The sequence below is a fragment of the Astyanax mexicanus genome, chromosome 20, assembly GCF_023375975.1.
Source record: "Astyanax mexicanus isolate ESR-SI-001 chromosome 20, AstMex3_surface, whole genome shotgun sequence".
NCBI lineage: Eukaryota > Metazoa > Chordata > Actinopteri > Characiformes > Acestrorhamphidae > Astyanax > Astyanax mexicanus.
This window is the reverse complement of record NC_064427.1, coordinates 40,159,794-40,231,882: the sequence shown is the minus strand read 5'-3', so window position 1 is coordinate 40,231,882 and position 72,089 is coordinate 40,159,794. Positions and strand designations below refer to the sequence as shown.

Here is a 72,089-nt window from a genome sequence, read left to right as displayed (position 1 = left end):
TTATTCACTGGCTGAACACAGCGGACAGAGGGAGGAACGCCTGATGAAAATCCTCCAGTACTTCAGTTTACAAGCTGAAATATTTGTTGGAGTCTGATAGAAACCAACTGTTCAGGTCAGGGTGAGACAACATTTCTTAAATATTTGTCTGCCTGGGGTCAGTACATGTCTCCCAATCTTCAACCTCTTCATTCACCTTCATTCTCACCTGCTTTAACTTTTCCCCTCCTTTTAGAAGAGTAAATTGGCTTAATTTGAATATTTTTTAAACATTCTGCATTTCATATTGTAGGACATCAAGTGTTTCTTTCGTAAAATTTCTAAATCATATGAATTAATTTAATAATAACTTCTCAGGAGAGACTGTAGCATCAGAGCTGTAGTGGTGCTGAGCAGCCAGTAATTTTACACATTAACACTTTATTTTTATATCACATTGGTATTTATTGTTGAGTTCAGAAGGTAGATTTTATTTTATTTGTGGTAAAGTTGTTGAAGGTGAAATATGAAGCTACACTATTGTCAATTTTCTCTGTTAAACTTAGTTCCTCACATTCTAATTTAAAAAGCATTCAAACCTAAAAAGAAAAAAAAAACGCTAAATTATTAAGTTTAAAAAGGCTCTATTCTGCTAGACACATCACAATACACTATTCTTTTTGTTTCCCTCCCAAAAACACAGGAAAATATCAGTATTAAAAAACAGACTTATGAGTTAAATAATGATTAAATCACAGAATATTGTTCTGATTAAAGCCCTATCCGGACGGGATTAGTTTTTAAGGGGGTCCTAGGGTAATTTTCTCTTTAATGTAGAGAGGGGGTGGGGGGGATGTTCCACTGTGATTTAATTCCCGTCCGGATTGACCATGTATGTGTTTTTCTTACAGTCTGAATTATCTACTGTTTTTCGCTGAACTCCGTGCTCCTCCAGTAATTTTAGTCCTGTCCAGATCCACATCTCTGAGTTTAATCACCTCACATTTAATAAAATAGCTATTTGTCCACTGCCACGCACCGTAATTACACTTTGGGCGCCTGTTTCCACAGAGATCCATGTAAAACACAACAGCAAGTGGAAATGGAAGAGTTACTGAACTTGATGACGTCATGTGACAGAGAAAACCAAAAAACTCACTGGTCCTCCTGTTTTTTTCAGTTGCAGCCCAGATGCAAGAATTTCACCACTGAGTAGAAGTGTGGAATATTTTTCACAGACGTCCCCCTGAGAAACTAAAACAGGCATCATAAACTGAATAAAATGTAAAAAAAAAAGTGCTTTTAAAGTAAATGTTGACATTTCACTATAATTGTAATGTAATTGTATTGTTTTCATTCTTGAAAAATGTATTGTGTATTAATGAAACAAAGACATGTATTATTGATTGATATTGACTCAATAAAAACAGAGAAACACTGATGTGCTGGTGCATTAACCAAAAAAACAGAGTTATTTTAATGAAACTCGAGGAAAATCTAATAAGAGATTTTTGTCACATGTCTGTAAATCTTTTCCCACTAGTTAATGCAGAATAATGAATTTGTGGGCGGGGCATGGAGAGGTCTATCTGCTCTGACTTCATTCAGGTTCAGACCAATGTTTTCAGGCTCTGCTGTTTTAAGCTCCACTGCAGGTAAGCAGAAGAATATTCAGTAGGTTCAGATTAAAACTCATATAAAACTCCAATCAAACAGCAGAGCAGATGTCATGATGTTTTAAAGAGAAGGACATGGATTATAGTCACTTAGAACATCACACACACACATGCTGACTAATCCCGCTCTGTCCTGGACAGAGGGATCAGTGTTAAAGCCACACGGCCTTCACCTTTCACCTCCATCCTTCTCTCCATCCCTCACTTTTTCTCTTTTCATCTCATCTTTTAATCCTGATCATCTCCATAAGGGCAGAGGATACTTTTATCCCTTATCTCTCTCCATGATTCTACTTTATCCTTCTCTCTCTCTCTCTCTCTCTCTCTCTCTCTCTCTCTCTCTCTCTCTCTCTCTCTCTCTCCCAGCTCTTCTTCTTCTGCTCCACTTCTACTTCATTTTGTCTTATTTTTCTTAGATTAGTTTCCTACATTTTTAAGTTGTTTAGAGTCAATGTACTCAAAAGTGAATAATTAAACAGAACTAATTAGACATAAGTTTAGTCCCGTATCACACTGACACTAATCTATCAGAACCAACAGAAACAGAATCTATAAATCAGCTGAGGGTGGGACAACAGAGTCAAACTCAGAGGAAGAACCATTTAGAATCTTCATTTCAGACTGTTCTGATTTAGTCAAAGAAAAATCTCAACTCATTAGTCCTGTTAACCTTTGACTGTGGTGTTATATATACAACACTGGAAAAAAATAAAGAGATCACTTCAGTTTCTGAATCAGTTTCTCTGATTTAGCTATTTATAGGTTTATGTTTGAGTAAAGTAAACATTGCTGTTTTATTCTATAAATACAGCAGCACACTTAACCCGTAAAATTAACCTAATAGTTTTCCTGCATTTCCTGCAAAAAAGCACATTTTGTTCTCACAACACAAAAACCTGGGTCAGCACCACATAATTCTTTTTAAACACCAACGCATGTTCTCTGTTTCAGAGAGATGTGTAGTCCACCACAGTGCAACCACTGTCAAAATAATAAAAGAATTTATTCAGGAAAAAAGTGTTTATTTATTACAGAAACAGCATTACTGCTGTGCTCTTTCTCAGCAAACAACATGTATTATGAGAGCCACACTGTTTATTTATTTATTTATTATAGCAGGGTAGGGAAATTACTATAATACTCAACAAAAAATACACAAATACAAAAAAGCCACAAAGGGAGAAAAAACAATATCTCTAAACTGAATAGTCTTGAATTGAATTGAATATGTTGTTTGAACCCAAATGATTTAAGTCTGTTTTACATAAAATTGGATATTTCTAAACAATACTCAACTATTCTGAGTTAGTTGAACTGAATTTGTGGGCTCATATACTGTACTTTTCAAACTGAGATATTTGAGTTAAACCAACTTATAATAACTGAGTTTAGTGTGTTTTGTCATTAACAGCCTCTCTCCATTGGCTTCTGTCACAATCTATTTGCATACTGGGCGTGTCCAACAGTTTCTGACAGACATTCACCATCAGTGTGTAGTGATTCCCCCCCTGGGGTGCCTTGCAGATAAATCAACCTCTCCTTTAGTTTTTGTTGATGTTTTATTTATGCTAACTCATGTTTTTATTCCCCATTACTTAAAAACACTGAGTAAACCGGCTGCTTTAAATAAGTTAGGTAAATTCAACTTATCTGGTCTTACAGTAAAACAAAAATAAAAAAGTTAAATCAACTTCCCCTTTGGTTATAATAACTTGTTGTTCTAAGTTCTGCTGACTTAAGTTTTTATTATCCATTACTTAACTTTTTTTAAGGCAACCGGTTTCCTCTCATTTTTTAAGTAAATTCAACTTATCCAGGCTCACAGTGTACACCTCAAATAAAAACACTGCACATGATATTTTGTAATGTGGTTTATGATCAAACACCTTCCACAATTTCCTCAATAGGGTTGAGGAAAGGCGAGTAAAAGGTGAGGAAAAGGGACATTGGATTCTTGGACAGTCCTCAAACCAGTTTGTGACAGCATGAGGATGTTGGACGGCTACATTGTCCCATGTGATCACAAATGTCCTCAGGTTTCCTCCAACCTGATCCCCTTCAACTGCTGCTACCAGTCTCTGGTAGAGTTCATGCTGTAAAAAAACAGCAAATTATAAAACCCATCGTGATATTTGCTCCTCTGTGAAATCTGTGTAGATGAACATCCAGTGATCATTAGACTTTAACCCTTGTGTGGTGTTCGGGTCTGTGGAACCCGTTTTCATTTTTCATCAAATAATACAAAAAAATTTTTTTTTCTAACTCAAACTCATTTTTTGTGAAAAACATATATCAAAACACATTTTCGATAAACACACACTGTACACCCCCAACACACACACACACACACACACATTTATATTACATACAGTATGTTTGGCCAAGGGCTAATAAACATTGCTTCATTTGTAAATTTGAAACTAAACAAATTTTCTACTCATATCTTGAGTTTAATTCATTTTCTTTTACATTTTATTAAAAAACTAATAAAAAAAGAGTAGCACTTTTTAAAAGAAATGTGACATAAGAAAGGTAAAGGGCAAATATTAACCATGTAAGCTGTTTATATTGCTTGTAATTTAGGTGAAGCGAGCATGTGTAAAGCATTTTAATGTAAAATTGCTTAATTTTGCTGAATTAAATACAAGTAACAAAGTAAACGAGTAACAAAAAATGCTCTGTTGCATGACAGAGATACTTTTTTCTATTCCTACATCCAACAGGTTATATAAGAATGACTAATAAATAAACATTAATTTATTGAGAATAAACAGAAATAATATTATTTTAAAGTAATATCTATACTGACAAACAATCTGTTTCATTCTGTAGAGCAGATAAATAGTTCTGAATCATCTATAAATGGTCTACAAACATTAAATAACTTGTTAAAATGGCCACCTGTCTGAATATAAACAGGGATAAGACTTCATCTACACTCCCATCAAACTTAACAACTGTGTGAATGTTAAAGTGATAATTCAGGTGTGTTAAAGCGGGTGGTATGAGGTACTTATTGCGGGGCAGTGTGTTACCGGCAGTAAAACAGAGTGTGGTTCAGTGACAGAACTAGAGAGACCGTCTGCTGAGCACGGAGACAACAGCACAGCATCCAGTGAGACTTCCTTTAGGAGAGTAACATATGTTTCAGGCTGTGTTTAGGCTGTGCTGCTGTCCCTGTGCTCAGCAGTGTATCTCTTTTCTCCTCCAAACAGAAAGAGTGCTGACACTGTCTGCTGCAGAAAATACACAGAAATACACTTTTTACCTGAATAATAACATTTCAATCAAATAAATACAGTAGCAGTTTTTTTCAGACAGTTCAATTTCTCCTGTTTGCTGGATCAACATTACTGTCTGCCTGCCATGGACTCTAATTCAGTGACTCAGAACTACACTCCCCAGAATTCCCCTGTGTTCTCTCCCCTGGACTTTCCCAGTTACGTGCCACTGTGTCTCACAAATTCTCTGTCATACTAATTAGTCTGATTGTTGTCACCTGTGCTTCCCTGTATAAATACCCAGGCTCGTAGCCAGGGGGGATCGAAGGGTTCGTTCGACCCCCCCCCCCCATCCCCCCCTCCTGTCCCCAGAGTAGTGACGAGTAAGAAAAATTGTTAATGTTTCTCTTTACACATTTTGTTCAGACTGTTTTACACCAATCCAGTAGGTGGCGGCAATTCCCCCATTTCTGTTCTTAGCTTGTGGAAAGAATCAGGGGAAAGTTACTTGACAAAATGGGTAAAAAAGAAGACAAGGAGCGAAAACGGAAGAAAACGGCGGTAACATTGTCCCAAAATATTGGTGACTTGTTCAAAAAAAGGCCCAAAATCGGTAAGCTGCTGAGTGCAGGGCTTCTATTTCTTTACAACTCCCCTGCATTAACAGTGCCGGGCTCGGCTAAGCCCAATAGTATAATTGTACATGTAACACCGGATTATTACTGTTATTATTGCGATAAATCCAAAGTCTGGATTTTAGTTGATTTTTAAGAAATGTAGGTTAAGTGACAATAACATTCAGTCACTCACTTTGCAATGCTGACGATCAAGCTAGGGTGTATTTTACTCTCAACATGCCTGTTGCTCCTAAGGCCATATATAAAATACAGTATACAGGTGCTGGTCAACGAATTAGAATAATTTGAAATAGTGCAATCATGAAATTCTTTGAATGCATTTTTTGTGCAGAAAGCAAATCAGGTGTTCACTGCACCTGTCCTACTAATCACAGAACTCGTTACCTGGAAAAAAATTTGCTCAGCTGAGCTTTCCAAAAGGCCCATTTAGGCCATTTAACTGTGACACTGTTGTTTTATTGAATTAGAATAATGGAGAAACCGTTTCATTGAATTAGAATAATTTTTATTATAATTACAATCATCACTTTCTCAGTATTTTGTGGCTGCCCCCTTGGCTTGTATGACTGCCTGAAGTCTCCGCGGCATCGATTTGACCAGCTTGTCGCAAGTTTCCGCACTCACAGCTTCCCAGGCAGTGGCGATGTTCTGCTTCAGTTGGTCCAGCGTAGTAGGCTTTCTGTCGCGAATTTTCCGCTTGACGATGGCCCAAAGGTTTTCAATGACATTGAGGTCAGGCGAGTTGGCCGGCCATGCCAAAACTTCAAGCTGTTCTTTAGTGAACCAATCTTTGGTCGACTTTGCCGCATGAGCCGGTGCAAGATCCTGTTGAAATATGAAGTCTTCTTCGCCGAACTGTTCCTCAACAGTCGGAATCAGGAACGTTTCCAGAACATCTTGATATACGGCAGCATTGACAGTCTTCTTGAGGAAGCAGAGTTTCCCTACACCTCGAGCGGACATGCATCCCCAGACCATAACGCTCTGGGGAAACTTGACGGATCTTTTCACGCACTCGTGGTTGTAGGTTTCGCCACCACAACGCCAGACACGAGGACCTTGGTCACCGAAGGAGATGCAGAAGCGTGATTCGTCACTGAAGACCACTTTCTTCCAGTCTTCAGCAGTCCACTCGCCGTGTTCTTTGGCCCACTTCAGTCGTTTCTCCATTTGTTTCTTGTTCAGCATCGGTTTTACTGCTGGAACGCGAGATTTGAAGCCGAGTTCGCGCAGACGACGGTAAGTGGTTGATCTGGAGACGTCAGCGCCGGTCTGCTTGTTCCACAAGTCGCTGAGCTCGGAAGTGGACTTGAACCGGTTGCTGACTGCGATTTTTCTCAGCTGCTTGTTGTCGCGAGCAGAAGTTTTTCGGACGCCGGAACAGTTGGTACGCTTGCTGCAGTTTTTCTTGAGAGCTTTGCAGACGGAAGACTGGCTGATGCCGAGCTGCTCAGCAATTTTAGTTTGGGTCAAGCCTTGTTGGCGAAGGGCTTGAATTTGAGCCACTATTCCGGTTGAGAGGTCGCGCTGCTTACCCATGATTGATTTTACAACTTAGAAATTCTACTCAACCCTGACTTTATACTGCACAGTGAACACTCTTCACAGAAAACAAAAATTCGAGCATTTATTCTAATTCAATGAAACGGTTTCTCCATTATTCTAATTCAATAAAACAACAGTGTCACAGTTAAATGGCCTAAATGGGCCTTTTGGAAAGCTCAGCTGAGCAAATTTCTGTGATTAGTCTAACGAGTAGGACAGGTGCGGTGAACACCTGATTTGCTTTCTGCACAAAAAATGCATTCAAAGAATTTCATGATTGCACTATTTCAAATTATTCTAATTCGTTGACCAGCACCTGTAGAGGTGTAAAAAGGGGGTTAACCTCTTAACACGCCCTGGCCCGCCGGCGGGCCAGAAAAATATCATATTTAATATCTGGCTGTGTTTATGAATACTTATAGGTTCAATATAGACACCCAATATGCCATTTTAAAGCTTTTCAGTTATCTAGCCTATTTAACCGTATCTCCTTTCAGAAAATAAACATTTAGGGCGAAATATGCCTGGTTTATGAAAGTTATGAAATATTATTTTCATATTTGCGTTTTTCGTACGTCCATATTTGATCGAATGCGGACATGTTATACACCATTCGAACCGTCTGCCTCTCCGGATTACGGAACTGTGTTTAGAGTTTAAATCTGCTTGTGTTTCGCTTTGTGTTTAACTCAGGACACTCGAGACACACACCCAACCCCCTCCAGCGCTTCCCCCACACTCTTACCTTCAAAACGCAATCCAGTCACCAGTAATTCTCACATATATCCAAACAGTGCTTTAAATAATTTGAGGCAGAAAAAAACAATATCAACTTTAACGCGTTATTAAAAGCGGATTATCGCATATCTAATGAATCAGCAGACCCTCACAGACCAGACGGTATACAAATGAGCTCTGTCAGCCAATCAGGCGCCGAGTTCAGCGAGCTGAAGGGAGGGGGGGAGGGACGGGGGGGGGGGGGCAACTAAGTCCCAGCACAGTTGTAGGAAGATTAGAATAAGACAGAACACTTCAATTTATATTATTATTAATTCATGTTTAAGTTTTAATGACAATACCGATAGTGAAGTAATTCTTATCTATTTATGTCAATAATAAAGGACAGCAACATCAGAGACAGACAATGGAGGGCAGCAACAGAGACAATGGAACAAAGCAACAGACAACTGAGGTGAGCAACAGAGACAGACAATGAAGTCACATCACAGATGTAGGAAGTTTGAGTAACACTTACATTTATATAAAATTTATGTTAACAGTGGGGAGCAACAGATGAACAAATAAGGACAGCAACAACAGATTCACAACAAACTTATAATGAATAAAATATGTCTAAATTAAAAGGTTTGAAGTGTGCTCGTGTATTTAGGGGGCATTGGAGTAGAGAGCCAAATGAAGTCCACTTTTGGGGGAAAAAAGATCCCCCCCATCACAATGCTGGCTACGGGCCTGATACCCCTCATTTCCTGTTCTCTACTGATTTAGTTTAAACTCTTTTTGTGACCTTTGCAAGCTTTTGGACCTTGCTCTTTGCCTTGAAGACCAAGAAGACTGTGCATGCTCCTGTTCTGCTTTTAGCTCTGCTACCAGCCAGTGATATGATATTTACATTTTACTGCGTTCTGTAATAACTACATAATTAGCACAATAATGTACTTTTACTTTCAGTGCTTGAGAGTAATTTTACAATAATTTACTTACCTCCTAAGTAATCTGGATCTTAAAGAACACTACTACATCTATTTAAATCATTTTTTTATAAAGCGCTTTTACTTTTACTTAAGTCTGGGTCTCCAGTACTTTATACAAGTCTAGGTATATGTGACAAACATACTGCCAATTCTATTTTTCTGTATCTCCTCATTAACCAGCCAACAGTGTTGGAGACTTCAGAAACTGCTCATTTTGTTGCATGACTACTGTTCAGTTTCAGCACTGCACATTATACAGAAACAGGCTGTTGAATGAAAATAAGAATATGCACCTTGTGCAAAAGATTAAAGCACACTATTCTCTACATGTGCCCTATCTCTGCCAGTTGCTCTCAAGAACTTAACGCCTGCTCTCCCTCCAGTTCCATTCCTCCAGAACCTCCAGTCAGCTAATGGACACCTGCTGGTTTTCTCCGTCTCTTCTTGTTACTGTGATAAGCCTCTAATCTTTTATTGCAGCGCTCTCTGCTTGTCAGAGCCTACAGGTCAGCCTTTATTTAAACAGAACCAACCCTCTCTTTCTTTCTCTCTCTCTCTCCCTCTTTCTACCTCTCTCACAGGTTCTCCCCAGAGAGCCTTTGTCCATCTCTTCCTATTCATGCACTCCTCTTGACTCTCCCTCTCTAGTAGCTCTGCGATCTCTCTTCCTCTCTTGTGCTCTGATTTTTCTTCTCTGGCCTGGGTGATATTATATTAATGAAGATTAAATAATTAAAGTATTTGCGCCAGTGAGTGCCTCAATGCTCATTACAGTGATTCACAAACTTTGTAGGGTTGCAGTAACAAGCTGTGGTTTTATTTCATGAGCTTGTAAATGTTTGCTTGTGTAGTATAATCTATAAATCTTTGCATTGCAAGATCCCCGCACTGACCAGAGAAGCTGCTTATATAGGTTTATAGAATGGCCCCAGGGGGTCTGTCTAGAGATGGTGTGGAATAGTTACACTCATTGGCAAAGTCTTAGGCAGATATGTAAATTATTACAGGTGTAGTCTGATTAAGCACAGAACTTAAATGTCTCATTTCATCGTTTTTTAAATCCATTTCAAAATGTCTACTTGTGGTCTCTAGTAAGGATGAATGCCATGTGAGCCGTTTTTGTGCTCCGGTGTTTCTATTTAGTCCTGCTTTAGAACACTGAATTACTGGTCTCTGAGGAAAGACAGGTCTCTGAGGTTTTGGCTCTTGCTCATGAATATTTATAGATGTAAATATATCGTCTCTGATTGGGTAACAGCACTGCAGCCGAGACGCCTAGTTGTCAAACTGTGCTTCACTAGTGCACATTTAAGATCTCGGTAAATCGCAGAATCAACCGGAGATCAGATTTAAACCTATAGTTACTTACACAAGATCGCTAACGCTAACTAGCTGTAAAAAGAGCTGTAAACAGAGCTGTAAACAGAGTAAACAAAGCTGTAAACAAAGCTGTAAGCAGAGTAAACAGAGCTGTGAGCTCCTTCTTAGCTAGCTAGCTCCATCTGCTATAGCCCAGGTTCAGCACTGTCTGAACTGAACTGCTGTATAAAAAGCTGTCATGGGCTATTTTTGGGTAGTATTCCTCATGCTGAGAGATTGTTGACTGCTAGACATGCCTTTATGAAGCATTTGAACACATGTTGTCTAGTAGGTAAACTGTTAGAAGAGGTGCATCATTGGATTTATTGTACTAGAAAGGTCCATCAGCCAGACAAGCCTCTCTTTTGTTTGCATTGGGATCATGAACAAGAAACCTGGACTGATACAGACAGGATAAGGCCTTTAAAGAATAATCCAGGTTCTGTGTGAGATCTGACAACAGTATGTAGCACTCCAATTCTACCTTTGCTTACCTGCCAGTGTGATGATCTGAGCAGCCAACACATCTGACAGTCGATCACTCCTAGTAGTGTTATGAGAGACACTATCAACTCAAGGATTTGTAAAGGATGTTCTGTAACCACACTGTCTCTGATAACTGGGCTTCTAAATGGCATTTTGCAGCAGGATAATGCTCAGACACACACAGCTTTCCAAAGGATTTCTAGGAATGCCTCGGCCAAATTTCAACACTTCCTAGGTCTGCTTGTTTGCCAGAAATATCACCAACCAAGCATTTATGAAACCAGGTGGGATGTCCACTTCGGCAAATTATGAGAGTGCAGGATCTGCAGGCCCAGCTCCCAGGTACAACATCAGTAAGCGAATGTGTCGCAGGTCACAACTGTCAACTCAAATCTCATCTAGTATCCAGAACAGAAGTGGTACAACATGATACTTTTAATAATATATTTTATTATATATTATTAGTTACAAATATTTGTATAACAACAATAATAATAATTGTTATTTAGCATTTTTGCAACATCACTCTATAAAATGTCCATGTCTAGTCCTACACTGCTACTGTAGCCCTGGCATGTACATTAGGGCTTTATCTCTCTGAAGAGAGCATGGCGTTGATGAGGTAGTTGCAGTCAGGTTGTATAAGAGGGAACATTAATATTGGTTAAGTGTGCTCGCTGTAATGGGTGCCGGTAAAGCAAGTCTTAATTGGTCCCACCTGTGAGCTCTCAGGCAGATACACGGCGAGTCCTTATTTTGGCCAGGTGTGAGCGGAATATGAGCTCGGGAGAGACAGAGAACAAGAAAATGAAATGAGAGGAGAAAATGGCAAGCTGATTATTATGCAGATGAAGATGATATGTTAACTACATGTGTGTGTGTGTGTGTGTGTGTGTGTGCTAAGATTGGCTGCATAAGCTCCCACATGCATGCAGAAGCAGACGAGGAGAAAAGAACAAGAGTGGAGAAGTAGTCCACTACACCCCCTCACTGCCATTATAAAACATTTTGCATCGATTGACTTCCTGCCATTTGACACCAAAAGCCTCCACTCTGCAAGACGTGCATCTTCTCACAAGCAGGCGGCAAATCTCTTTCACGCCGCCAATCTGCAGACACATATTGTATTCTGCATGAATCATGCAACATGATAAAAACTGTTTTTTTTACTGCATAGTTGTGGAATTTATACTGCTTATGCGGGAGGCATATTTAAGGCTTAATATTAGGGAGAATGCAGGAAGATGCCAGTTTAGGGAGTGCCATCGTAGGAAAAAAAACTACAAAAATGTCCTCCCATTATAAAACACTTAAAGGCTCCATGGTTTGCTAGTATTATTTCTTTTTTACATTTAGTGCTGCTGTAGAACCTGCGAAGCACCCTGTCTTGTTCCAGGGCACCACAAACTCCAGCCAAGCTCAGGAAGGGGCATTAGCCGATGTTCTGAGTTGGCCGCCACCCCAGGGTCTCCGCTGTCTCCCTGGTCTCCTGCAGGTCTGTGTGGCTCGGGCTCCTGCCACGATCAGAGCCTCAAATCTACAAGCATTTCATAGCTCCAGGAGGAAGGACACGAACATCAGATCCAGAGGGTCTAAAGTGACCAAAGGGGGGATGTGGTGAGCAGGAAGGGGAAGATTTCTGTTCCTTTTCTGTTGCAGCTTCAGCGGCAGTTCAAAGAAAGGCGGTGTCTGACTTCACATGTGTCGGAAGTTCTCATCTTCACCCTGCTAGGGGCTTCTGGGAACATTGCTAATGATAATATAGGACTAAGAAGGGGACTAAAAATGTGTAAGAAAAAAAAAACTGAACTGTCTTCAGGTAGCCAAACAAAGGAATACGTGTACTCCACTCAAACCCTGCACCATGTACGCCTCCAGGTTTTGCTTCTTACCAAGGCTCCAGACCCATCCTACAAGGGGGCAGGGTCCACATTCTCCACCAATGTGGCACAACCATCGTGGAAAAGGAGAACATGGCAATAAGCACAATTATGACACAGACAGAAACATAATAATCACCCAAAAACAGAATAACTACGTTTTTAACAAAAGCATTTCTTGCAAAATGTTAGCATATTACAGTATAATAGTTTTAATGTACTGTAAATCAATTACAGAGAATTACAGCTTTTGGCATAATTAAATATTATTATGTTCATATTTGTTATAATGACCTGCTGTAATGTTACCAATGAAGTACTGTAAAATTACAGATTGTGATAAACTGACATTATTATATTATACTGTGTAATAATTTCCACATATAATAACATGATTGGTTTTCTTAGCCAGCAAAGTCACACTTTGCAATAAAGAGAAAGATACCTTTCTCGTATGGCCGATAATATTCTGGCCAGGCAGTCCACTATTACATAAAAAAATAACTAAATTACCCAAGGAAAAGTAACCTGGTGGGCAAGAGTACACTGATCAGTGAGTACTGATGGTGAGTGTGGGGAGGTGTTTAGCACACACACTGTGCAAATAATTAATGCCAGGACAAGCTGTGTGTAGTCTTACATAATAACAGTACATTCTCAGGAAAGTTCAGGAAGCCTGATTACAAGTTTTTTTTTACAGGTAAAGATACAGTTGGCAGCTGTATTTATAAGACATCCCAAGCTGCACTGCGTTTTGCAGTTTTACAATGGAACTTAAACAGTTAAATTAAATTAAATCCACTGTATACCTTAACTGTAAAAAGACACAACATTTGGTTTGAGTGTAGCTCTTGTTCTTAGCTCATCCTCTCTTCTCAGGCTGAAGCAACCACCTTATATGCCCAGCTGGGACTCGTTAGTTCACAGAGCCCAGCTGAGCACCGCTCGGATGCAGCAGGTCGTGGCATGGGGTAGGTCCATGGCTCCCCAGCCTCCTCACTTCCACACTTTTTACTGTAGCATGCCCAGCTAACTTGTGCAGAAGGTGGACTGTGTGGTCTTTCTGTTATTACATACAGCTCTGTAAAAGATAAGAGAGCACTTAAAAATGATGGGATTCTTTAATTTACCGAATGTAAAACCTCTGGAATATAATCAAGAGGAAGATGGATGATCACAAACCATCAAACCACCAAACTGAACTGCTTGAATTTCTGCACCAGGAGTAAAGCAGCATAAAGTTATCCAAAAGCAGTGTGTAAGACTGGTGGAGGAGAACATGATGCCAAGATGCATGAAAACTGTGATTAAAAACCAGAAATATTCCACCAAATATTGATTTCTGAACTCTTAAAACTCTTTATGAATATGAATTTGTTCTCTTTGCGTTATTTCAGCCATTTCTCATTTTCTGTAAATAAATGCTCTGAATTACGATATTTTTATTTGGAATTTGGGAGAAATGTTGTCTGTAGTTTTAGAATAAAACAACAGTGTTCATTTTACTCAAACATAAACCTATAAATAGCAAAATCAGAGAAACTGATTCAGAAACAGAAGTGATCTCTTAATGTTTGACAGAGCTGTATGTTCCAGCAGGGGTAGTGCTGCAAATAATGCGGGTGGTCCCTTGTTTTCAAGGTACTTTGTTGTTCACAGTACAATAATAATGTGGTAATTTTAATCTTTGACCACCTCCAAATATAGTTTGAGTGGTTTAAATTTGTGTAGGCCACCGGTCATTAGATCACCCAGGAGGCATGTTAATGCCAAATGTGACTGGGGCCATGCAACCATACGTCTTAACTGATGTAGAGTAAGATGTAGAGTCTTGGTCACGGTCATAATAAATCTGGAGCCTATATGGAACCATAGGGCACAAGGCAGAAACACCTCCAGAGATCAGTCCATCACAGGATCCCACACACACCCATCCACTTACACACTCACACCTAGGAACAGTTTCACATAGCCAGTTTACCATGTGTATTTTTGAGAGGCAGCCAACAAACACACACTAAACCCACAACCCCAGGCTCCTGAAAGACTCCTCCTACATTACCTGTAGCACCTGGTGCTGCTCCACAAATTAATTCATAATTCATTTTAATTTGGATTAGCTTTTCAACCCCTTTATTCACTATTCATGACAGCGCCCTTCAAAATGTAAAACACTCCTTATACATGAGCCAGTTTTCCAGACAATGATTAAGTCTGGTCTTGGACTACACAGAGTTTTGAATGTTTTTTTTCTGTTGAAAGCAAAATATAGACTATGATTACACTTAATCCCAGTCTAGAAACCAGATCCAAATCACCAAAAGTATGTAGGTCCCTTGTTATTCAGGTGTTTGAGCTATGCTCATTGCTGAAAGGTTTAAAATCTCAAGCTCAAAGCCATGCAATCCTCTTAAACAAACACTGGAATTGGGTTTAAAAATGGCAATATAGGATGTTGTCTTGCACACAAGCCTGAAGCCCATTTCACGCCAGATGTGGTAAATGCACTGCTTGTCATGCTACACCATGCCGCAAGCAATATAATCCTATATTAATCAATACGGCAGCACAGTGGAACAACACGTGCCTTAAGCACAAATATACACTTTAGGATTATGTGTGACATTCTTGTATTTTCGAAACAGTACAAAACAATAAAATGGTTTTCTTTCGAAATTTAAATCTAGGCTAATAAACATCAGCAAATAGTTACTGTATTTGTCACACTATAAGGTGCACTTAAAATTCTTAAATTTTCCCCAAAATAGTCAGTGTGCTTTTTAATCCGGTGCATTTTATGTATATGGTGGCGTGGAAGAGGAAGGAAGACCCGTGAGACTCATGATGAATGCTCATAAGCTCTTTTATTTTACAGGCTTGCACTCACTTACAGTCTTTAACAAGACTAGGAGAGCTAAACCAACCTAACAAATAGGCTACCCACAGAACCAAGTGACTAAACTCACTACTCACTTACTTTACGGTGAGTGCCCTAAACAGCACCCATCTGCATGGCCCCTCCCCATACCCTAGGTTACGGGGGAGGTACCAGCTACGTAGGCTGGAGCAACACAGCACAACAAAACACATAAGGCCCCACACACAAAAGAACAGAAACATGCCTACAGGCAGCCACACACCCAACCCAGAGCCGCCACTTCACTGAAGTACAGAGTTATACAGGAGTTTCAGTTTAGTTCTCCAGCACTGAGACTGGAGCAGGATTAGCATTATCTGCTAACCGCGCTTGCTATTTATCCGTTCAGAGGTGAGTATTATCGGCCTGCAGCTTGCTGCTAACCCTGGCTAGCACTGCTGGAGCAGCTTTAGCATTACCCGCTAACTGCATTAGCTCTTTCACCGTTCATAGGGGAGTATTATCGGCCTGTAGCCTGCTGCTAACCCTGGCTAGCACTGCTGGAGCAGCATTAGCATTAGCCGCTAACCACACTAGCTCTGTCACCGTTCTGAGGGCAGTATTTTGGACTGTAGCCTGAGTGTTTACTGTGTTAAAACAAGCTACGCGGGACAAACCTCTAGCTAATATCGCCCTGGCTTACCGTAACACTAATGGTTACTCAGTGTAGCTAGTGGTTAGCAGCTAATGCTAATGCTCCAGCCTAGTGCTGGAGAAATCTGGGAATCTAAGCTTACTGTAAATAAACAAAAGTGCTTTACTCACCCAAATAAACAATTTTCAGTAAAGAAATCAGTGTAGATTAACATCCAGCACTCGTTTGAACTATCTTAGCTTTACTAGTAATTAAAAAGTAATTGGAAAGTAATTTTTTTAGTTTGTCATATATTTCTGTCATGCTGGTCGCTACTGAGGTAGTAAACAGTTGTGATCCAACAGCTCCTCTGCTCTGACTGATATCAGGTTATATTAGCATGTTGTAGCATGTCAGCATTAACCAGCAGTATGGATGACTTTAGCTAGCTAGCTCATATACTTGCTGCCTTCATAATGAAGCTCACACGGGTTGTCGGATTGAGGACACAGTGAAGATGAGTATGAATGCAAACATTTAAATGGTGAAATTAATAAAAATTCTCCACCCTACTACATTAGTGGTTGTGGTAAAATACTTGTTAGCTTACCATGGCTGAAGCTCAGTGTTTACTTGGTGAGGAGAAAATTAGCCCACTAGCATACTACTTGGCATACATCTTCCGGGTTCTTCTGGGCTCTAAAACTGTCTCGATCTGTTGAACTCACTGCTAATATTTACTCTCATTTTGCTCTGTCTTTGGTCATATAGCTTTTTAGATAGATGCCATGGCTTTTCAGACTGTGTAGAACCTAAAGCTTCTCAATTTCCGTGGCTGAAACAAACTGTTTGTCTGCTACTGTGTCCTATACCTGGCAGTCTGGTGTGGAAATGGGAGAAAATGGAAGAATGGTGGTAGGCAAGTTTGGATGTTAAATATGGCTGAAGCTCTGCGATGAGATGAGGTGACAGTGCTTAAACTCAGCATGTTTCTTTACTATCTGATCACACATCCAGATCATTTTACGAGTTCCTTCAGAAAATATATTCCTTATTGGTCCTGTTAACAGCACTTTATAACTTAAGTGGGCGGAACAAGAAAACATGTTGAATTGACACTTGGCTTACCATGTCTTGCATCTGACTTTGAGGTTATATGCTTACAACTTTAAAGCAGCACGTCTGGAGAGTTATGACCAAAGAGCAATGACCTCAACCCCTCCGAACACCCCTGAGATGAACCAGAACATTGATTATGAGCAAAGACTTTTCGTCCAACATCAGTGCCTGACCTCACAAATGCTTTCTTGACTGAATAGGCACACATTCACACAAACACATTCACACAAGCACATTCACACAAACAGACTCCTAAATCTTATGAAAAAACCTTGCTAGAAAATTGGAGGCTGTTATAGCAGTGAAGAGGGAGGATGGAGACTCCGTATTAAAGCACATTGCTTTGTATTGGGATGTCCAACAAGCTTATAGAGGTGTGATGTTGAGCTTCAGAGTGGATAGAAATGGCTAAACTGCTGTGGACTGAATAGGTTTATTAGAGTGTAAAAGGTAAGTTTATAAACAGTGTTTGGATTTACTGGGTTTTACCCTAGTCATCATCCACCCGTTTAAAGTAGAGCACTAGGCATATGAATGCACACAAATTCATTTTCCTTAATTAGCTAAGATAAAATTGAATAACCCATGTAAGGGTGATATAGGCAGTATAAGCCATGTCCCAAATGACGCATTTACTTAGCCCACAAGGAGTGTGAAGCAGTAAGGTGTCCCATTTTTTCATTGTTGCTGTTCTGATGGGAGCTCATGAGAGTCCTCTATGTGCAAAAGCTTCATCAAAGCTACGCTTTATTACCCAAAATTATTAGTGAAACTGGCTAGAGCTAAGCAGAAAAGTTTTATAACTTGATTATTAATGTTTGTATGGTTTAAACATTTAAAGAAATACAATTCATTTAATAAGGTAACTTAATTGTACTTAAGCGCCCCTTAAATAAATAAACATAAAATAAAAAGGAAAATAAAATGTATTAAACAGAAGGTTCGCTCTGATAAGCTTTTTTTTTATTAATCTTAGAAAGTAAATCATTAAATAGAAATTTAAGAATGAAAATACAGGAATACACAAGTGCTATGATCAACTTTCTATCCACCCTGACATGTACACACACACACACACACACACACACACACACACAATCACACAGCACTCAATATGTTGTGGTTGTCTGATCATATTTTAATTTATTAAGCTAATGCTGCAGGCTGCAGCCAGTGTCCAGTGGTTAAAATGTGAACGCGACTAGGTGTGGTGCTGTTTGTTGGGGTATGTGTTGATATTAACACTTTTAGACTTGAATTTTGTTAAGTGACAGAAAAATTTAATCTTATCAATTTAAATATTTGATTTGATTTTTTTTAATTAACATTTTATTTACAAACTATCCCTTAAATGATAAACATGAATAAACATGAATAAAAAAATAAACATGTTCTAAATCACATAACATTAATAAAAGTTAGCTTTTACTGTGCCCTTATTTTTGCTATATTGCTGCTATGCCCTAATGTCTGTGCAGTGGGTGGGGCTAACCTGTAGTTTTATAGGCTTGTAAACTTTTTATTGGCTGGTTCATGGTATATTCTGTATGTCCAAAAAATGAAAAAAATAATCTATTCATTTGTTTACTCTGAATTAGCTGAAATAGTTTACTGTTAGGAATCATATGCTTATATGTGCCATTCGGATGGCTCCCTTATTATGGCATCACAATAAGGAAACCTGCATATCACCAGGCAACACCCCTTCCTCATCAACCCCCCACCAGAGCCCCACCCATTTGATCATTTGAAGAAACACCATTTCCAGCTGCTGATTGAGAACCTCAGACAGTATACAGAAGGATTAGCCAGCAGACTTTGTCTGAGGAAGGCATCTGTAGCAACACTCAACACTAGGGTAAGAGTACATAGATAAACTGGACACCTGTGATCTCTTCAGTCCCTCAGATGGCACTGCATCAATAACCATCATGCAACAATAGCTGACAGAACCACTCGGACAAGGAAATACTGTGGTAAATCTTTGTTAAGCACTATAATAACAGAGATACGTCAAGCCTGTGAGGATGTTGGAGCTGTACCCACACCAGCAACTTCACACACGTATGAATCTGGACTGCTAATTTCCTGTAATAGGGCAGTCAGGGTCTAAAGGTTAGTGAAGTGGGAAGTGCTGGTTCAATCAGTAGGACTGGCATCTATGACTGAGGTGCCCTTGAGCAACGCACCCAACCCCTAATTGCTCCACTGGGCACTGCAGTGGCCCCTTAGTATGCATGTGCTCATTGCCCTAATCACCTGTGTGTGTGTGTTCAGTGCCAGAGATGAGTTAAATGTGGGGGTTGAATTCTGTTGCTATGCTTCATCATTCACTCCTGATAGTAAATTCTGCTCATGTAAAACGGCTTTGTGTATACACTGCTAAAATAAGTGGAGTTATGAAATGTATAACTTTAAGCCACTCAATGGCATTGCTGGGATATGTTAATAATAGGATTTTTTCATATTTCTTGTAAGCATCCCATATAATATGTAGTTTTTTTATTTTATTTTATTGATTTACAAATGAACAATGCGTGCTGAAATCCAGCGTTTTTGATTATAATCTGACTTGAAAAGATTTAAAAACAATAAGGAAACAAAAGGAAAACACAAACTGCATTAACAGAAAATGAAAGTAATTTCTAGCTTTTACTGTGGACACGGCCCAGAGATGTTTCCCCAATGATTCTATGGTTTAATAAAGTTTGCAATACAGTCAGGAATGCATCTAGTATGGAAGTATAGTTTATTTTTACTTTTGCTCATTAAAACGAATTACTGAGAGGAATATAAATAATATTTACTGCAAATCAGACTAAATGATCGATGTGCTTTAAGTGTCAGTCTGCCTGCTCCGGACTCTCAGCAGAACTCTCTAACACTACTGATCACATCAAGCTTCAAACGTTTCCACTCTCCCAGCTACTAATTGTTCTCACCTGTTATCTTGTGTATATATACCACCCACTTCCTTTCTATTGTCCCTGAATACTGAATCTAGTTTACTAGCTCTTCTACAATGCATTCTCTTGTTCTGTTTCTCGTTACTGAATTGTGTTTGTTTCTTCGACTATCTCGACTATCACTTATCTTGCCCATTGTATTGATTGTCTGTTACCGTTTTTTTTTTTTTTTTTTCCGACCTCATCCTAGCCTACACTCTGATACTGTGTTTACTCTGTGTATGACCCTGGATTGGTGTGTTGTTTGTTTATGCTGCCTTTTGGTGACTAACCCTGCCATTTTTTTACTACCCTGTTTTGCTACCTGGTGTAGGCAGTGAAGAATGAGGTGCCGCAAAAGCACACCTGTTTAAAAGCTGCATGTTGTTGGGTTGTCATTTAGTCTGTTGTTGACATCACCAGTGTGCACACTTTAAGGGGCAGCGCAGGGTGTAGAGAGTTACTTGTGAAGTGCACTGAGTGAGAAGTAGATAAACTAAAGATGACTGAAAATTGACGGCTTTGCAAAAATATAATTCAGTCTTTAAAAAATATGCTCAGGACTGTAGCTCAGGCCGGGCAGTGCCCCTACTCTGAACTCCTTCCCTAAATACTTGACTTCGCTTTCTTATCAACAGTGTGGCATGGTCATAACTCACAAACTGTACTTTAAGTTTAAGGTAAATGACCGACAAATTTATTCTGAACAATGACTCATTTAGTTTAAGTTAAATCATAGTGTTACATTTCAAAATTTTACATGTTTACATGTTTTACAAGTTTACATGGCCAATTACCCAACCCAATAATTAGGACTCCCCCTATCACTAGTGATGCCCCAACACACCAGGAGGGTGAAGACTAACACATGCTTCCTCTGATACATGTGAAGTCAGACACCGCTTCTTTTCCAGCTGCTGCTGTAGCATTACCGAGTAGCATCACAGCACTAACACTCGGAGGAAAGCGCAGCGACTCGGTTCTGATACATCAGCTCACAGACGCTTTGTGATGTGGGGAGAGAGCGCAATCTACCCACCAGGGCCAATTGTGCTCCCTCTGAGCGCCGGCAGCTTGATGGTAAAGCTGCATGAGTGGGGGTTAGAACCTGTGACCTCCTGCTCATAGTGGCAGCGCTTTAGACCGCTGGACCACTCAGTGCCCCTACTACTGGGTTAATTTATGACTTCAACTGCAACGCTGCGATAGCTTGTTAGCTAAATGTGTGAGTAGAACATGTACACTACTGATAAAATTAACTCATCATTAGAATAGCACTATTGACGTAAATGTAATGTGCTTTATTGTGAGACTTCTTGGATATTAAAAATGTAAAATAGTTCAGTAAATATTTGTAGTGTAGTTTTGTTATTGCAATTGTCTTTTTTTGTCTTTCACTGCCCTTCATGAAGACGTCATGTTCAAAAATGTTAATTTTGGTGCATTTTTCTCATATTTATCAGAACCCATAGGGAAGGTTTAATTCCTTCCTGTCCTCTTGTATCTTCAAATCATACAGAAGAAACCTCCTGTCATCTTCTGTCATCAGTTGTTCATGCTGGTTTCACTTTGCCCTTTTCTTGAATGAAAGGTCTGGTTATTATATAAAGCTCTTTTTTCTCTCTCATTTTTTTTTCCATTTCCTCCACAGAAGAACTCAGACACAGCTGGGCCATAAATAGTTGGGGAGCAGGGGATGGTAATTGCCCTGTCCTTTGGGAGGGTCTTCAAAGTGGTCCTACTTTGCGCTGTATATCACACTTACCTGCTCTTCAGATGAGTGGCTTTTACAGAGGAATCAGTGCGATTTATGCGAGTCTGCTGGGGTTTACTCTCCCGCACAACACACTCCGCCAATTAACAGAGAAAACAGACACAAGTCCACCGGACTGCTACTGCAGGGTTAAATGTCAAGACAACCCGAGGACTGCAGAGAGCTGCAGGCAGTGAGAACAGGCTGGTTTGGAGTCAGAGCAGTGCAGATATACTGTTAACTGCTCCTACTGCAATGTGAACACTCAGTAATGTAACAATGAGGTAAAAGAATCTGCGGGCAGAGCGCTAGCAGACAGCAACACATCCCACACACATCCCATCCAGACACCTGAGAGAACAAACTCAGGAAGAGCAAATCCCTCATGATTAAGAGCTGTGAATTCCTCGTGTAAACGAGCTGCAGTCTAATAATGTAATATTGCTGATAGAATAGCAAGACAAACAAAATAAGAATGAGCCCAGATAACAATGTTTGCTTAATAGAACATTTTCTGTATGTTACAAAGTTTGGTCCTTAGAATGTTCAGACAGACAAGTTGTCTGGATGCACATAGAACATTTTATTTATCGTTTTGAATGTTCTTCCAATATTTCTGCAACATTTTAATATTATCAAAACGTGAGTTTTGAACACTCAAAGAATATATTATGCTATATATTCTTTATGCTTATATATTCTATTATTAACGTTTTGAAAACATCAGAAGAAACAAATGAAAATGTTTCAACAATGTTCAAAACACATTATTTGTTAAGATGTTTACATCCCTTTTATACTAAATATAGTTAGAAGAAATGCAAATCAATTTAAGAACTTTATTAAACACAGCCTTGGGCAGGGAAGCACCCTCTACCTGGTCAATAGCACAACCACTAAATAAACCCTGTTAAACATCAGTGTCAGCATCACCAGTGAAGAGGCGACTTCAGAAAGCAATGGCTTTTTCTTGACGATTCTACTCACTTCATTTCATTTCACTTCACTTAATTCTTCTTTGTAAAATGAAGGGTATATATCTTGCACAAGTAGTTAGTTTGCTGTTTAGATCAATTCAACTTTATTCAACATCAGTCACTGATGACTTGCTCCTGGGCTCCCTGTAGTGTTTTGCATTCAGTTTCTAGAATAACAGGGGAAATTGGAAGGGCCAGGCTCTCCATAAACCAGCTCTGGTTCCAGTTTCAGTTCCAGTTCGCTATATTTCATAAAACACGGCTCTCAAGTTGTGAACATTAAGGCATCTTTGAACAACATCATGCAACATTTCTACAATGTTCCGTAATACTGTGATTTTTTTCTAAACATTGGGGAAACTTTAAACGAGGATGTGTAACGTTTTTAGAACGTACCATAAACTTTTATGTGGGAACATTTTTCATTCATTTAGTCTGACACCAGTGTAAATATACAGCGTATACTACAGACTAGTTCATAATTTGCATTAAAATTTGAGTATTGAAGGGGCTCAGAGTAGTCTAGGGGACTGAGGATTTGTTAATATGATCTGAGGGCCGCTGGCTTAAATCCCAACTGATGCTGCTTGCAATTAGTGAGTGTGTAGATCTGGGGTGCTCTCCTCTCACATCAGCCCCAAAATCTTGGATACACTACAAAACCATTAAAATTGTAGAAGATTATAAACAGGCTATATCTCACCCTTACTGAGTTTTCCAGATTTTTACAAGAAAATATAATAATGACTAATATCATACTCACAGAGACTGTGACACCAGAGACTGTAAAAAAGATGGACGTCGTGTCGCCGTTACCATTCATTCAATGAAATGAAGCCAAAATCTTCCTCCATGTTGGCGATCCTGAAACCCGAGTCTGCGCAGTAGAGACCAGAGGAGGGAGAAAGACTGTGGAGAGACCGCCTACTCATTTAAATAACCCCGCCCCTGAGGGCTGCCTCGAGGTCACAGGCTGCAGAGCGGAGCTGATGGTCTGTTATTGGCCCCGTCCATAACCAGCCCTTTTACAATAACCACACATTTTTGAATAGAGCTGAATAACGTTTTAAAAAAACGAATTCTGTGGGGATATAAAAATTAACAATATAATCAGAGGTTACACTAGCTGCTGCATTTAAATAATGGAGGTAGAATTACAGTATATTTGATAAAAAAAACGTGATTGAAAGTTGTTCTGTTTTAACATTTAAACCTATGGGGATGGGTGGGGCTACACAGCTTTCTGCAACTGAACAGCAGGGGGCGCCCGACCTGTGGTGGCTTCACTTTAGAGAGACGAGGCTCTGTCCAGCTATATACAGTGTATGCTCTATACCAATGAATTGAATCAAACTTGCCCCACAACCTAAGAGATACAGAGTAAACATAGGTAGCAGCTGCTATCAATATTTCCATCGCCACTTGTGTTGACTGATTACAATAAAAACGTGATAAAATCTGGAAATTTTGATTCATTAATGTTTTTTAACACATTATAATCACATCACCAACAAACATAAAGTGCAAATGTGTAACAAATGTGCAAAATATAACTACACTACTATAAATACAGCAAACGAGACAATTTAAAGACAGGACAGTGCAGTACCGATACGGTATAATAAAGTGTATAGTGGGGATAAGGTGCAGAGATGTGTAACATACTGTAACATATAGAACATATATAATCACAGCAGTTACTGAGGTAGAGAGTTTATAGTTATTTTTTACAGAAAGAAGCAGCAAATACTGCTGATAGTGATAGAGACATTTTGGTCTCTGTGTGCTGAGAGTGTGTGTGTGTGTGTGTGTGTGTGTGTGTAGAGTGATGGGTGAATTCAGTACAGACTTACTCAGGTATTACAGGAAAGAGGGTTGGCTGGTAGCTCAAAGGGATCAACTTTACACTCAAAAACATCAGATGTAGCAGAAAAAAGCTCAAGATATATGGAAAAGGTCAGCCTGTGTATCATTTTTGTTTACTTTTGTTTTTCTACTTCTATTGCAAACAGAGGGAAATTTAGTTACAATTAATTATTGCAAACAAAACAATCAAGAAATACTTTTATTCCTGTAAGAAGCGTCAGCAGCATGTATTTACCTGTTGTTCTTTTCACGTCTGAATGAGTATAAACTATTAAAAATAGAAAGCAGTGTTTGTATTTCTGTAAACTATTTAACACATAACCCATTAAAAATACAGTTTTCATTGTTTTTTTATTGACATGCCTCCAGGAAAGATGGGGCTCATCGAAAAATCAATAAATACAAGTTTGTGGGGATGTTCTTGTCCACTCATGACATAAATACAATATTTCCAACATGTTATTAAGGAAGCAATTCTTTCTTTCTTTCAGTTTTTTTTTTTAAGAATTCAGAGGGAAGAGTTTTTCACACCTCCGGGAATTCTTAGAAATATTTTCTGCTTGTCATCATCCAAGTTATCCCAGTTACTTTTAACAAAGACAAGGTTGAGCTGTCAGTCGTCTCCCAGTGAAAAGGAGGACACAGATTGGATGTGAGGGTGATTGTGTGAGTTTGATTATCTCTTAAACATTGAAGCTTTTAACACTGTTTATCTGATGTCGGGACTTCTCCTATTGTTGTCACAGTTATTACAGGTCCCATTTCCTCTGTATTATTTTATTTATTGGTTTGAACACATGGATTTTGTAACAACAGCATGTCTTTATCTTCTTCTGTTCTTCTGGGTGATCAGAGCCTGCCTCCTCTTCCTGTAATTGGCCCAAAAGTCTGAACCACCCAATAAAAAGCTTTTATAGTGCAAACAGCATTGGGCTGTGGTTTGGGATACCTTTGAAATCTGCTTTTTTGGTTCATACTAAACTTTAAAGTGTGAAAGTCTGGAACAAACAATGTAGATGTAAAAGTATCTCCTAAACACCAGTTAAGTTGTTTTCACTAAGACTCTAATATTTAACAGTGTTTTTATTGTTTTTCTGTTTTCTTTAGATTCATGCAAGGCGTCGCCTGGCCTGGGCTTCCGGGGCCTTAGCCCGAATAATTTTCCAGTAGCCCCGAATCGTTTCGCTTAGTTCAGCTGTATTATTAATGAGGAGACAGATAGTTGTGGTCATTTTAACAAACAGGATCCAATACAATAATAGAATATAAAATATACTGTACGTGAAAGGGTTCATTCCAACACTATGGGTGGAGTACAGAGGCTGAGACAACATAATACCAGAGCCCCTATTTAAAAATCACCTGGTGTGAGTGCTTTTGTGTGTACAGTGTGTTTATTATGCACCTGTCTGACGATATGTCTGACTTGCTGCTGATTGCAGGGCCTTGGATCATCCCAGCAGAGACAGGAGAGAGCAGGGGTCTTCCACCTGCACTCTTTTATTTATCCTGAGTTAATTTATGACTCATCTTTTATAGGCTGATAGTGGTGGACATTAAAGTAGGCCAGTGATCTAGAGACCTCAGGAGAGTGAAATGGTACCCCAGTAATGTAGGTAAAACACTGGCTGATGGAGAGGCTCTCACTCTATAAAGGAAGAGGAATAGTGGTGTGAGGTGTCTACTGGAGATTGCTGGACATTTGAGAGTCTTATAACGCAGCTGGAGGAGGATATATTGCACCTAGGTTATAGAGTGGATAAATATAAATGAATGAATGTATATAAAAAAGCAAATAGGGAAGAGAGAGAGAAAGAGAGTGTTTGTGCCGGCACAAGAGATCTAGCCATTAAAGGCATGGACTCCACAAGACCTTCACAAAATTATTTAAGAACTTGTGAATTAGGGTCACCATTAACATCACTGACCTTACATTATCTTTACTGGGCCACTTTTAAAAGGTATTGACCAATACACACCAGAAAAAACACCAGCCCTGCATGATGGGTTGTGATGAAATGGTCTGACCCAGTTATCTAGATTTTAAATTTTGCTTCGTCAGAATTCATCAAGATCTTGTAACACATCAAATTCAAGAACAATTTACTTGGTGTCTAAAACAATATATGCACCCCTGACAGAATACAGAGCTGTGAAAAAGTATTTGCCCCCAGATTTATTTATTTTTTTAGCAATACTTACATTTTTCAGATTATCAAATAGACTTTAATATCAGACATGAATTAACTGTGATTAAGTTTTTGGAAAGATTAATAGAGTTCAATTTCATTAGCCACAACCAGGCCGGATTACTGTCTTGATTACTGACCAGTAGAATCAAGAAATCACTTAAAAAGAAGCTGAATCTGAAGAAATTCAAGAACAGATGATAAACCAAAGTCATTGACATCTATCAGTCTGGAAAATATCACAAATTTATTTCTAATAAATGTGTGTCTGCTCGTGGACCCTTCTCCTGATTTTGAGAAGGGTGTAGTAATGAGTCTGTTAGCAGTCGTAGGACAATCTAACCAATCAGATTCATGATTTTCACTACGGGGGCGGGGCCATGGCTGTGTAACCCCTTCTCAGCGCTGTGATGAAGGTGTTACGTGTTACTTAGTCATAAACGGAGCTCATGCTGGATTAGTTCAATAGTTAGCTAACTATCATGGAATTGCGACGGTAAATCAGACAGATATATCATATTAAAAAGCCTTTTTAAAGGCTGTCCTTCAATGTGAAACTAATTCACAATAATAAGAGTTTTTGTGTGTACTTAATGTTTTGGCCGCCCTGGTGTACTGTAGGCATACAAATGAGTGATATTTGTTGAACAGCTGTACTTTTAGGGGGAGTGGTGGGTGTTGCAGAATATATTAACTATATTAACTGCATGCCACTGCCCAGTAGTGATCGAGATTAGTAACAGTCCTCCAAAAGGGCATGGACAGCTCATCCTGGAGGTCACACAAGAACCAAGAATAGCATTAAAAGAACTGCAGGTCTCACTAAATTTCTCTCAGTTAAGCTCAGTGTTAATGATTTATTAAAAGTGACTGTGCGAAAATGGTGTCCATATGAGAGTTCCAAGGCAAAAAGTACTGCTGGCCCTCGAGTATAGCTAGGGTACAATTTTTTTTCTATCAGGTCACAGCTAGCCCTCCTACATCCATCCCCTGTTTAATCACAGAGCAAAAAGCACTGATTACAGTGCTGCGCCGACCTGCTGACTTGACATAGCTCGCCTTGCAGCAGAAAACATCCTGAATCACAGAAACTTTGTCATTTTGGGATTAGCAGCACCTCCGGGGCGCTTTGGTATAGGCTTGTCCTATTTTTAGTTTAATTGTAAAGTGCTCGAGAGGAAAGAAACATTTCTTCAGGACTGGAATGATGACGCTAACATCCAAACGTAATCTACCAAAACAAATTAGAAGCTCTTCCCCTAGGAGAGCGTGCAATGTAAATACATGCAAATGGTGAGGAGAAGTTTTCCTTCTTCATCATCTTCTTTAATACAGAGTTGCCCAAAGTCTTATGTGTTTTGTTTATGTATTTTTATGTATTTTTTCTCCAGTAGGTGGCAAACCAGCCCATTCTCCTCTGAGACTCATTTGCTTTCCAGGGCGACTGCAATTGCTTGGCCCAGATATTAATTAGTAAGCTCATCTTTATACCTTTAGCTTCCATCCTTTACCCTCTTACAGTTCCCCTGCTGTTCTCCGCTCTCCCATTATCCATTTCCCTCTCTCGCTCTCTCGCTCTGTAGCGTTGTGTCTTTCTGTCATACTCCTATGTAGGGTAGGTCCTCTGAGACTGGATAGTATTTGCAGCCAGTTCTCTTTAACTCATCTGCATTCTCTTTTTCTCTTTTGTAAGGACCAGACTGTCCTTTTAGCGCCTGTTCGCTCTCTCTCTCTCTCTCTCTCTCTCTCTTTTTCTCTCTCTGTCTCTCTCTCTCTATCTCTTTCTCTCTCTCTCTGTTTCTCTCTCTCTCTCTATCTCTTTCTCTCTCTCTGTTTCTCTCTCTCTATGTCTCTCTCTCTCTCTGTTTCTCTCTCTCTCTCTGTTTCTCTCTCTCTCTGTTTCTCTCTCTCTCTCTCTGTTTCTCTCTCTCACACACACATGCTTTTTAACTTGCCTTTTCTTCTTTCTCTCCGTTATCTTTGATCAATTTTTGAGCACAGCCCAACAAACATCTAAGCTCCCAACTGGTCTGGATGTCTCTGAAAGGTGGTCTTTATATAATGTAAACAAACAAATTTATTTATTAATATTTTAGGAAAATCTTCTTCTTCAATGCTACCTGATTCAGCCTTGACAACTGTTAACATGATGATGCCAAGAAATCTGTGGGGATGTTTAAAGGGGACAGGCCATTCTAATAGATGAAGGCCCTGCACAGAAAAGGGAGAGACTGCCCCCTACTGAATTAAAATTGTATATGCAGGCTTTCTTGGTTGTTGTTTGGATGTGGTTTTATTTGGGGTTTTGGTACAACCCTAACTGCAACAAAGTTAGAACAGTGTGTAAAATATTCCATCCACAACAGAACATAGAACACATGCCAGATGTTGAAAGTCGGACATTTTATTATTTGATGAAAACTTGATGGCAGGAACACATTTGAAAAAAGTTGGCACAGGGCACCAAAAGACTGGAATTCTTTTGTGGAATTAACAGACACACCGCACAGAAACTCCCCCAGCACCTGGTTGAAAATTATGTTTTATTTTGGTTGAAAAAAATATTTTTATGTAAGGACATATGTTCTACATGTAGATCTCGTTAAAAGTTAAAGAGAAAAGGGCGTAGCATAGACCCTCAAAATGTTATGCAGTTTTAACAAAAAAGCTCTGAAGATTTTCGACATTTTTTTAAACCAGATATTGCTGGGGGACTGCACCTAAATCAGAAAACCTTCCTCAATGTAAAATTGTGTATGTGTGATGCCACAGACAGGAGTAAGACGCTTGCAGTAAATATTAGGAGTAGCTTTAATAATCAGAGCTAATCCAACAAACTTGATCTAAGTACAAGCCACAGTACAGACCAGAAACAAGCCTTATCAAAACATTACAGCCAAATCACAGTCCAAAAGTGGTCAAAACCAGATCAGAAAACATCCAAAAGGGCAAGACAAGACAGAGACAAATAGGTCACACACGGAAACAGATAAACATAAAATTAACACTCAGCATGCAGCTGAAAAAAGGGCAGTACTTCGCAAAAAGCTGGACAAACAGACTATTGTATATATACATGGAAAAACGCCACAAATTAATCAGCACAGACACATGACAGACGTGCATTCTGGGTGTTGGAGTTTGCATAGGTGGACAAGTCTGTAGAGGCATTGGAAGGTGTGACAGCATGCTTTGGAAATCCCATCTACACTACATAATATCATCAAACTGGATGAAATCTATGTTTAAAGGGGACATGGCCAAAAGTCAGTATTGGATGCTGGTGATCTTCAGGCCTTCAGGTGACACTTCATTAAAACAGGCATGGTTATGTACTGGAAATTACTGCATGGGCTCATAAACACTTTCAGAGATCTGGAGATCTGTCTAAAGCTGTATCATGCTAACAAGAAGCCATAGTTTAACACTATCCAAAAACACTGCCATCCTCTCTGGGAAAAGTCACTGCATTCTGGTTTTGTTTACATTTATTTACATTTCACACAGTGTCCTGACTTTTTGGAAATGGTATTGTATTTTGAAGAGTGGTGTGTTTCAAGAGTTTGGGAATTACAGGCATACAGTCCTCATAAGATACTATTTCCACCAAATAATAGCTTTTAAACATTACATTACAATGACTGTTAGCAGCTTTTAAATGCAGGCACAGGGAAACACTTAAGCACATAATACAGAAACAATTTTTAAACATATGAGTGATCACCTGTCTTGTTCCTAGATATCTGCCTTCCTGCAATTTTATCTCCATCCTTACTTGAGCAATTTTGTCTTTAAAAATGCTCTTATTAGCTGTATTGAGGGGCATCAGGTTTGAGTTGAAATCTGAAAGAAGGTAGGTCTCTAGTACAACACAAAGCAATCTTTAACAGTGAAGGTGAAGTTGTAGGTGTGTTTGGAACAATGCAATAGAAAAACCTAAAAGACCCTTTCAGCTGAGTGATTTCAATTACGTGTATAAAGAACCATTCACTGAAACCTTCTTCAGGGACCCAAGGCTGCTCTGTGGCTGATTTAAATGCTTTGGAGGTATTTATTTACAACATGATGTGTGTTCAAGTTCAATAAGGGCAAAGAATGAATTCTGTGATCTCCAATCCTTCAGACGGCACTGCATTAACAACCAACATTCAACAGCAACGGACATCGGATCAATTTGGAAAACCTTTGTCAAACTCTACAGTATGGAGTTACATTTACAAATTCAACTAAAGACTAATGCAGAACAGAAGATCTGTATGTTTACTATGTCCAGAAGTGATCTGACTCCTCTGGTTCTGAGGCATCTGGGATGGAAAATAACATAGTGAACACGTGCACTGTGATCAGACTAATCCATTTTATAGATTATTACTGTAAAAAATGAACGCCATGTACTTCGTACCAAAGACAAAAAGTACGCTTCACTGTGTTATCAGCATAATGTTCAAAAGCCAGGTTCTGCCATGGTAAGGGTTTGTGTGTCAGTACACTTCTGTGAGGGCTGTACTAAATTAGAAATGTACATAGAGATTTAGAATTAGAATTATATATTCTATCATTCAGATGACATCTTTCCAGGGACATTCATGAATTTTCTAAACGCCAATGCAAAACCACATGCTGCACAGATTATAAAGGCATAACTGCAGAAGAAAAGTGTACAAATGGCCTACCTGCAGTACTCACCTGTCCCCAGTAGAGAATGAACATTGTGTGAAGAATGTGTGACAAAGTATGAGGGTTAAATTGTGTAAAACAAAGACCCTGTCCTGCTGCACACTGTGGGACATATGCAGGAGTGTGCACATTACAGTGTGAATGGTTTACCAATTTTTTTGGAACGTGTAGCAGGCCTCGAAAATACAGGAAGAGTGTTAACAAATAAAATGAAGTTGACCAGTTGCATTCCTCACACATACAGTAAGTGTGAGTGCAAGTCTCCTCCAGCTCTGTAATGTCATCATGGAGGATTTGAAGATGTGTCAGGTGCGGGTGCAGGGAGGACGCGGAGGCGGACGCAAATGCAAACAAAAAGGGATTTATTACCGAAAACAAATACACAATACACATGGATTTACTGAAAACAGGACTGAGGAAACTGGGGAAAACATGGAGCACTGACAGACGATAAACGTACAAGGATCGACACCGGGGAAATGGAACACGGACCTTAAATAGAGGTGCACACACACAGGAAACAGGAAACACCTGGGACGAAGGGGCGGAGCTACAAATGAACACAGGTGAGTGGAAAAACACTGGGAATGAAACACAGACCTGAGAATAACACAGACATAAGAAGCTGACAGACAAAAGACCTGACAAGATGATTCCAGTGGCAATCCATAAAACTCAATACCCAAGAGAGTTAAGGCAGTGCTGATAAATAATGGTGGGCACAAAAATGTTGACAATTTTGGGTACAATTTGGCCATTTTCACTTTGTTGCTGTCCAGTGAAAAACAAGTATCTCCATTTTTGACAATTTTTAGTTTACTAATTAATTTAAACAGATAAACTGTCCCTTACACTGTGCCAAAATGTATTGATTAACGGACCAATAGAAATACAGTCATATGAAAAAGTTTGGGCACCCCAGAAAGAAGCCATTTCAAGCAAGCACGCCACAAACAAAAAAGCAAGCAAAAGCATACCTCAGGCGACTCTGTTTGTGGCGTGCTTGCAGAAATGGCTTCTTTGGCATCACTCTCCCATACAGCTTCTCCTTGTGTAAAGTGCGCTGTATTGTTGAGCGATGCACAGTGACACCATCTGCAGCAAGATGATGCTGCAGCTCTTTGGAGGTGGTCTGTGGATTGTTCTTGACTGTTCTCACCATTCTTCTTCTCTGCCTTTCTGATATTTTTCTTGGCCTGCCACTTCTGGGCTTAACAAGAACTGTCCCTGTGCTCTTCCATCTCCTTACTATGTTCCTCACAGTGGAAACTGACAGGTTAAATCTCTGAGACAACTTTTTGTATCCTTCCCCTGAACAACTATGTTGAACAATCTTTGTTTTTAGATGATTTGAGAGTTGTTTTGATGAGCCCATGATGCCGCTCTTCAGAGGAGATTCAAATAGGTGAACAACTTGCAATTGGCCACCTTAAATACCTTTTCTCATGATTGGATACACCTGGCTATGAAGCTCAAAGCTCAATGAGGTTACCAAACCAATTCTGTGCTTCAGTAAGTCAGTAAAAAGTAGTTAGGAGTATTCAAATCAATAAAATGATAAGGGTGCCCATACTTTTGCACCGGTCAAATGTTGGTTTAATGCATATTGCACATTTCCTGTTAGTACAATAAACCTCATTTCAATCCTGAAATATTACTGTGTCCATCAGTTATTAGATATATCAAACTGAAATGGCTGTTCAAACACCCAAATATTTACAACTAAAAATGATTTAGATTAATAGGGGTGCCCAAACTTTTTCATATGACTGTAATTCGGAATGACCTGAAATAAACTCTTTTTTATATTGCCTTACAGTGAAAGTTTAGAATTTTTTTTATCTCTCCTGTAAAAGTTGCTGTTTTGGAGATACTCATTTTTCATTGGACAGTGACGACTTATTAGTGCATTAACTTTTGTTGCGAATGGACAGTAATGGCTGTATATTGAGTTATTTTGAGGGTACAGTAAATTTACACTGTTATACAAGCTGCACACTGACTACTTTACACTGTTTTAAAGTGTCATCTTCAGTGTTGTCCCATGAAAAGATAAAAAAATACTTACAAAAATGTGAAATACTTTAAAATACAGTATTACACATGGCAATTTAGTTTTTTGGTCTTGAAAGTCCAAGGTTCAGTTCAGTTTTGTGATTTCCCTGATCAAACTGGGCTGGTTAACTTTAAGGTGGAATGTGTTTGAGTAGAGAAAAGTAGCTCTGCTTCAAAAACACTACAAAACTCCTTTTGGCACCTTAACCCTTGTGTGGTGTTCGGGTCTGAGGGACCCGTTTTCATTTTACATCAAATGATACAAAAAAAAATATTTTTTCTAAATCAAACTCATTGGCATTGGCTCATTTTTTGTGAAAAACATATATCAAAACACATTTTCGATAAACACACACTGTACACCCCCCCCCCCCCCCCCACCCCCCCACCCCCACACACACACACACATTTATATTACATACAGTATGTTTGGCCAAGGGCTAATAAACATTGCTTCATTTGTAAATTTGAAACTAAACAAATTTTCTACTCATATCTTGAGTTTAATTCATTTTCTTTTACATTTTATTAAAAAACTAATAAAAAAAGAGTAGCACTTTTTAAAAGAAATGTAACATAAGAAAGGTAAAGGGCAAATATTAACCATGTAAGCTGTTTATATTGCTTGTAATTTAGGTGAAGCGAGCATGTGTAAAGCATTTTAATTTAAAATTTAACTTAATTTTGCTGAATTAAATACAAATAACAAAGTAAACGAGTAACAAAAATGATTAACGATGCATAAGAACACTATACTAACTAATCCTACTGTAAACTGGATCGCAGGCACCTGTCAGGTAATTTCCAAACCCTTAAATATAACATCCACAATCTGGCTGAGCAGCACAAATACGACTGTTTATATTTAATCCTGTCCATCTCTGGTCTTTGAGCGCTACAGTGAGTTTCCTCTTCAAATATACCTGAGTGACGTCATCTGTTACTTACTAGGTTTAGTTAGTGTACTAAGCAAGAACATCACTTAACTGTGCTGAATCATGTACCCTGTAACATGATCTAATAATCCTTTATCTACTGTTAATTGATATAATACACCACTTTTCAGAGATCTGTATCTACTGGAGCATTACTTTTTCTCATACTTCCACTTTCACTTCAGAACATATTTTTTCAAAAAAGGTTTAATACTGTTACTCTGATATATTTTACATAAGTGCTGCATAGCTAGTCGTGTTACACATCATTCCAAACCCACATTATCACTAAACCCAGAGTGGTAGATGTTCTTCATATTCACTGGGTTTGATAAAGCTCCTCATCATTGAGTTAATCCAGTGATCAAGCTGATTTTATAAGAAGACATTGCTGCTCCCGTTCTGCCTTTCACTGCTTACTGTAATAATGACACTAATAACACAGTACTGTACTTTTATGTTCAGTACTTCAGTAGTACATTTTAGATAAACTACTTGCAGTACTAGTACAAAAATGTTGAATACTTTAGCACTCCCACCTAAATGTGGATATTGAAGAACATTTTAAATTCTACTAAGTCACTTTTTTAACAGAGCACTTGTGCTTTTACTCTAGTATCTAGTACTTTACACATCTCTGCAAGTTTACAAACTGTAAAACCAGGACTGGTAAACTGGTAAACACATAGATGCTCACCAGACTTCAGCTCTTATCCTAATCAAGACCAGATGTTCTGTCTAATTATTGCCTTCAGGTGTGGTTGAGAAGAACAGAGCACATATTAAAGCAGCATTATATATTGTGTCTCAAAGTGAATTACAGATCAGTCTAATCTACATTATTTCATTTTTAAGTCTTTTATATTAAACAGTAGAAAAAACTAATAAACATTTTGCTAACAATAATAGCTCTGTGTAATACTGCTTCGTTTGTGTTGACAAATGATAAACATTGCATTATTACTCATGTTCACACATTCATTCATTTATTGGGACATTCTTTCAGTTAGTGTGGCTTCATTTGCAAAGTTAGTATTAGTAATTTTGAGTCAGCAAGTATGACCTACATTATTTGTTTGGTTTTCATTTCACATGCTCATTTACTTGCTCGTTTACTTGTCTTATTCATAAGATAGTCGAAACTATGACTAAACAATATAAACAATATTATACAGTATTATATTATCTACACCAGTATATTATAATGCATTTCAGTTAATTTTATACAAAACATTTAATAAAACAAACATTTTATTTATCATATAATTGCCTAAGAAAGCAGAGTACCTGTTGTGGATCAGTTTGTTTTGGTTGTTTTAGCATTTTTTTGAAGCCAGCAGCAGTGTATTTTATTTACTGTGAGTTTTAACCATAGATTTCTCACATACCGACTCATTTATACACTACACACAAATTAGATTTACTTTTACATGCTTACACAATAGAAGTACAAAACACATCTAGTTTATTAAAACGTATTACTTTATTAATAATTAATACTTATATATTATCTGGTTCTGTGATGTTATAGAGTGAAAAGTATCAAATGGTCAAATTTTTCAAAGAAATTGTATCAATATTTCCACCCAGGCCTAAAACTAGGTTTTTATATTAAAGAACAGAGTTCTTAAAAGATTCATAAACAACACAAACCTATACTCTGTTGAGTAAAAAAGCTAGTTAGCGTTAGCTATTGGTAACACCAGAGAAGCTCTAATGTCGACCTTACACCTAATGATGTTAAAGCGATTTCTCTATTGCAGACAAATTTCCAGAGTCGGGAAAAAAAAACAAGAGTCTTGCTAGAGACTATCTATCTATCTTTATAGATGTGAGAGGGTGTCAGACTTTAATCTCTTTTCAGAGTCTTCTCAGAGTCGTGTAGTATATGCACATAATGCACAGCATAATACAGATGATAAGACCTCCTTTAGAATCTGTACTGGGTTGGTTTGGCCACCAGAGGGCGCTCCAGCGTGAATTAAAAATGAATGGGTTCATACGAAGCGACTGAGCAAAATCGTAGTCTTTAAATGTTTGACTATTTTTATAATAATAATTTAGTACTTTAATCAACACAAATCACTGTCACGTGTGTGCATATCGAGTAAATACTGTTTAAAGCGTGAAAACTCCAGTTATGCATATTTTAGTGCTGTATCTCCAGAATCAGTTCACCAGTCAGCTGACAGTAGCAGCAGCACCAGCATCTGTACTGCCTAAAACCAGTGTACTGTAGTAAAATGTAAATCTACAGGTATGTTGTCTTCGCATATGTAAAAAAATAAAAGAAAGTCCGGGTCAGGTGGTCAGTTACTATTTTTAATTTGAGGTTTTATCTGTTTATCTGCTTTATTTACCCCGTTTACTGAGGATTTACTCGCTGGCTTCCTCTAGCGGTCTGCAGTCGGAGGTGCGGGGGGGCACTGTTCATAAATCCCGGCTCTGGTAACGTTAGTCACGTCTGGTAACGGGAAAGTAAAGCTAAAACAGAAGTTTTCTGCTAAATCTTTGTTCAGATAACAGTAAAATCAATACATTTCTCCCAATTTCATATTCCCTAACATGGCTGGTATCCCTCTGTAAATCTGAGTTTATTTCTGTCGCTCTGTGAGCTTCAGCAGCGGAACGGTGTGTTGTCGCAGTTTCTACACGACTCCATTAAACAGCGCGCACGCTGTGAGTTTGGGTATCCGGCCGGGTTTAATGATCACGGAGAGAGCTGTGCTGGGCTGTGTGCGGTTTGTATTCAGCAGGCGGTGTTTAGTGTGTGTTGTGTGTTTAGTGTGGGGTTATATCTGAGCTGTGGTCAGGCTGATGGCTCCGCTGCGGGTTCTGTGTATTCACGGTTACCGGCAGAGCGGCAGCTCCTTCAGGGAGAAGACCGGAGCTCTGCGGAAACTCCTCAAAAAACACACGGAGCTTTTCTACATCAGCGCCCCGCACACAGTCTCCTCTAACACGAGTACGTACAGATACACCAGTAGCTACCCAACACACAGTCTAATCTAACACCAGTACGTACAGATACACCAGTAGCTACCCAACACAGCCGGTGTCTCTGCAGGTCTGTGTGAAACCGCTGTGTAAAGTTAGTTTTATGTTTGACATTCGTAAGAGATTCGGAATTCGCACAATACTAGCTCTTAATCAAAATATAAATTCTATAAATCACTGTAATTGTGGTTTCTTGCTCTAATGATGTTACACAACAAACTACTTCCACAGTTTTTACTGAATACTGTCTGTATTACATCATATTTGACTAAAATACAGCACCAACAAAACCTCTCCTACTCCGCTCCTCCTCCCAGCAGCGGGCTGTTCTCTTAGGGACTGTGGCACAATTACCACCACACTACAAAACGAATCTATTATATTCTATTTAACTTTCTCAAATGTGATTTCATGATGGCAAAACCAACAGTATGCTTTACAAGCATATGTCTAACATATTACAATCACATATATATCAATACCTATTTTTAAAGTTATATTTTATACAAACTTAATAGTCGAACAAATGCATGAAACTCAGTTATCAATGGACGTAATACTCTAAATTCAGCTTACCAATACATATTCCAAGCGCTGGGCGATATGGGAAAAGTCATATATCACGATATGGAATTTTTTATATCACGATAACGATGTATATCATGATAAACCACATTTGAGTACGTTTTCATTTACTCTTTGAAAAATTTTAGTTTTTTCTTTTAATCACCGTTAATTTTAGATTTTAAAATTTATTAATTTTAGTTAAGGAGAACTTAAACTTTCAGTTTTTGTTATTTCGCTGGTTTTCTTAACAATAATACTTGGTTACTTAGCTATATGGTGATTATCATGCCATAGCTTTAAATAAAATAAAAATAGTATTAAAAAACAGATGACTACATCACAGACTAATTCCTGGAGCCCGACCCGGCCCGAGGAAAGTGATGGGAAATAAAAGTCAAAGTATCCTGCTATTTAAAAGAATGGAACATTTAATAACAATAATAAAATAGTTCTGCATACTAGTGTTTAGATTGTCTGCCTGAACTTGAGTCCGACTGACCGATGCCCGAATTTGGGCCGGCGAGAATTCTCACCGCTTTCCTGACGCGCTGTAGGTTTCGGCTGAAGAAAGTGGTCTGTGGCGTGACTAGAACTAAGTTAAATGTAACAAATCACACTGTGATTTTTGTGCTGATCCAAAAGTTACAGCTCATCCACGCGTTTAAAGCTCTGCAGGTGGATTATTGTTAACATATAAATCGCATGCATTTTCCTACAGGACCAAACCAGTTAAACATGCGGTTGAGCATATATATATACACACTCGAGGTAATTCTCCATGAACTGCCATCTTATATATATATATATATATATATATATATATATATATATATATATATAGTAAAGGCCTCTTTTTCTTTATTTTCATGACTATTTACATTGTAGATTCTCACAGAAGAATCAAAACTATGAAGGAACTCATGTGGAGTTTTATGTACTTAACAAAAAAAGGTGAAATAACTGAAAACATGTTTTATATTCTAGTTTCTTCAAAATAGCCCCCCTTTGCTCTGATTACTGCTTTGCACACTCATGGCGTCATTCTCTCAATGAGCTTCAAGAGGTGGCCACCTGAAATGGTTTTCCAGCAGTCTTGAAGGAAGGAGTTCCCAGAGGTGTTTATTAGCACTTGTTGTTTTACTTGACTTATCTTTTAATTAGTTAATTTATTTTATAATAAATAAAATATCAAGTAAATGCATTAAACTCAATTATCATTCGAAGTAATCGTTAGATTTTGCTGTGGTCGTAATTGTGCCCTGGTCCCTAAGAGAGCAGCACGCTGCTGGGAAGAGGAACGGAGTAAAGAGCGGTCCTGTTGGTGCTGTATTTTTGTTAATTATGATGTAATACATAGTTTGGTCATAGTTTGTTGTGTAACGTCATTAGAGCAAGAAACCACAACTACAGTGATGAATCTATATTTTGATTAAGGGCGAAATTTACACAGATGTGAAATCCGCTGTGAAATGGGGTAGGGGGAGTGACACATGATAACAATTACAAACTTTTTTCACCCCCAGCATTTTGAAATACAGCGCTTTTAGCCGATGCTCCCAAAAGGCTTACAATGCTAGCGATAGGGGCAATCACTATTTTTACACCATTAATAAGCTTAAAGTAGCTCCACACTTCATTGGTAGAGCTCTGAGGTCCCTAAAATGAAAAAAAAAAACAAGGCTCTGAGAACAAGATCTAAATGTCAAGATGGCAGTTCATGGAGAATTACCTCGAGTGTGTATAAACAGTGTTTTTAATAAACTATCTGTGCACTTTCAAAGCTGTCAGTGCCTCGTTCAAGACCCTCAGAATTCTACCCATGAAGTGGTCCAGCGGTCTAAAGCACTGACACTATGAGCAGGAGGTCGCAGGTTTGAACCCCCGCTCATGCAGCTTTACCATCAAGCTGCCGGCGTTTAGAGGGAGCACAATTGACCCTGCTCCCTCCGGGTGGGTACAGTAGATGGCGCTCTCTCTCCCCACATCACTCCTAGGGTGATGTCTGCAGCACAGGGCGTCTGTGAGCTGATGTATCAGAACCGATTCGCTGTGCTTTCCTCCGAGCGTTAGCGCTGTGATGCTACTCGGCAATGCTACAGCATCAGCAGCAGCTGGAAAAGAAGCGGTGGCTGACTTCACATGTATCAGAGGAAGCATGTGTTAGTCTTCAACCTCCTGGTGTGTTGGGGCATCACTAGTGATAGGGGGGAGTCCTAATGAGTGGGTTGGGTAATTGGCCGTGTAAATTGGGGAGAAAATGAGAAAAATTAGAAATAAAATTATTTAAAAAAAAAAAGAATTCTGCCCATGAAGTGTGGAGCTAATTTGGGCTAAAGTGCTGTATTTCTGAATGCTGAGGGCAAAAGTTTATTCATTATTATGTTTCACTACACTCCCAAGTCCATTTCACATTAAATTTCTCCTTTAATAATCAGTGTTTTAAGAAGATAGACCGTCTATAATACAGTAGCTGACAACTTGCATCCATTACCCTTTTTGCTCTGTAGTGACCCGCTTTAACCTAAAATCACACCAGCAATGTCCCAACTCTTTTTACCCGTAAAAAAAATCAAAATCATAAAAAAATATATATAAAAATAAATACAGACCTCTAATGTAGTCCTTAAAATGAAAACTATTATATCCGCTATGGAATTTGGTCTAGTAATAATATCAGATCCATAAATCAATATCAAATATATATAAATCAATCTTTTGCTGTTGTTTTACATGTGACTGTGACCCGCTTGCACACTTTGTCTCCACCAGACTCCCAAGACCAGGAGAATTCCTCCAGTGCAGGTGATGAAGATCAGAGGGGCTGGTGGTTCTCTGATGTACAGGCACACAGTTTCGATGCGAGACAGGATTGTGAGAGCAGTCTGGGCCTGGACGAGAGTCTGGAGGCTGTGCGAGTGGCAGTGAAGGAGCTGGGCCCCTTTGATGGCATTCTGGGCTTTAGTCAGGGTGCTGCCCTGGTGGCCATGGTATGTGCCCTGCAGGAGCAAAAACTAGAGCCTGCTTTTAGCTTCCGCTTCGCTGTCCTGGTAGCAGGGTTCCGCAGCGCCTGTGCCCAGCATCAGCACTTCTATGAGGGCCTGGAGATCACCCTTCCCTCCCTGCACGTGTTTGGACAGGAAGACAAAGTGATCCCAGAGCAGATGAGTCGAGAGCTGCTGCCCACCTTCCCTGGAGCCCATATTCTCGTTCACCCAGGCGGACATTTTATCCCTGCTGCCTCTGCACATCGACAGACCTACCAAAAGTTCTTACAGATGTTTCAGTAGAAGGCGGATGAGCAGGGGCGAACTATTACAACAAATACTTTATGGATGCCTTTAATCTTTAAAATGGGAAATCAGGTATAATTAGAAAAATGTACAAACTTTAATTTAGAAGTTCATATTCTGCTAAATATATGTGTACCTAAAATGAAGTGAATGTCTTTATTTGTAAAACTGAAGAAAAAAACACGTTAATATATCTTTGTTTCTCAGATGTTTTCAGAACAAACTCATTTCTTGTTTCATTTTCTATTACTGTACTAATAAGCTTTTTATTTGATTCCTTTTTTAATGAGGCACTGTGCAGACACAGTAACAAAAACAGCCTGTTTAGGATTATTTTTGGATGGGAAATAATGGTAATTGCAAAAATACAATTTACGTATTTATATAATAAGACAATTAGTTCATTCAAAAGAATTACACCTGCTTATTAGTAGATGCATCTTAACACAGAGTTTTATGTTTAATTTTAAAACGAGTCACATTGAACAGTTTTACACCAGTTAAGGTGATGCCACTGGTACCATGCTAAGCTACTTAAAAAAAGTAAGCACTGGAAGTTGTTTAGAAAAATGTGTTAATTTGAATCTATTAAAAAATATGTTTGTTTGTAATGCACCCAAAACACATTTATGCACATGCTATAGGTACGTAAAGTAAAGTAACAGAGTTTGGTCCGACCAAAAGAGGTGGTCTTGGTCCAGATCTGGTTTTTCTGCAGTGTGAAGGCAGTTTTCTAGGTGGTTTGGACTTTTAGACCAATTACAGGAAGTTGAGGCAGTCTTTAAACAAACCAGAGTAAAACAGAATTGGTGTCGTGCCGTAATCCGTCTCCCCTTGGTGTGGAGGTGCAACTTGCAGCAGTATGGACCCAAATGCTTAGACTGGGACTTCATTTATTTACTGTAACAGTAGATTAACCCTTATTTATAAACAGAAATAAAGGGAAACTGAGGATGTATACAGTGTAATGAAATGAAAAGACATTACTTTCTGGTCTGGACTTTTAAGTGTGAACACATGCCTGCACATTTCAACTCAGAATTTCTGCTGTTCCAGAAAAAAACACATCAAATGTTTACCCGAAAGCTTATTTTAAAAGTGTGTTAAATATATAAGTTGGACTCAGTTTGTCCATGACACAGTCCACCCACAGTCTTCTACAGATTGAACTGATTTTTTGTCCCACAATTCTTAGGGTACAAAGAAATGAATAAAGGCCCATTTTAAACAAGTGTATGTTCGTGTTCAGGGCTCTCGCTTTACAACAGATAAATGCTAGTGCAACTAACTCTTTACACCCAAACATCCATAGGACCAGCCAGACAGTATTTTAACAATGGACCCTGAGGGTAATGTATGAGTGATACAGCTTTATAATTTATCACTGTGTTGAATATATTCCTGTGTACTCTTACTGCCCACATAAGCATGACTACTAAATTTGTGTAGTTAGAGACTAAGAACTCATCTTTTCCAGGCTCAGTACATGTTAGTCATCCTCTAACATTCAGTTTCTGACCACAAGCCCACTGTTGTTTGGACTGTTTTTTATTTCTTTTTTATTTAATTACTATGTTTTTAGCTGGCTACAACCAACTAAGTGATACTGAGATGTTAAAAATCCACAGCAATGCTGCTGCACTTCAAGTTATTCTGTATCTGGTTAATAATGGGTCTATATCTTTGTCTGTTTCCATAGGTTTACAGGGTGATGGGTGACTGTAAACTTGTCTTCACATTGCTTCATTCCATATCAGTTGTGATTGTGTAGAATCAAAAAGAAGTGTATGCCTACTCATCCAGTTATCTTTCAAAATCAAGAGTGTCCTACTCACTCTTTTATTATTCTGTTTAAGTTTTATGCAGACGACTATCGACTGCATAGTAATGACACTGTAGTGTTTTTAATCAGATTAATGTGCTGCTGCACTTAATACACTTGGAACAGCACAACACACACACACACACACACATACTACCATAACAGTACTATATTGGTGCCACTGATAGATAGATAGATAGATAGATAGATAGATAGATAGATAGATAGATAGATAGATAGATAGATAGATAGATAGATTGCCATGCTTTATACTACACACCTGTTTCCCCTTTAATGCGGCTGCTTCACCAATAAGAAGGGTGTCCGAAAACTTTTGGACATAAACTGGACACTAAGGATATTAACTAGAAACAGCAATACAGCTGTTGGACACTTGAGGCGTAAGAAAAGCCAGAGTAATTTTTCGCTGGCAGAAAAGTGTCGTGTGCGGGAACTTTGTGTTCTCTCAAAGCTTAAGTGAGCATGTGCTCCAGCATTGCAGCCGTGATCATTTCCAGATGTTCGGGGATTGCGCCCTGTTTTTTCTCCCTGTGTATCCAGTGTGTCCCCGCACGTTATTTCATTCCCTCATTCTCTCATTTACTTAGTAGCTGTCAAACCAACATGAAGGGGATTTAGCTATGTCTGAATTACAGGCTTTTAGGCGTATGTAGATGTTTTCTGGGTTTGTGGACTCCTGTGTGTGTGTGTGTGTGTGTGTATTGGTGAGAGTGTGTGTGCGTAAGATGGGATGGATTGTTTGCGTGGTTGTTCGCAGGCTGCCGTCCAGATGAGGGGTTTGAATGAAGCCGGACTGGCTGCGTGATGTGGTTGACAACCGGTTTATTTTTCTGCCGGAGGAAAAACTTCAACAAGCCCACATGCCTGCACTCATCCTCCTCGCTCCCTCTTTTCTGTTTGTTCTTTATAGAAACAGACCATCAAACTCTCCTACTGTCACCCCTGTGCTTATCTTTGGACCATTTCTCAAGAGTACCTGCTGGATCTTTTTAAAAAGTGCTTCCAGCTTCTGAAACTGGATTGAAGCTCGTGTCATTGGTGCTCTTTGGGGCTTTTATTGCTTTTTGTGTGTTTTGTTCCTTTGCCCTATTCTTCCCACAAGCCTGTCTCTGCCTCTTGTTTTTCGGGTCTTTTCTCCTCCTCTGCGGCACGGTGGTCCTTCGGCACACAAACACATGGTTTTGATAAGAACTTGGTGGAGAGAAAGAAGAGGAGAGGAGAAAAGCAGAAAGTTCCTCACTGCCAGTAAGTTTTACAACAGGGTCATGACTCCCCGTCTCAGGAATCTGTCCTGTTGCACAACACCCGCCGCAGAGAGAGTTGAGTGACTGGCCGAGAGAGATGGGAAGAGTTTTGTAAGTTTGGGGAACTGATCGTCTGGAACAAGGACAGGGGAGAGTGTGCGTCACTCAGGCTGTGTTTTTTTATTTGGGGTGGGAGGTGGTGGAGAAGGCGGGAAAGTGCTGGAGAGTCATTTAAGGTTTGGGGGCCTCTGTGGGCAGGGCTTAAAGGATGGAGGCGGAAGGTGGATCTCCGGTGTGGATGTATAAGAGTGGAGGCAGCTCTTTGTCTCATCTCCCCTTTGAGGACCATATGGAATCTGGCTTTTGGAAAATGAGGCTTTTTACTTTCCTTCACAAATGGATTTTATCATCATCCTAATCTTCACTCTACAGTCTGCTGGTGTTTCAGTTGTCATTACTTTTACTGAAGGATGTGACCTGTTAATGCTGTTATAATGTGCTGTTGTGGTTTTGTGTGTGTTTTTAAGTGGTTCTCCAGCCTGTGCTGCACTGTGGGAGTGTGTGGTGCTTTTAAAGAGCTGCCAAGCCTTGGGAGAGGTCATGCTCAGATGATTCCTGCTCTTTTGCATCTCTTTTTGCCAGTCTAGGTAGTCTGAAAGTATGTGTGTTTTTTTGTGTGCATGTACATGTGGTCCCCATCTGCTTATGTGGCCTATTGTTCCTGTGGATACTTAACTATTATGGGCTTGATTGATGCTATACATTTTTTTTAGATTTAGTTTATGTGGAAATGTTTGGGCATGTTTGAATCGAATACTTTATGTACATCACTGTATTTACTGTTTATCATTTATTATTTAGTTTCTATGTTAAAAACTGGAGTAATCTGGAAAGAAACTAAGAAAGTGGCTGTCTTAATTGACTAAAGCTGTTACCTTTCAGATGTCGAGTGCTTTAGGAAACCTCCTCAGGAAGCACACGCTCAATATTTACAAACAGAGAGGGAGGGAGAGGATGGAGTGGGTGGTAAGTGTGCTTTAACACACAGTGGAAAGAGCAATAGTGGGCCGGTTGAAGGATATATCAGATACGCTCGAGGTAAAAAATAAAAATATTGTACATAATTTCCACGTAAATAACATATACAACATCAGTATAAGTACTGCCAAAAAGAACAGACTAAACGACAAAAGTTTTATTGATGTATTTAATTATGTGGAAATCATGCAGTCATGTTTGTGAAATTTGATTTACTGCATTTAGGTGTTTTTTTTTTTTTTTGCTAAATGGGCAACAGAGGCTGTAGATGATGTATATTAAAATTGAGTAGCATAAGCCTACGATTAAGATAATAAAGTCATCCAGGGTGGTTTGACCTAAAATGCTTCATTCTGTACAAACTAAGTAGGAATTGGTCACAGATGTGGTGTTAGGAACCAATGCTATATCACATTTTACATTAAATTAAGTTATTTTAAATATCATCATTGTCCAATGAAAATATGTACTAATATGAGTGATAAAATCTTTTAAGGGAAGTCAGTTAAAAAATATATGTTTTAGGTAATTTTGGAGAAATTGAATTGGTTTATTCATCAGAAATCGTAACACAGCGTAAGGGGCAGTGTGTGTGTTTAAATTATTTAATGAGCTAAAAATAGAGAGTTTGTTTGGAGACATGTTTTCATTGGGCAGCAACAGTATGCTATTTGATGCCTGAGAAATTGTTTTGAGAATAGACTGAGACAAATTTTAAACCAAGCAGTTGTTTGAGTTGATGAATACACCATAAAAATACAATACATTAACAGTGGAGACTGTGACCCCGGTTCCTGTCACCACCACTGTAAAATCAAGAATTTCTCTACAATGAAAAAAAAAAACCTCAATGTCTTTGTTTACATCCTAACAATTGAGTTAGCCAGTAAAATATTATACTGTAGAATTATATTTCAATTATGGAAATATTTGATCCTACTGTAAACTCTGTTATTGTCAATCTATTAAAAAATAGACAGAACTGACATTTTTCACAATTTTGTTCCTGATTTTGCTAACCTTAATCTCAATAAAAATTCTGACCATTAGTTTACTGTTGGTGTAACCCTAACATTTCATACAAAATAGTTTTACATATCTCACGGCCTTCCACACATTTTTGCCAGAGGAAGTGACCTCAGGTCACATGTTTCAAAAATATATTACATTAAATGATAATCAATATCAATATGCATTTTCTGGTTGATTCAAGTCAGCCAGAACGGAAATGTACTGAATTACTGTAATTACATTTTACTATTACATTACATTACATTACATTTGGCAGACGCTTTTGTCCAAAGCGACTTACAATAGTCAAGTACAATGTAAAATAAGTTTAAAGGTAAAACATCTTTGGATAGGGATAAAAGGAGGACAAAGGGGAGTAATAGGATAGAGGAGTGAAGGAGGGGAAGAAGGAGATGAGGTTAGAAGTAGTTAGTGTGTTAGAGGTGTTAGGAGAGTAAGTGCTCTTTGAAGAGCTCTGTCTTCAGGAGTTTATTAAAGATAGTGAGAGATTCTCCTGATCTGGTAGTAGAAGGTAGTTTGTTCCACCATTGGGGAACTCTGTATGAGAACAGTCTGGATTGCTTTGTGTGAGTGTTTGGCAAAGCGAGGCGACGTTCATTGGAGGAGCGCAGCGGCCGGGAGGTAGCGTAAGTCTTCAGGAGTGAGTGCAGGTAGGAAGGAGCCTGTTCTGTCATCAGGAGCCTGTTCTGTCATCATTGATGGAGTAAGCTCTATACAAATATAATTAGACCTAGTTATTTCATGTAAAATTCAGGCTGAATGTACAAATAATGAGGTGAAGTGTGGGTCAGTTTGAGCCAGTTAATGTTTTGCATTATTAAAAGTGGTAAATGTGTGTAATTAGTGAATATTTTTGGAACAATAATAAAAGGTTTATGTGGAGATGTACACAGGGCTTATATTGAGCTTATTTTAGGACAGTGATGAAGAGATTGAGTCACTGTGGTCTGCTGGAGTGTAAAAGCTGGCTGGAGGATTGTTGTGAAACGGTGGTGAAATGTGGAGTGGTGTAATAGTGCTCCTCTGTGGATCTCCTCACAGCTCCTCCAGCTCACCCAGAGAAGCAGTGCTCTGGGCGGCGGGAGAGCCGGGCTGTGTGGTGTATGGTGTTTCTGGAATATATATATATATATACTTATATATGCTGTTTGGTACAGGCTGTGTGTGAGAGGAATATGTCTATCTGAGCGCGCTTACAGACACTTACTCATCTCCGGCTCGCGCCAAACACTCGCGCGCGCGCTCCCGCTGTTTGATGGGTTTCCTGTTTATGTGGACAGCGCGTACCACCGCTGCAGCCAGGCCACGCCCACTCGCCTTCTTTTACCTCTTTTTGACGTCTTTCTCTGGGTGCTCTCTCTCTCTCCATTTCTCTCTCTCTCTCCTACTGTCTCTTACTCTGTCTCTCACTTACTCTCTCTCATTCACTTTGTATTTTACTCTCTCACTCACTCACTTTTACACGCTCTTAATCACTGTCTCTCACACTCACTACTGTCTCACACTGTCTCACTCTGTTTCTCTCTCTCTCACTCATTCACTCTTGTTCTTTCACTCAATTTCACTCACTCTTACTCACTTTCACTCTGTCTCACTCACTTTCTCTTTCTCTCTCCCTCTTTCTTTCACTCTGTCTCTCTCTCTCACTCACTGTCTTTTACTTTCTCACTCTCTCACTCACTCCAATTCTGTCTCTCACTCTCTTTTACTCACTCTCTCACACTTACTTTCGCTCTCTTACTCACTCTGTCTCTCTCATTCACTTACACTCACTCTGTCTCTCTCTTACTCAATCTCTCACTCACTCACTTTGTCTCACTCTCACTATGTCTCTCACACACTTAATCTCTCTCACACTCTCTCAATCACTGTGCCTCTCACACTCACTACTGTCTCACACTGTTTCTCTGTCTCACTCATTCACTCTCTCTTTCACTTAATTTCACTCACTCTCTCTCTTACTTCCACTCAGTCTGTCTTTCTCTCACTCACTCTCTCTTACTCTCTCACTCACTCTCCATCACTCGCTCTCTCACTTGCTCTCTCCCAATCACTCTGTCTCACGCTCTCTCTCTCTCACGCTCTCTTCCTCACTCACACACTCTCTCTCACTCCTTCTGTTTTTCTCAATCTCTTTCACCCACCGTCTCTCACTTACTCTCTTAGTCTCTTTCGATCTCACTCTCTTTCTCTCAGTCTGTTGCTCTCACTCTTTCTCTCACACACACGCACACACACTCACTCAGTCTCTCTGTTCACCCTTTCACTGGAGAGTGAGAGATGTTGGGGTCTGCTGTGGTTTGGCTGGCCTCTCTGGTGCGTTTAGTGAGGCTGAATTTAAATCTGTATCCAGAGATGAAGGAGAAGAGGGATTAATCTGACAGAACTTTTTAATTTTATCCATATATATAATATTTCCTCATCTCTGTGTTTTCATTTAGGAATAACATAACTTCTAGCTTTTAATCTGTGAGCCACAATAATGCAGATTTTATTGTTTTTGTGGTAGTAGTTAAGATATTGAAGTTACTAGTACATAATTTAAGTAGTAAGGTGTTGCAGCAGGCAGTAGTAGTAATGGTACGTTAAGTAGTATTAGTAAGAGTAGCAGTGAGAATAGCTGTAGTAGTTAATGGCTACTAATAAAGACAAGTATATTATTGGTAATAATAGAAGTAGTATCATAAACAATGCTAAATAATGTAGTAGAAGTTGAGTGCAAATATTATTATTGTTAGTAGTAGTAGGAATAGTTCTGGTAGTAGCTGCATAAGTAGTAGTGATAGCCTAATTGTAGCAGTACACACAACTGTAGAAGTGGTTGGGCAAAACATTTAACCCTCTCTGCTCAAGGAGCTGCATGTGGCTTTATCCTTCTAATCACTATGCAGTGGTGGCTCACTGTATTATTCACTGACCTAATAAAACACACCAGTCCAGCTTTAGAAACATATTTTCACCGTAAAAAAAAAAAAAAAACGCTTTTACTGTGCTATAGAGGAGGATGATGTTTCCATGTAAACTGCTGTTGCTACAGCTCAGCCAATCAGATCCCCTCCTGCCCCGCCCCTAAACCCATACATCACCTGTGATCCTTCCAAACTACCTCTCCCTTTTGTTTCGCATTTTTTTTATTTGAGCTGTGGGTGGAGTCAGAAAAAATCAGGGGGTTTAGTGCACCTTTAATGGCAGGAGTCTGTGCACTGCTTAGGGCACATATACTCACTAGTGTGTAGAAAATGTGTATTTGTATGAGTACCTAGACAAATTAGACATATTAAAGTATTATTATTATTATTATTATAGGTAGTAGCAGTATCATTAGAACTAGCAGCAATATATTATATGTATTAGTATTAGTACTAGTGATAGTGGCAGTAACCATAAAAGTGAATATCATTAGAAGTAGTAGCAGTAGTAGTAGTAGTTTTACAATTCTGTATTTTTTTTTGTTTTGTTTAAATGTTCAGTAAAATAAGAACTTTGTTCTGTACTTGTCTTTATGTAGAGAATCTTTACATTTTAAACAGGTTCTTCACACTTCAACATCTCATTTAAATAAATTAGTAGCAGGTGTAGGAGGAGGAGCAGAAATGAGAGACAGTGGGGGAGTATTACTATGGATAAGAGATTATTAGTATAATTTGAATTTGTAATAGTGAAACTAATCATATGATTAGCAGATGTTGAAGGTAATAAGAAGTAGGATTAAGAGCACATGTTGTAGTGGATTGTTAATATTAGCAGTAACAGTGGTTGTAGCAGTAAAAGTAGTTATAGTAATAGTAGTAATAGTAGAAAGTCTTTTTTTGATGTTTTCTTTTAATCCACTCTCTGCTTTCTGCCCTAAACAGTAAGAGATAATGTGCTGGGAGTGTAATGTCAGCACATGGTCTCTCACTGCGCAGGGACGGAAGACTCCATCACCCAGTGTCGATACAAAGCACTACAACTTCTTAACACTCCCCCTCCCAAATCACAGATACACCATGCAACTATTTAACCCTCCTGTTATGTTCATTTGTCAGGAACAGCAATGTTTAATTAGCCAAAAGAAAATCCTAACAAGCAGTGTGAATATGTAATTACTAACTCCACTGCTAATTATTCAATCAATATTTAGTGCAGTGGTGTTCCTTACCTCTAACAGGTAATAGTTCAATTAGGATAACTCACTCATTTTCATAAAAAAAAAAACATTTTCTTTAATTTTTTAATACTTTATTACTTTTGAAAGACCAACATATAAAACACAATCGTTTTAAATAACATTCAAACATTACATTGCAATTTTGTTTTTGTAGGGGGTGGTTAAAAAATACTTTTAACTATTTTTCCTAGATCTTCAAACTTTAAAACAGATCAATTTGACCTGTAACATAACAGGAGGGGTTAATCTCCAGGATAAAAAAAACTTTCCATTAATGAGTCAAGAAATTTTTTGTTTTAATCAAGCTTTGTAACTTTTATTTTTCTTATATAGACATGACATATACATGACAGACACTCTGCCTTTTTACACACTTGGGTGGCACTTTGTAAAAAGCACTGTATCACAAATCCTATAAAAAAAATAATAGCAGATATTCGACAAGGGTTATAGTGATCATAAAACTGATGCTTTTACTAATCAATATCCTGTTAAAACAATCTGTTCACAGCACTCTGACTCTAAAGATGCAGTTCTGTACTTTGGCCTGTAGAGGGAAGCACATTCCAACAAACAGAACTTTAAAAAGAGCTGCTGTTGGTTTTTTCCTGAACTGGGTCCTGTCCTAGGAGCCATGCCTCAAACCATTTTCTAGTTCTATAAAGAAGCATTACACATTTATTTCCCTTTATATGAGGCTATGTATCAGCAAACAGGGACGCATTGTTGCTTAAACTGTGGCATTGATAGAGGCTGCTAACTGGAGCAGGTTTAGGTTATGAGGATATTAGAAACATGCTGGTCCAAAAGCTATGCTCGATCATACTGGCAACATTATAGTTGTCACTGAGAAAACAAGGGTGATTAAAGGTGATTAAAGAAATAAAGTAAGTTTGTCCGTTTGCAGTCAATGAGTCAGTTTGCAGTAGATCATTCTTCTCCATAGGAAAAGCTGCCTAATACTAGATATGTTAGAACGGCCAAGGTTAAGGTGCTGAACTAGAATCAGTTATTTTGCCTTTCAGATCAGCAGAATATCGATGGATAGCAGATTGCAGGCTTGATAAGCATGAACATATCGTGAGCTTATGAAATTCAAAGCTAAATTAAATTTAACTTTAAATTGTAAATTAAACATGCCAATGTTTCCTTCATGCTTCCTTATCTATTGTTTTTGCTCTGTGCTTATTGTTATTTGTGTGAATAAAACTGACAGACCTTTTTTCTTTGTTGCTCCTTTTTGTCCAAAATTAAAAAACCTTAGAACTGAAACCCTTAGTTACATCACTGTGACATTTTTTTGTTAAGCAGTTTAAACAGAAATTCATTTTACTGTACATGTTCCATTACTTCCAACTGCAGACAGAAATAATTTTTTATATCTTTTCCTATTTTTATCATTTTACATAGAGAGCTCTAGCAAATTACATTGTCTGTAGCTGAAAAGCTAGTCTGTTAGCTTAGTAGCTTTATTTCCCTTAGTTAATTCATGTAGAGTGTATTAATGAGCTTCAACTTGGTGTTTATTGGCTTTATGCCTCTATTCTGTGGTACTGCTCTGCTAGGTACATAGCTAATGCTAACTGCACTGGAAGAGAGAAACTTTGGAGAAGCACACTTTCCTTATTCTAGATAGTAAGCATATCTTTACCCAAATCCAACAATTTGTACATAAACGTTTAGTAGATTGTGATACTGTAAACTGTTTGTAATTACTGGATAAATGTTTCTGTGTGCCTGGGCATATTCCTAGCTAACTACATGTACTAATGCACTTGCTAGCTAGTACAATACAATACAATGTGATACTAAAGAAATGTCTACCAAAAAGAAACCACACACAAAAAAGTTTACATGTTTACTTAATAAATGTTTTAAATGCTAAAAAGAATTCAATAATAAATGTGTATTGTGTATAGTTACTGTAATTAAGTGTAATGCATACTCTACACTTGACTATAGCAAATTACTAGTTAATTGATTTCAGCAATCTTTGTACATTTTACAGTGTTCTTTTTGCTAAGAATTTACTTTAAAAGTATAGATGTTAGAAACTTAAGGGTATAATTTTTCAATTAGTTAAACAAGTAAAAATGTTGTTGCCTAATTACAGCACATATTATATATTGTTAGCTTTTCCATAACTGGAAGTTAAATCTTGATTTGTGATATTACAGATGGATAAAAAAGATAAAAACTGAAAACGAACATTATATATATATATATATATATATATATATATATATATATATATATATATATATATATATATATATATATATATATTAGTAAAATGTTTGGACACATATTCTCAATAATATTTGTTCTTTAGTTGTATTATTTACTACATTGTCGATTAACATTAAAAACTTTAAACTATGAAGGGACACACCTGAATTTAGGTAATAGACAAAAAAATACCCAGCCCATGCGGTTTGGGACGAGTTGGAGTGCTACTTTGAAGAATCTAAAGTATACAATAATTTTGGCTTGTTTAACACTATAATTCATAATTGCAGGGGGTTAAATTAGGGGACCAGACTTTTGACTGGTACTGACTTTTTGCTCTTTGTATTTGTCTTTCTGTTTTGTGCAGCTCAACTGACCATATATAGACTTTTATTTTCTAAATTTTAGTTGTGGAAAATGAAATAAGCCTGTCTGAGGGGAAAAAATAATTTGACCTACTTTGCGTTTGCAGCTGCTCCTGTAAATCTAAAGAAAGTGATGATTTTAATAAGAGTTGTGTACAGACTGAAAACTTAAACTCGAACGATAAAAGTCCTCCTGTAAAAACAGTCGCAGTGATGTCACTCCTGCCCCTTGGCGACCATGGCTGTAGACTGTTACCACGTGCTGTTGCTACAGTAACAATCTAAAGCCACGGTCACCATGGAGACAGCAAAGGTAGGGGCGAGCCGGAGTTGGCATGGTAACTGGAGTCAACGCGCTCCGATTGGCTGCCGCGCAGCGACGCTTCGCCTCCGTAGTGCAGGATCCCCTAATACTGTCTCGCTCGCACGCGCTCGTTTGGCGTCACGGCAACGCACTCGCGAGCCCGCGCGCGTGTCCTCTAGCGTGCCGCGCGCCTCGACGGTCAACGATTTATTCATTTTTTACGTTTTTATCTTCTTTGGAAATCGATATTTTTGATTCTTTCGCTGCTGATGACGAAACGAGAGTTTCGATGTAATGCTTATCTGACTAACACAACATTATTATACTTTATCATGTGCAATTATCTTAGGCTGACGTCAGAGTCCTTTCTAATCAGGTCAAACACACGTTCCATCATAAGCAGAGAAAAAAGATATATATATATATATATATATATAGAGAGAGAGAGAGAGAGAGAGAGAGAGAGAGAATGAGAGTGTATGTGTGAAAGAGAGATTGTGGAAAAGAAGGTCTGGGTGGAGGGGAGCTATAACCAGACTTCAGTAGCCATGACTGTAGACTGTTACTGTGCTGTTCGACTCTATAAGCAGTAAGCAGTCTAGAGCCAAGGTCATGATGCACTGGCTCTGACAGACAGTGGTGATGGCTCTGGCTGTTGCCCACCTGTGAAGGTCCAAGGACTGTGACAGAAGCAAAAGCTACTATGATAAGCAGGTACACTCTCACAACAAACGGTGCAAAAACTGTCACTGGGTTTGTACCCTCAACGGTACGTCTTCAGTACTTTTAGATAAGGGACATATTTGTATTATACTTTTTTTGCAGGACCTGAATCATCATCTTCACACTCTGCTGGTCCTTTAAATAAAACGTGAATAAAGATATATATGTACAGTACCTCTTCATTTCTAACAGTGTAGTATGAAGGTGATGACTCTCACCTGAACACAGTCTTATGCTGATCTTCCAGCTTAGTGATGAAGTTTAGGAAGTTCAGGTCCACCATCTACCAAACAAAGAGATATAAAGCATGCTGAAGACATTAAGTAGATCCCTGAGTACTGAAATGTAAAAATGACACATTTTTGGGATGGTCACTTGTCACTGGTGTGCCCCCACAATTGACGTCTTCAGTGACGTCTCCCTAGTCTTTTTTTCTATTGTTCTATTCTAAGTTCTATTCTAAGTTTGGAAAATCTGCAAATACCCACGTTTTCCCAGGGAAAGTGAATGTGATGTGGAGTGAAAACTCATTAGAGATACACAATTAGATCTTTAGGTCGCTGTTAGTTCCTTCTCTCCCAAATTGTCTCTGTGGTTGTACTGCTCACATTACTGTAGTAGTACTCTGAGAGGTATGAGTTTAGTTCCTTTAGTCAATATGATGTTTTTCTTCTATTTGTAATTCAAACAATTGGATCATAAACACCATGTCGTATCTCGGAGGGTACATGTACAAGAACTGTATTTTCTGTTTAGAGGCACAGCTCTGTTAGTTTTTGCTGACCATGGTCACCACTGCTTAACCAGAGTCACAGTGTTCTCAGAACAGCAATTCCCATGAGTAGCATGAGTAACATGTGCCATATATCAGCTAAAGGGAGTTTCAAAAGAAAGAGTTTCTTACCGGAAGAGGACATAATCTCTGAGGATAGTATATAGCACAAAAATATTTTTGTTAATATCTCAGCTCAGTGAGAGTTTCAGGACCGTTTAGTTTTTATATATATATATATATATATATATATATATATATATATATATATATATATATATATGGGTGAGCTGAGCTGAGCAGAGCGCTGTCCGTGGTGCTGAAACAGAGATCCTGCTGGAAACTCCACTGTACAGTAAAAGCGAGCACTGCTGGCATCGTGAGAGATACAGACCCATATCTACCAAATTCGAATCTGGATGCCTGAAGAAGTTGCCTTTTCCTACTGTGTTATTTTTTGTTCTCTAGAGTGTCCTAGTTATTTTAGGCTCGGTTTCGTTCTGTAAGGAAATCACCAGTAAATTAGGATCTTTACGCATGAATGAAAATAAAATCCAGACGCCCACTCTCACAAAGAACTCCCCCACTATACTGCAGTCAGTTAGAGACAGTGTGTGTGTGTGTGTGTGTGAGAGGGGGAGTATGTGTGTGTGTGTGTGTGTCTCTTTAAAGGGTTACAGTAGGTGACTGCGAATCATCTGCAAAGTGCGCAAGAGTGACGCAGAACTGACTTCAGCGGGCGAACCACGTCACATCAGTATAGAGAGAGAGAAAAAAGGTAACCGGAAGCGGGAAGGTAGGGAACTCATGAGAGGGGGAGGAGGAGAGAGGTGCTCTCTGGCTCTCGTGATCAAAGGCAAGTCGGTGGAGTGGAGATACGTGGGGAAAAGGAGGTGGTAACACCCGGAAAGAAGGGGGGGGGGGTGTTAGGGGGAGGACGGAGGAGGGGGGGGGGGGGCTCCTCCACCGGAAATGCCTTGCAAAAAACTTAGTAAAACTGTCACTATGACACACACACACACACACACACACACGACCCCATCCACACAGTAATTAAACGGCACATCTAGTTAGTTAGCTGGCTGTGCTCAGATTCATCAGCTCAACGAGCTATTAGAGTAAATACCTGTTAGCTGCCAGTTGGTTAACAGCCTACATATTATTATAATTATATTATATTATATTATATTATATTTTATTACATTTATTATTGTTATTTATTACATTTATGTTATAGTTGTGAAAATGTGTACAAAGTCTATAAAGTGCTTCACTCTGAACCGCACTGTTTTCTGTAAGCAGGCTTCATGCTGCCCACGTGCGAGAAAAGTGACTCACACTGCAGTTCTTTTTTCCGCACCCGATATCGGGCAAGTCTGCGTCTGCGCGACGATTGCTTAGCCGCGTGAAGCCCCGCGCGCTCCGATTGGCTTACAGCTCGTACTCACAACCAGGCAACCAATCGGAGCGCGAACCGCTGGCCAATCTTAGAGCGAGAAGACGGGGATGCCGGAAAACGGGTGCTTTTAAAATCGGGCTGGAAAAAATACCGTAAAACTCCTAAAAATCGCGCTTATAATTGAATTCTACGTTGCAATATACAAAACTTCACTGTCCTACTTCATTGTTTTTTGTTATTTAGAAGCAATTATTTGTGGAATAAAGAATAAGAAAAGTCTCATATTTCTTTCTTTATTTCTTTTTTTAAGAAGAAACACACTTCATGCATCCAAATAAATCCACCAGATAAAATCACACTTACCTTGTTGGGACACTCTGAAGACTGAAAGCTGAGCGGATTGACAGTGATGATGAGATACGAGTCTCCTCTTGGATCTTGACATTTCTCAGCAGACAGCAGATCGCAGGCTTGCTTTAAGACTTAAGAAGTCGAGCAGGGTGGATGTCCCTCTCTCTCTTTATTGCTCTCTCCTTCTCTCTCACTCTCTCTCTACGTTTCTCCACATGTTTCATCTGTTCATCTGTTTTTTTCTCTCCTCGTGGAGAGAGGAGAGCTGTGCTCCGAGCTGCCCATCCACACGGTGCGCTTTTTATAGAGAGCACATAGTACTAGTAAAGCAGGAGAGGAGGGGAGGAGGACTCATTCACTAAAAAGCAGCACCTACACAAAGTGCGTGTGAGCACGACGTCATTGGGGAGCTGCTGCTTTATAAAGGGCAGACCGGGGGCACTTTGGGTGCTTTGCTGTATAGGGGGCTTTGTATAATAGCGCATGGACAGCTATATATGAATACTGACAATGACAATATATACCTTATACACCTTTATATCTTTACATATCCTTGTAAAGATATTGTTATGTCCTTTAATCCACTGTGGTTACTGTAAGTTGGTTGCACTAACTAAAAAAAAGGCGATATATATATATATATATATATATATATATATATATATATATATATATATATATATATATATATATATATATATATATATATATATATTTTTTTTTTTTTTTATCATATTGTGGTCAATTTTGTTATCACACTACACAATATACTTTTATCGAGTATATTATGATTTTTGCTGATTAAAAAACACAGAACAACTGCACATTTCATGACAAGTGAAATTACTATTATGTTTAATTATATGTATTGCAGCACATTTTTTATAAAATGCACTGTTCTAAGTTTGAGAGAGAATAAAAAAATTTGTGCAGGATTTGTGCATTTTGCCGGCAGTCATTTGTATCACAATAAATTCTCTGTATCAAGGAAATGGCTTCAAATATCATGATACAATAATTTTACCACATCACCCACCCATACTGTGAACCAGAGTTCACAGGTAACTGCATTTTACATGATTTTTACATGGGATTTTCTGTACTATGTATAATGCATGGATTGAGTTGGGGTCTTAACACTGACCAATGCAGTAAGATGCTCTATAGGTTCTCTCTCCCCCTGTGAAACATAACCTCACTCTTCCAGTATTCAGATCACACACGGTAGCAACTGGCAGTACTGTTGGGGTCTCAGGGTGAGCTCCTGATTCACACTGCAGCTCAGGTGCCTTTTCCACCTTGGTGGCAGGCAGAGAAGAGGGTTTCATTTGGTGGGTGAAAGAAAAAGAGAGAGAGAGAGAGATGGAGAAAGAGGTGTGTCTTGATGCACGTTTCTGACTGGGAGCAGCCTTGAAACATAACACACATGTCAGGGCAGCAGACACACAAACTGCTGCTGGTAGACCCCTCTCCCTTCTGCTCGTGGGAGGACAGAGAGAGAAAGAGAGAGAGAGAGAGAGAGAGGGATCCACTGCCTGCTCCCCCGCACTTTTAGAGCCTTTCAGAGTAAGTGCACACACACATACAAAGGTTTCCCAACTTTAACACTCAACTTCAACTGTAACAGATAAAGATAATAAAACATTTTCGTTTCATGCATTAAAAACTCAGATTCAGACCAGCAGCATCATGTAATGTTCATGGTTCTCAGACAGTCTGGTTTGAGTCTAGGCCTATTGATCTACATGGAACTTCCAGATGAATAGTTTACAGGGGTTACTCAGAGTGGTGTAATAAAGAGAAAAGATCTGGATAAGCATACCGTTTTAAAGACAGAAACATCATGTTGATTAGAGATGTTAATGGAGAATAGTCAGACAGAGGAAATATAGTAACTCAGGTAGTCACTCTGTATAACAGTGATAAAGGATTTTAATGGTTTTGTGGGATGCATTAGTGGTTTAATGCCCCAGTGAACATTAGAAGGTGTAAGAAAGAGCAATGATCCACACTCCTTCCTTCCTGACGGACTTGTTTCCAGTTTGTGTATTCCAAAACAAGTGTTTCAGTTCCTGACAGCAGTTGTACTGTACTGGCTGACTCTATGCTAGGCCTCTGACCTGACCTCTTTTGATGAGCGAGGCTGAATCTTCTTCAGTGCTGCTATTACTTCCTAAACCAGCACAGAGCTGTGGAAATAACTGCGGGTGAGGCTGAGTGGGTGCAGCTCAGGGAGCCTTCCTTCACTTCCGCTTCTATTTTCAGAAGCCCAGCTCCTCATGAGGGCTTCCACGTTTTCAGAGACGCAAAAATACATTCCTGTCTCTCCTCTCACCCTCACTACCTCCCTCCCTTTCCTTTGTTTATTTCTTCCCTGTTTGACGTCTTCTTGGGCCGAAAAGGAAATAAAGTGCGTAGTGCAGGACAGGCATCAAGCTTTTTCAAGTATTGCTATATGACCTAGTACTTTATTAGTTTCTAAATGAATGCCTTTTAAATGCCCTTGTATGAGAGGAAACTGTAGATTAGGACATGAAAGTTACTTGTATGTTGTGCACATTTTTAATACACAATGATGCCCTACAATGAAAACATTTAACAGTCTTTTACACACTGCATTTAGCCAACACACAACAGGTGAGAACTGTGCACAGTATATTGTTCTCTCTACTGAAAACAACTGTCCACCTGGACAGTGACCCTGGCATAGTGGTGGTGTGTTTGTGTGTTGTAAATTAGACACATCAGTGCTGCTGGAGGTTTTAAACACATCGGTGTCACTGCTGGACTGAGAACAGTTCATCAACAGCGTTCTGTGGGCAGTCGCTGCGCTTTCCTCCGAGTGTTAGCGCTGTGATGCTACTCGGTAATGCTGCATCAGCAGCAGCTCGTAAAGAAGCGGTGTCTGACTTCACATGTATCAGAGGAAGCATGTGTTAGTCTTCACCCTCCTGGTGTGTTGGGGCATCACTAGTGATAGGGGGAGTCCTAATGAGTGGGATGGGTAATTGGCTGAGCAAAATTGGGGAGAAAATGGGAAAAAATTAGAAATAAAATTATGAAAAAAAAATCATCAGGCTTTATTGGCCAAGTATGCTCACACATACAAGGAATTTGTGTTTGGTTACTGTAGTTCACAGAGCATGATAACTGACAACATTACACAGTGACAGGTACCCCCATCTAGACACAAACACACACACATGTTAAGCTTGATTGATGCACAAACATGACACTGTGGATCAAGAAATTATAAAGGTCTGCACAACTTTGGAAACTGACCTTTATTAGGCCTCTCTCAAACTCTAGTTATTCATATTACCTTGCAATGAGCACATTGGCAAGTTTTCATCCTCACTCAACTTACAGATATAGAATGTATCAGGTGTCAGCCTGGATAAAGACTGGTTCTGCTAAGTTGCAGGTAAATGGTCCCCTCCAAAAGTATTGGTACAGTGAGGCTGATCTTTTTATTTCTGCTGTAGATTAAAAATATGTGGGTTTGACATTAAAACACAAACATTTCAGTTTTTTTCCAGGTATTTACATCTTGATCTGATACGCAGTTCATTATCTTGCTGCATGATGAAGGATCTCCAAACCAGTTTGGTTTCGTCTTTCTTTTTATTCACAGACAAAATGTTTCTGCAGACTTCTGAGTTCACTTTACATCAATGAAGATTAATCATGCAAGCCCAAACCATGACACTACCTCCACCATATTTCACAGATGAGCTGGTATATTTAGAATCATGAGCAGTTTCTTTCTTTCTCCAAACTTTAGCCTTTCCATCACATTGGTAAATGTTAATCTTTGTCTCATCAGTCTGTTATCAGTCCGTAGGATTTTCTCTATACATCTGATAAAGTTCCAGCCTGGTCTTCCTATTCTTCTTGCTTTTTATTGGTTTTTATCTTCTGCTGAAGACTCTGTACTTTTGTTCATGAAGTCTTCTGTGAACAGTAGATTGTGAAACCTTCACTCCTGCCCTCCAGAGGTTGCTCACACAATGTTTCTGTCATCAACTGCTGTGGTTTTCCTTGGTCTACCTGTTAATCACCTGTTATTTAGCACACCAGTGATGACTTTCTTCTTCTGGGCATTCCAAACAGTTGTTCTGGCTGTGGACATTATGTGTGCAATGGCTCTGATTAAGTGTTCATCTTCTCTCAGCTTCACAGCTGCTTGTTTTTCACCCATAGACAGCTCTCTGGTTTTAACGTTGGTTACTCCTCTTACTTTAAATGCACAGTCTGCACAGAAAGTAAGCGCTGTTTATTGTTTGAATAAGTAATGCTTCAAGACACACCTGGGCAACAAAATATACCTGACAGTCACATGTTACAATATTTTTGGTCACAAGAAAAATTGGCAGGTTCAGACAGAAGGTGCTATGTTATGAACTGTGTATTCAGATTCAGATGTAGATGATCTTTCGTCTCATTTTAATCTTTTAATGTCAAATCCAGATGTTTTTTTATTCTACAGCAGAAATAACAGGATTGACCTCACTGTTCCAATACTTTTAGAGGGCACTGTATCTGTACGTCCACAGTTTTTACTACAGAACCCTTGTAGAACCCTGTGTTTAAAAGGGTGTGTAGGATCAGCATGTGTAGCTCATGTCTTTTCATTGTGATGTGATATGCATAACTACTAAATGTGATCTCTATTCTCTCTCTCTCTCTCTCTCTCTCTCTTTGTCACTTCCGCCCACTCTCCTCATCCTACTCTCTTCCTCCCTCTCCAATCCTATCGCCCCCACAGTCACTGTCACCTGCCTGCCTCCCTCCTTCTTTCCTTCCTCCCTCCACCCTATCTCTCTCTCTCTCTCTCTCTCTCTCTCTCCAGCTTGTCACTGTGCTATGTTCTTTCTGTGCACCTGCACAGATTGTTTGCTGGATTGCTTCATTATTTACACGCAAAACATCATCCATCGCAGCTTCGTAAGATGAGTCACGACTAAAAGTGCTTTGGTCTGTGTCCGCAGCAGTCTGCTGACCGAAACCCTTGCTTATCCCCCCCTCTCTCACTCTGTCTCTTCCCATCTCTCTCTCTCCATCCCTGTGTTCTCTATCTCTCACGCTCTTGTTCTGTATTCTGCACACAGAATGCAGTCAGATCAATACGAACCCCCCTTATTCCTCCCTTATTCCCTCTCTGCCCTCTTACGCACCCACCCACCCTGCCTCCATCTCTCTCTCTCTCTCTCTCCCTCTCTCTCTCCCTCTCTCTCTCTCCCTCTCTCTCTCCCTCTCTCTCTCTCTCTGACTCATGTCGAAATCCCTGCATGCCCGAGCCTCATTTGTGTTTTCTCGCTCTGATTGCCAGGCTGACTTGCATATAATGAGGCTGGCTTGAGAGAGAGAGACAGGTGAAGAGAAATAGAGAGAGAGAGTGAGTGAGAGAGAGAGAGAGAGATAGAGAGAAAGAGAGAAAGATGAACACATACAGATGGGGAAAAAAACAGTGGGGATGAGAAGCAAGTGGAAGTTGATTGGTAAAATCCCCTCCGCCCCCACATGATCATTTACTTACACACACACACACATAAAAACACACACACACTTTTCAACTCCTTCCCTCCCACTCACTCTGAACCACACACATACACATACTCACACAAATGCAGGCTTTCCTTCCACTGCAAATTAAGGCTGCACTCCATCACTATTGGAGCTGTGTATTTACGTAAGAGAAACGTGTGTTTATGACACCCAGGGATAAGTGTTCCTCACACACACACACACACACACACTGTGAATGTACCTAAGCTATGACATAAAAAAACGTTCATCTTTCATTTTTTTTTTAGCTGAAATGAGTGCGCTGTGTGTGGGTGTCTGAACAGCTCATTAATTAAACACACCCTTCCACTGGTTCAGATCAAGTCCAGATACATTTCTCTCTCTCTCTCTCTCTCTCTCTCTCTCTCTCTCTCTCTCTCTCACACCACCCCCCTCTCCTTTTCTCTCTCTCTCTCTGTCTCTCTCTTTCTCCGAGGTGGAGGGAGAGTGAATTAAACATTAAAAGATGTACAGCAGTGAGGGGTGTTTTACCCACAGCCTCCCCCGCTCATGTTCAAGGCAATCACGATGCATGCGTCACAGAGCCTGTAACCCCTTCTTCTCTGTTGCATTTTTTTCACTACCTTTCTTTACTTTATTCTTTCTTTATTTTTTCTGCAATAAATTCTGTATTTCTTTCTTAGAGTGAAAACTAAGAAAGCCTTCATTCCATCATTTTCACTTTAAATTATGTATATAGCAAAGGACAATGATGGCAGATGTTGGTAGACTATTCGAAGTGTTTTATTCTAAGTTTTTTCTTATTTTCTAAGACCCTAAGTATTTTTGCTCATCATTATTGTTTGTGATGACAGGTCATATATATATTAGGTACCAGACATTTAACCTCACTATTTATTCACAGCATATTATGGTTGACATAAAGGATATTTAGATAGCTGCACAAAATGTCATACAACAGGAAACGGGTTTGGCAAAGACTTGTCCTTCCACATCGTCTGGCAGCGTGTCAGTTAGCACTATACCAACACTATTGTGAAATATGCTAACAACATGAATCCAGGCTCCTCATGTGCTCTGTCAGGATCTAATATTGCAGGCTGGTGATCTTCAGGCCCTCACGCAGCGGTGCATTAAAAACATGCCTGATTCTGTACTGGAAAACATCACATGGGCTCAAGAATACTTGCAGAAATCACAGTCTGTGAACACAATGCAAACTACAAATGCAATTTAAAGCGCTATCATGCAAAAATGTAAATCACATATAAACATCATTTAAAACACTGATTCAAACACATCTTTCAAAGCCCATTTGAAATAGAGGCAAAACTGAAAATTGTTTTGTGGTGAGATTAATAAAAATGAAAAATTAAGATTAAGCTTTGGCCCAGAGAAGATGTGGCTTATCTGGATTGTCTTGACATAGGGCTGTCTTTTTGCATTATTTAAGAATTGAGATATTTATCTCAGTGGGAAATGTGTGTGTTTAAAAATCTACAAACAAAATTAAAATAACACATTTTTATACATATAGACACAAATGCAGTAGAAGATATGATGACCTTAATCAAGAGATGGTATGCCTTTGGTATGTACACATGTGTATTTTATGTTGATTGAGGTAAAATTACCCTGATTATAACTAGCTTGTTTACAACCCTATTATTTGTCCCCGGAGTTTAAAAATCTGTTTGTTCTCGAGAATAATTAGCTTGTCTACCTGCAAACTTAGCATAGTTATCACATTGTTTTAGCATTAAAATGAGAATATTTGGTACCACTTTAAAATAAGACTACCTTTATAAAGGGTTCATAAATGGTTTACAATTAGTTTATTAATGGTTACTAATAAGGTTGTAAATGCCTTAAAAATCATTAATAATCAGATCATTAATATAACACATACACATAGAAAGGGCAACAGTATAGACGGCTGTGGGTTCACTATTTGACAAACAACAGGTCATTGATGCCCTTTCTACGATTGTGTTATAACTGATTATTAATGATTTTTAAGGCATTTACAACCTAATTAGTAACCATTAATAAACTAATTGTAAACCATTTATAAACCCTTTATAAAGGTAGTCTTATTTTAAAGTGGTACCGAATATTTTTTGTGTTCCTAATACATGTAATGGGAATTAATGTTTTAGAAAGTAACATCAACACATTCTCTGGAAGTTATCTTTGACTAGGACAAAAATGCCAAATCAGGAAGCTGGAAATTACTAATATTAACACTTATCATCCTCTGTATTCCTGCAGACCTATACACATGACACATAAAACATATTTCTTTGTAGTATTGTTCTATTTATTGTAATATAAGTGTATTACTAAGCGAATAGCAGTATATTTTTGAGCTATGAAACTGAGGCATGAAGCTGAGAGCTTTTAAAACTGAGACCTTTGCACTGTACAACAAAGTCTTCATTTCACATTCACTCGCACTGTCTGATTTCCCAACATGTCAGTCAAAGTCACCCTGTCGTGCTCACCACCGCTCCAGCGTGCAGCTGCGTTGTGCGGTTCTTGCAGGTGGTTTGTGTGGCGGGTGCTGCTCTGAGATCAGCTCATGGAGAACGGGAGATTTCAGAAGCCAGTTCCTTTGTCTCTTAGCCCTTCCTTTTCACCATCCTCCTCCTCCTCCTCCTCCTCCTCCTCTCTCATTACGTTCAAAAAGTCGGCTTCTGTCTCCCACCACCCCGAGACTTCCCCAGGGAGGGAGAGAGGGACAGATAGAAAGAGAGAGAGAGAGAGAGATAAAGGGAAGAGAGAGAAAGAGTGAGTGAAATAGAGAAGGAGAGAGAGAGAGAGTGAGAAGGAGGGATGGATTAATGAGGGGGCCGGAGAAACCCCCTGGTGTTCAGAATTCACCTGCAGAAAACTCCCTGCTTCCCCGCCTCCGCACAGCTCATCTGTATTCCGAGCCCTCTCTCACCCCCTCCCTCGCTCCCTTTCTCCGTCATCCTCCTTCTCTCCTGTCTCCCAGCATCACTTTTTACCTGCTCTGGAGTGCCGCACCGATACATGCTCACTAACCCAGCCTCTAGAACTATACCATCACATATTATTAACACTGCATTCTGTATTACAATGCATTACAGTGCACTGCGTATAACAGTTCCATATTATATTACATGCAAAACGTACAGTGTTACGTACAGTGTTACATGCTATTACATTTACATTAATTTACATTGTATTCACATTTGCAATGCACTGACATGCTACACACACACACATTTATCATACCCCACATGCATATCCCAGTTCAGTGCATCTTTCTACAGCTTCTGCAAAAAAAAATCATAGGATACAATATTAGAATCTAAAGAATGCTGATCTGAACTGCAGGATATGTGTGTGTGTGTACCTGAACAACCTTACCATCAAACTCTGGCCACTGTTCAACTTTACTCACAAGATAACACCTCACAATGTTTACATTTACATTTAGGACATTTATCTGACAAGGTTATTGCTATATATACAGAGGTGGGCCAATGTAGTGTTGGGAGTCTTGCCCAAGGACTCTTATTGGTGTAGCACAACATCAAAAGTCACCCAGGCCAGGAACTGAACCGTAATCTCCCACATCATGTGGTAGTAAGCTCAAGAGCATGGTAGGTAGTGGTGTTATCCACTGCACCAAACCAACCACAATGTATACAGGTGTGGGCGTTCCCAAGCTGACCTCTGAGGTAACACTTAATCATAAACTTACATATTGCCAACCTATGACTTTTGGTGTGTCACAGGTCAGTGTTTATTACATTTAAAAGACTTGTTTAAAACACTTGTTGTAAAGCTAAGTACAAGAGTCTGAAATGAGTGGACAGTGAGTGGACACAGTGTTTAAAAACTACAGCAGCACTTCTGATGAGTGTCTGATCCACTCATACATATTCAACACAGTACCACCATCCCAGTGTCACTGCATGATCCACCAACCAAATAATACCAGATCTGTGGTGTTTCTGTGGGGCCTTGACCACTGAAGAACAGGGTAAAGAAGAATAACTAAGTATAGAGAGAAACATGTGGACTTCAGTCTGTAACTAAAGAACTACAAATTGTGAAAAGGTGAAATAACTGATAGCAAGTGCATGAGGGTGTGCTCTCATGTCTGTGCTACCTTCTGGCTCTCTTCTTTTAGTTAGGCTATTATAGTTATCTGCTGGAGTCATTAGCCACACTTTAATAATGTTGAATATTCTGAATTTCACAAATACTAACTTTTTCTTTTTTTTTATCGACGGACCACCTGTTGGATGATTGACCATCATGTTTCCCTGTCATCTGCCACAGATCACCTGCCCACAGTCCAGCTTTAACAATCTTATTTTAGGTTTTATGTCATGCTTGATTCCCTCTCCTGCTAGCAGATTTGTGTAAAGCTGCTTTTTTATTTTATCAGTTATAAAAAGTATCAAAAATCTATATAAATCAATTTGATTTAATTATATTTAGAGTCAGTCTAAGATGCTGCAGTGTGTGAATCTATGAGGAGGAACACAGACAGAGAGAAATCTGTGCGTCTGTATCTTTAAATCGGTGTGATGCCATGTTGCTGGGGAAATGAAGCTGTTTACTCCACCAGTGTGAGCTCACTGACTCTTCTGTCTTTACACATTCTCTCTCCTTCCTCCTTCCTTCCTTCTACCCTTCCTTCCTTACTTCCTCCCTCTCTTCTTATTCTCCGTGTGTCTCTTGTCCTTTGCTACTTTCTGCTTGCATCTTCCTCATCAGAAATAGGAAGCGCAGTGAAGGAGACTACGCTCGTGATTAAAATTTCAGTGGTGATGCACGAGTTGTTCAGCGCCAAAAAGCACAAATGAGAAAAATCAGGCATGAGCAGAGAGACGACCCGCTGACCCATATTTTAATGAAGGATCCTCCTCAGCCCTCTTCGAGCTCTCTATTTAAGCATGTGGTGGTGGGCATAACCGACATCATGTTTGTACAGTGAATCACAAAAGTGAGTACACCTCTCACATTTCTACACATATTTAAGTATATCTTTTAATGGGAAAACACTGACAAAATTACACTTTGACACAAAGAAAAGTAGTCTGTGTGCAGCTTATATAACACTTACATATTTAAATGTATTCTCTAACTCAATATACAGCTATTAAAGTCTAAACCACCCGCAACAAAAGTAAGTACGCCCCTCAGAGACTAAACCTCTAAATGTTCAAATTGTACACTGCTTGTCATTTTCCCTCCAAAATGTGGCATGTGTCTTATTAGTGTTCCTAGGTCTCAGGTGTGCGTAGGAAGCAGGTGTGTTTAATTTTGTAGTACATCTCTCACACTCTCATACTCATACTGATCACTAAAAGTTTCAACATGGCACCTCGTGGCAAAGAACTCTCTGAGAATCTGAAAAGATTCATTGTTGTACTACAAGAAGATTGCCAACACCCTGATGCTGAGCTGCAGCACAGTGGCCAAGATCCTCCTGTGTTTTAAAAGAGCAGGGTCCACTCAGAACAGACCTCACGTTGGTCATCCAAGAAAGATGAGTGCATGTGCTCAGCGTCACGTCCAAATACTGTCTTTGAAAGATTAATTGCTGTATATTGAGTTATTTTGAGGGAAGAATAAATTTACACTGTTATATAAGCTACACACAGAATACTTTTCATTGTGTCAAAGTGTCATTTTGTCAGTATTGTCCCATGTAAAGGAATATCTGCAGAAATGTGAGGGGTGTACTCACTTTTGTGATACACTGTACCTGGACCCCATATACAATCTTGGCCAAAAGCATTGGCACCCCTGAATTCTTTTTCAGACTATTAGATATTTTTCACAGAAAATGATTGCAGTTGCACATGATTTGTTAAACACATATTCATTTATTTTTGTGAGTAATGGAACAACCCAAAAACATTGAAAAAAAGGGAAATGTGACATAATTTCACACAAAACACACAAAAAAATTGCCTGGACAAAATTATTAGCACTTTTTCAAAATTGATGTGTAATAACTTTGTTTTAAGAATGTGATGCTCGTTTAAACTCATCTGTAACTCACCAAGTAACAGAACCAGATAACTTCTGAAGACAAATAGGAGAGAATTTGATTGAGATTTTTGCACTGTTGCATCTGTTCTTGTGTGCCACATGAAACATGAAAGCATAAAAACAGAAAGAGGAAAAAAGAAAGTCTAAAAACCAAAATTATGGAAAAATATGAATATAAAGTCCTTTCCAGAGATCTTGATGTTTCTTTGTCCACAATACGCAACATAATGAAACGATTTTAGCACTGTAGCTAATCTCCCTAAATGTGGCTGAAAAAAGTTTGCAACATAGGATATTCTGGATGGTGAATAAGCAGCCTGAATAAAGTTGTCCTGCAGGCTTAGGGTGCATCAGTGTCAGCAAAAACTTTTCGTCGACATTTGAATAAAACATTATGGCAGAAGACCCAGGAGGACCCACTGCTAACACAGATACATAAAATGCTAGACTGCAGTTTCCCAAAACACACGTGAGTTACACAAAATCCTTTTGGGAAAATGTCTTGTTCACAGATGAGATGTTTTGGGGTGGTTCTGCTGCCTTTGGAACTGGGTGCCTTGACCATGTGAAATCTGAAAATTACGATTTTATAAGATTATAAGATAATAAGATTTTTCATTTTATTTTGGGTTGTAATGCAGGCCCAATGTCAAAAAGCTGGGGTTTTCATGGTCATGGGTCTTCCAGCAGGACAATGACCCCAAACACACTTCAAAAAGCACCCAGAGATAGATAGATACTTTACTGGTCCCCGAGGGGAAATTCTAGAATAATGAGAGTTCTAAAGTGACCAGCAATGAGTCCGGATCCAAATTCCATTGAACACCTGTGGAAAGATCCTAAAATTGCAGTTGGGAGAAGGCATCCTTCAACTATGAGACACCTGGAGAAGTTTGCAAAAGAAGAGTGGTCCAAAATTCCAGTTGAAAGGCGTAAGAAGCTTGTTGATGGTTACAGGAAGCGATTTATCAGTTATTTTTCCAAATGGGTGCAATCAAATATTTTGTTGAGGGTGCCAATAATTTAGTTCAGCCCATTTTTGGAGTATTGCATGAAGTAATTTCAATTCAGGCTTGTTTTCCTGGGTGTTTTTTTTGTTTTGTTGTTCCAATAAACACAAAGGGAATAAACATGTGTGTAATAAAACTTCTGTAATTGCAATAATTTTCTGGGAGAAATTCTTGTTTTCTGAAAAAAAAAAAAAAAATCAGTAGTGCCAACACTTTCAGCCATGTCTGTATTTACTGTGGAGCTGCAGCCCTTATGATTTACAGTGGTGCCCAACAAGCAAAGTTTGAGGTCTCCTGGTAAACATAGGTGAGTAGGAGAAAGACAGGTCTTCAAATTACTTATTTAAATTAGTACAGTTTTAAAGTGAAAAATGGAAAGGTGAGCCATGCAAATATGTAAATAATTCAGACATACATATTTACATACATGTTTAGATTGTAAAGTCAACTTTGGTTAGATTTACTAATTAAAAACAGATATACAGAAAACTGTATTTAACTGTAATTCTGCAAATGTTGTTCTAAGTCACTATAGGGTGTGCTTAGATTAATTTTACCAAAAGCTCCTATGTCTTTGCTCTTAAGCCTCTAAAATAAGGAGGTTTTGTAGAAAAATGTGTGCAATTCCTAAACACTCTATATTTTAGTTCAACCCCTTAAATTAAATTTCGGTGTGGTGGCATGCAGAGCCCAAGAATTAAGATTTTGAATTTGTCACTGTCCAAATATGTTTGGAGACAATATGATAAATATTAAGTGATGTTAGTATTATTAATTTGCTGAACATACAGAAAGTGTCTTCAGTCCTTTAAAAATAAAGCAGTATGAAGGCAATTTTAGGATCTTTCCACAGGTGTTCAATGGAATTTGGATCCGGACTCATTGCTGGTCACTTTAGAACTCTCATTATTCTAGAATTTCCCCTCGGGGACCAGTAAAGTATCTATCTATCTCTGGGTGCTTTTTGAAGTGTGTTTGGGGTCATTGTCCTGCTGGAAGACCCATGACCATGAAAACCCCAGCTTTTTGACATTGGGCCTGCATTACAACCCAAAATAAAATGAAAAATCTTATTATCTTATAATCTTATAAAATCGTAATTTTCAGATTTCACATGGTCAAGGCACCCAGTTCCAAAGGCAGCAGAACCACCCCAAAAATAGCTAAATTAATAATTAAATGACTGTTTAAATGTAAAAAAGAATCTTCAAACCAATTAGAAAATCATTTCTTTCTTTATAACTCTGCTGCAGAAATAAAAAGCGTGCTGTATTAATGTTGACCCGTGTGAGTCTGAACGAGACAAATAATCTTTTAATCAGAAAACACAAAACTGCATTTTGTGGAATTAAACAAGAGTCGAGCTTAAGTGCAAAGGCATGCACACAGAAACAGGTTAATATGTCCAAATAAGGACTTTAAAATAATTTTGAATTTAGATCTGAAAATGCCACAATGCTGACCCCTGGAGGATCTGCTGAGCACTGCGTTCAGGACCATGAAGCAAAACCATCAAATAAAACTGTCATGTGGAGACACTGTGGTTCATCTGTGTTGGTGGATCAATATGTTCCTATATTTACATGGAATTTGTGTATATTTTCTCTCTCCCTCTCTTTGTCTATTTCTCTCTCTCTCACACACACACACACACACACACATGCACACACAGCAGTGGACATGACTCACTAAGATGACTCACCCTGCACTCATTCACATACAGCAGTGCCTCCTTCAGAGAGAGAAAGATCTTTAATTATTAATTTAATTACATTTTCTCTGAAAGGACTCGTCAGGACTGGATATCTGATATGAGATTTGAGCATCAGAACAATTGCAGATATTGTTAGTGATATATATTGATAGTGTTTGATAACAGGGCAGAGATCCTAACCCTAACCCTAACCCTAACCTGCATTAAATTCAATGCATAAGATATACCATGGAACAAAGTGACGGCAGTCATTCAGATGTGGATTAAATTTGGCACAACAGTGACATTACCAAGAACAAAAGCCTACAGCAAGTACCGGTTGTGTAATGGATGTGACAACAATATTCAGTGTTCTTCACATAAAAAAAAAACATTCACCATCATGTCTACCAAAAGTAAGTTAGAAAACATGCTAAGGTATGGAAAACCCAAGGTTGAATATATATTTATATATTTTGGCCATAGTTTAGATCATAAGTGGGCAGAGGTGGGAAAAGTACTGAAAAATTGTAATTGAGTAAAAGTACCTTTACTTTGCTAAAATTCTACTCAAGTAAAAGTAAAAAGTACTCAATTAAAAATGTACTTTGAGTTAAAGTTACATAGTTACTTTTATTTATTTGATGTAAAAAAGTAAAAACAAATCATAAATTAAATTATTAATTTTTAATAAACTATTATTCCACATAATAATTTAGACCTTTCAGGCAGTTTTTGTTCAGACCCCCCATAAAATAAGTGGCATAGGTTTCATAGGTTTCTACTATTAAAAAGTTATGGTCATATATGTGATTATAAACTGTATTTTTATAGTTTTACAGTTCATTATTATTTTTTAACTTGCCATTGCTCTGCTTTAACTGCTATTTACATGCTTTTTTAACATTTAAGCAGATTGTTTAATGATAAAAGTACTTACACCACATGCTTTCTCAGGTTTGATGTGGAAGTTTTGAAAGCTGCAGCTCATTTTGTATTGCATGAGGA

General features: G+C 38.8%; 1 protein-coding gene across 1 annotated transcript; it reads left to right on the top strand.

Moving 5' to 3' along the window:
• Positions 1 to 37,166: 37,166 nt before the first annotated feature.
• Positions 37,167 to 42,593, top strand: ovca2 (OVCA2 serine hydrolase domain containing). The gene is made up of 2 exons (XM_049469071.1): positions 37,167 to 37,468; positions 40,837 to 42,593. The coding sequence occupies exons 1-2, from the start codon at positions 37,321 to 37,323 to the stop codon at positions 41,352 to 41,354; spliced, it is 666 nt and encodes a 221-aa protein (XP_049325028.1). The 5' UTR covers positions 37,167 to 37,320; the 3' UTR covers positions 41,355 to 42,593.
• Positions 42,594 to 72,089: the final 29,496 nt, after the last annotated feature.

Excerpts from the sequence above, each read along its gene's own strand:
- ovca2 (XM_049469071.1), top strand. The coding sequence starts at position 37,321 with ATGGCTCCGCTGCGGGTTCTGTGTATTCACGGTTACCGGCAGAGCGGC. Across the intron at positions 37,469-40,836 it reads CACAGTCTCCTCTAACACGA|ACTCCCAAGACCAGGAGAAT; the intron begins GTACGTACAGAT and ends TGTCTCCACCAG.